Source organism: Rhinoraja longicauda, chromosome 3 (genome assembly GCF_053455715.1).
Source record: "Rhinoraja longicauda isolate Sanriku21f chromosome 3, sRhiLon1.1, whole genome shotgun sequence".
NCBI lineage: Eukaryota > Metazoa > Chordata > Chondrichthyes > Rajiformes > Arhynchobatidae > Rhinoraja > Rhinoraja longicauda.
Window position 1 is genome coordinate 17240579 of NC_135955.1, and position 72089 is coordinate 17312667.

Below are 72089 nucleotides of genomic sequence, written 5' to 3' on the forward strand. Positions count from 1 at the left end.
CGTATAGAAAATGTTTGCAAACAATTATTTTTGTTCAGCTTCTTGGATAAGTTGATCGTTGACATTTATAACTATTTCTTGAAGAGTTGTTGCTTCGTGATCTTTAAACTTTGGATGATACATTGAATATTTGCACTAGAAATTTACTTTGTCTGTATCAGGCCAATTGATCATATTTAATGAACTGTTCTTTGCTTTCTCTGTTAATTTTAATTTCACCTCCACAAGCTGTATCTCTTTTTGTTTTATTTAAAAAAATCATGGAAGCAGAGATTAGGCATTTGCAAACAATAGAACTCTACTATATCCACAATATAATTGAAAAGACATTTAACTTTATACTTCAACCCAAGAAAATTTGAATTGGTGAATTGATTAGTTAAAAACCCTTGTCAGCCACTAAAATGACCAATGCTGCCTGACATGGTACAGAAGCATGAATCCAATTCAAATAGACACAGTGGTCCAGGTCCAGGTCCAAAGGCAGCAGCAGCGTGTCCCTCAAGGCACCGCAGCTCCCGGAAGGCGGATCGCACATGGAGCCGCATGGAGCTGCTCAACATCGGACACGGCTGCGAGAGACTGGCTGGTGAGTACCACAAAACCCTCACCAAAGTCCCGACGGAGCTTGGTAGAACAGGCCCCTGGACCACCACGCCGGGGGGATGGAGACGGAGCCAGCGCAGGGAGAGGAAGCAAAAATGTGGTCGGAGAGCGGGGGTGCAAGCCAGGCTAAGGAGGGCCCCACAAAGACCATCCTTACCAAGCATCTTTCTCGCCAATGTCCGGTCACTCTCCAACAAGCTGGATGAGGTAAGGCTGTGGATCAACACCCAGCGATCCCTGAAAGACTGCTGCGCGCTGATCTTCACGGAGACGTGGCTCAACGCGCTGGTCCCCGACGGGGCTGTGGAGCTAACAAACCGCTCACTACATCGTGCTGATAGAACAAAGGACTCCGGTAAGAACAAGGGCGGTGGGCTCTGCATCTACATTAACAATGACTGGTGCACCAACCACTCCGCAATAGAGAGCTACTGCTCCCCAGACCTGGAGTACTTACTGCTCAAATGTAGGCCAGTCTATCTGCCGCGGGAGTTTACGGTGGTCATCATCATGGCCGTATACATTCCCCCACAGGCTAATGCTAACCTAGCACTAGCACAGCTACACTCGGCCATCAGCAAGCAGCAGGATGCCCACCCCAACGGTGCCTTCATTGTTGCAGGGGACTTCAATCAGGTCGACCTACGAGCCTCGCTCCACAAATTCCATCAGCATGTGCAGTGCCCTACCAGGGGCTCAAACACACTGGACAAGGTGTACACCAATGTAAAGGACGCCTACAGAGCTCTCCCCTGCCCACCCCTGGGACAATCCGATCACCTCTCACTGTTTCTACTGCCCGCATACAAACCCCTCATCCGCAAGACCAAACCCACAATAAAGACGGTCAAAATATGGCCCGAGGATGCCACCCTACAACTCCAGGACTGCTTTGATCGCACCGACTGGGACCTGTTTGCACAACAGGCCACCTACGGTTCAGAGGTAGACTTGGAGGAATACGCATCCACTGTGCTCTCCTACATCAATTGCTGTGTGGAGAATGTCACGGAGGACAAGGAGATAAAGATGTTCCCAAACCGGAAACCCTGGATGAACAAGGAGGTACAGAACCTGCTGAGGGCACGCAACAATGCCTTTAAATCTGGTGACACTTCAGCATACAGTGTTGCCAGGTCAAACCTGAACAAAGGTATTAAAAGGGCCAAAGATACCCACAGGCAACGGGTGGAAGACCACTTCAACACCACGGACACCAGAAGCATGTGGCAGGGTGTCAGGGACATCACTGGCTACAAGAGCAGCCCTGCCTGCCCCCACAGCGATATGGCACTGACCAACGAGCTTAACACCTTCTTTGCCCGCTTTGAAACTGGCAAAACCACCTTGAGTGAAAGAACCCCAGCCGAGGCGGTGGGACAGGTCTTGCAACTGAACACACAGGAGGTACAACGCGCTCTGCAAAGGGTCAACCCACGCAAGGCTGCAGGACCGGATGGAGTTCAAGGAAGGGTACTGAAGGACTGTGCTGAACAGCTGGCTGAGGTATTCACCAGGATCTTTAACCTGTCATTATCTCTAGCTACGGTCCCCAAGTGCCTGAAGTCGGCTATCATAGTTCCGATGCCAAAAAAAGCAAAGATCTCCAACCTGAACGACTACCGCCCGGTTGCCCTAACGCCGATAGTCATGAAGTGCTTTGAGAGGCTGGTCCTCTCACACATCAAATCCAGCATCCCTGACTCACTGGACCCACATCAATTTGCATACAGGGCAAATAGATCCACAGAGGACGCCATCTCTCTGGCTCTTCACACTGTCCTGACTCACCTAGAGACAGGGCACGTACGTGAGGATGCTATTCATAGACTATAGCTCCGCCTTCAACACGGTCATCCCCACCAAGCTCATCACCAAACTCCACCAGCTAGGCCTTAGCTCGTTATTATGTGACTGGATCCTGGACTTCCTGCTGGAACGACCGCAGGCAGTGAGAATGGGCCCACACCTGTCCTCCACTATCACCCTGAGTACCGGCACACCACAGGGCTGTGTTCTGAGCCCCATGCTCTACTCCCTCTTCACACACGACTGTGTTCCTGCATTCGACACCAACACCATTGTCAAGTTTGCAGACGACACAACGGTGATCGGGCTTATCACCAACGGGGATGAAACAAACAATAGAGCGGAGGTGCAGAACCTGGCGGACTGGTGCTCGGATAACAACCTGTCCCTAAATACCACCAAGACCAAGGAGCTGATCATCAACTTCCGTAGGTCACATAACGGGGAATATGCCCCGATCTCTATCAACGGGGACAGTGTGGAGAGAGTGTCCAGCTTCAAGTTTCTGGGCACTCACATTTCGGAGGACCTAACATGGTCCAATAACACTGCTGCGCTGGTCAAGAAGGCACAACAAAGACTGTTCTACTTAAGAACACTGAAAAAGTCTGGTCTACCCCAACAGCTGCTGACGACCTTCTACCGCTGCACCATAGAGAGCATCCTAACACATGGCATCCCTGTGTGGTACCTCAGCTGCACGGAGGCAGAAAGGAAAGCTCTACAGCGGGTAGTCCATAGAGCTCAGAGGGCCATCGGAACACAGCTACCAGACTTGGAGGGCATCTACAACACACGATGCCTCAGAAAAGCCACCAGCATCCACAAAGACTCTTTACACCCCTGCAACAGTCTGTTCGAACTCCTTCCATCGGGCAGACAATACAAGGCCTTCTACGCCCGCACCTCCAGACTCAGGAACAGCTTCATCCCCAGGGCCATAGCTGCTGAGCCGGATGGCCACAACGCATAGATCAACTTGCACTTTACCCTGTCTAAGAAAACTGTTACAATTGTTTCGTTTCGTTGGGTTGCTGTTAATTACTTAAATTATTGCATCATATGGGAGGCGCATTCCCAATCTCGTTGTACCCCTGGGTACAATGACAATAAAGATATATTGTATTGTATTGTATTGGTGCAGTCAGGCAGCATCTCTGGAGAAAAAGGACGGGTGATGTTTCAGGTTGGGACCCTTCTTCAGACAAGGTGGGGAAGATGAAAAGCTGGTATAAATCAGGATCTGATCTTTTCATTGGTTAGCTGATATACAAAACAGTGCAACCCTGTATATCTCGCACACAAAATGATGTCAATCTTACCATGAATGAAATAAATAAAAAGTGTTATCCTTGTTTATGAAAGATATTATAAGAAAATAACTGCAGATGCTGGTACAAATCGAAGGTGTTTATTCACAAAATGCTGGAGTAACTCAGCAGGTCAGGCAGCATCTCAGGAGAGAAGGAATGGGTGACGTACAGTTTGAAGAAGGGTCTCGACCCAAAACGTCACCCATTCCTTCTCTCCTGAGATGCTGCCTGACCTGCTGAGTTACTCCAGCATTTTGTGAATAAACACCTTCCTTGTTTATGAAGTTCATTTTTGAATGATTTAAAATTGAGGGGGTTGGTGCAATATACTGCTAACCCACAAATGTGATGTTATAAGATATTCACATTTGAAAAATCCATAAATCACAACAACAAAAACAAGGTACCTATGTTATTTAACCAACTTATCGGTTCAATTTAAATATGAAATGCTTACAGGTTGTAGGGTAGTGTGTAAGGATCGTGTTAATGCATGTAACTTATTTTTCACAAAAGTGAGGGTTAGCATTATATTGCACAGATCCCCTCAATTATGTTAGATTCTAAACTAAACTATGTTGCCTCTCACACACACAAACACACATTTTCATATATATATATATATATATATACATACACATATACATGTATAATAAGTTAAACTTGTGCAGTGTGTTGTGCGCAATACAAGGGAAACTGCACAAAAGAGGGGGCTGGGGAGGAAGGATGGGAGGGAAATGGGCACAAACTGTAAGAAATAATATCAGAGACATTAAGCAGGGGGGAAACATTTGAAAATAAAAATAACAAAAAAAATGTGAGTTGATAGATGGGATATATTCTGCGTTTTAATGGTACCATCACACATACTGTCCCCCCACACTGATTACACTGCGAGAGGCAGAGCGATCGGTGTGTTTTGCTTACTAAAATGGCGGCCTCCTTCGCGAAGTACACTCCAGTGTAGATCTGCAGGTGCTGGTACAAACCGAAGGTATTTAGTCACAAAATGCTGGAGTGACTCAGCGGGTCAGGAGAGAAGGAACTTCAGTGTGGACGATTTCGACGGAGTGGTCCATCTTGCTCCTCTAGTAGCTTTGCCCTGGAGCGCAGTCGTTCTGCGGTGGCGGGGGTGCGTGAGTGAGTGAGCAGAGGCCCTGTATCGTGTGCATGAGTGGGTTAGTGGATTGGAGAGGGGGGGCGGAGCCGGTGCAGGGGAGAGTGGCCAAAGAGAAGCGCTGCATGCAGAGCAGTGTGAGCGTTTGCTCACAACATGGACCTCGACCTAGCCCCTAAACCCCTAACCCCCTAGCCCCTAGACCCTAGCTCCCTCCTCCCCTTACCCCCTAGCCCCTGGACCCTAGCCCCCTGGCCCCCCTGACCCTAGCCCCTAGACCCCTGCCCCCTAGCCCCCTAGCCCCCTAGCCCCCTAGCCCCCTAGCCCCCTAGCCCCCTAGCCCCCTAGCCCCCTAGCCCCCTAGCCCCCTAGCCCCCTAGCCCCCTAGCCCCCTAGCTGCAGCCATGCATGTCCCTTGAAGCCATGCTGATGTGCATTTCATGTCCCTAAATAGCCCTGGGCGCAGTCGTCAGCCTTTCCTGACTGGTTTAGGGATTTCCCACAGCTGTCCAATCCACTTGCTTAACGTGGGTGGGATTGTCATGTTTGTTTTGAAACATTTATTTCAGGGATTTCTGTTCATCTCGCTGTGCAAGAAACCGCAGTTATTACCGTGGGCTGTACTTCATCCACTGTCTGAGAGCCTGTTGCGTTTTTTTGGCGTATCCAGCTGCCTGCTCTGGTAAAAACAAATCATTTGTTTGCGTTTTACAAAATAGAATACAAAGTGCTGAAGTAACCCGGCAGCATCTGTGGAGGACGTGGATCGGTGATGTTTCGGGGTCGGGACCCTTCAGTATTTGATTGTACTTTTAGTTTGTAAAGAGCAGCGTTTTAAAAAAAAATAATGCATTTGGTTGGAGATATTTGCGGTAGTGGGATAGGTGGTTCTCAGGGAAATTAGTGGCATAGATGTGGTACCCTGATAGAGAGGGGCAACTGAACCATCCTCTCACCAACTAGATCACTGTCCTGCCCTACCATCAAGGTGGCACCGGTAGAGACCTGGGTTCGACCCTGGCGATAGGTGCTGTCTGTATGAAGTTTGTACGCTTTCCTTGTGACTTCGTGGATTTTCTCCAGATGCTCTGGTTTCCTCCCACACTCCAAAGATGTACAGATTTGTTGGCTAATTAGCTTTGGTGAAATTGTGAATTGTTGCTCATGTATGCGTGCGCGGGATAGTGCTAGTGTGCGGGATAGTGCTAGTGTGCGGAGATCGCTGGTCGGCACGGGTTTGGTGAGCCGAATGCCCTGTTTCCGTGCTGTACTAAAACAAAATCTACCCCATTGGAGACCTTCGGACTATCTTTAATCGTACTTTACTGGACTTTATCTTGCACTAAACATCCCCTTTATCCTGTAAATGTACTGTGAATGGCTTGATTGCAACCATGTATATTCTTGTCACTGACTGGATGCAATACAACAAAAAAGCATTTAACTATACCTCATTACATGTGACAATAATACACTAAACTAAACAGAATTTCTGTTTCTGCTGCTGTGCAAGGAACTGCAGTTATACTGTGAGCTGCATTTCACCCTCAGGGAGCTTGTTTTTTTTACTTGTACAATGCTTTGGTTAAAAAATCAATTGTTTGTGTTGGACAACCTTGGCCAACCTTGGCCATGCAGCGTTAGAATTCTGGGTGAGTTGCATTTGTTGTATAGCCCTCTGAACCTTCTTTAGTCAGAGGGTGGTGAATCTGTGGAATTAATTGCAATAGATGGCTGTGGAGGCCAATATGGTATTTTAAAAGTAGACATCGACAGGTTCTCATTTTGTAAGGGTATCAACAGTGCCGGATTAACCTAGTAGCAAAAGTAGCATGTGCTATGGGCCCCGCATTTTCGAGGGCCCCGCACTAAATGCTTCTTCAGACTGAAGATTTTTTTTAACTAAAATTATTTCTGAGTGTTGTTTTGCACAAGCCAACCTTGCCCTTCCCTCCCCACCCTCTCCACAGCCCCACGATATCCCGACTGGGTTTAAATGGCCCCTGCAACGCACGGCTCAGTTTGGGCACGGCGATCTGCGGGCGTGTCTCGGTCCCCGGCGCTGTGCGAACCGCTCCGTCCCGCCGGTCGCTCCGCACTCCGTCCCGGCTCAGTGACGTTTTCGGTTCGGGCTCCAGCTTCTCCTGTGGCCACTCTGCCCCTGCTCCTAAGGGCCCCCTGACGAAGCCCCAGTCCACGCTGATGGGCTGCCCGGCCAGCTCCGACCCGTTCAAACCTTCCATGGCCACCTGCACCTCCTTGAAGCCGAGGTCTCGTACTCCACCAGAGCGTAGCCCTTGAGGTAGCCGGTGCCCTGGTCCAGGTTGAGGTGCAGGTTCTTGATCTCACTGTACTCGGCAAACTTGTCATGGATATCCTCCTCGGTGGCTTCCTCGTGGACCCCGGTCACATACAGGATCCACCCCTCCACCGAGTGTTGAGGGCCTGGCTCGTCGCTGTCTTGCTCCACGGAGTCGTAGTCTTCTCGCAGCCTGGATCAAGCGTCTTCCTCGGAGACAAATCCTACCTACACTGTCTGGGCCTACAGCGTCCGGGCCTAATACGGGACAAGCCAATTGAGCCCAAAATACAGGATGTCCCAGCTAATACTGGACAGTTAGCAACCCTAACCTCCGGACACTAGGACCAGGCTACGCCTAATGGAGGTTGCGTAGCACCCCACCTCCCGGCCCGTGCGGCCTCCATTGGTGGAGCGGGAGCACGTGACCGCTGGCTGGGTGGGGTCACGTGGAGCGCAGGGCGGTGACGTCACCTTGTTCCGTATTTCGGAGTTATGAAGTTGGCAACCCTAGCTGCAGGCCCCACACTAGCTTAATCCGGCCCTGGGTATCAAACGTTATGGGGAGAAGGCAGGAGAGTGGGGTTGAGAGGGAAAGGTAGATCAGCCATAATTGAATGGTGGAGTTGACACGATGGGCCAAATGGCCTAATTCTGCTCCTATGACATTTAGCCCTTTGTATCTATTTATCAGTCCAAAATCTTTTGAGAGTAATTGTATCTGCTTCTACGGCTTCCTCTGCCAAATCATTCCTGGCTACCCTCTTGGTGAAAAAGTTGCCAATAAGGTCCATCTTAAATCTGTCCCCTCTCACCTTCTTCAGGTAACAGCTCCACTGTTAATTTAGTTTAGCAGTACAGTATGGAAACAGGCCTTTCGGCCACCGAGTTCTATGTTAACCCACTTTCACATCCACTCCCTGCTCACTAGCGGCAATTTACAGAGTCCAGTTAACCTACAAATCCGCATGTCTTTGGGATGTGGGAGGAAACCGGACCACCCAGAGAAAGCCCATGCAGTCATGTGGAAAACATATCAACTCCACACAGACAGCATCCGAGGTCAGAATGGAACCTGGTTCTCTGGTGCTGTGGGGTAGCAGCTCTACCCGCTGCGTTACTGTGCCGCCCTGTTTGACTTCACTGCTTTCCCCTGGGAAATCAACACTGCGACCTCTCACTAGGAAAGGCACTGGTTAAAAATCATGTCCGCTGAAATGACGACCTGATTCAATAACCAGGTTTCTCTCTCCACAGGTTTCGTTCAACTATCTTAGTCCGTTAGATCACACCGTAAACCTTCATCATAATCATGAACTACTCACGATATATCAATGCAGTGAGTGCAGCTCGAAGGATATCGCCCATCAGAGCATTGAGTAAGTTTTGTTGCTAGTCTTGCATTAAAAGTAGCTGCATTTAAAACAGGGTAAAGAGAATGTTCATAGTTGTAGGAGCTGAATTAGGCCATTCAGCCCATCAAGTCTACATTGCCATGCAATTATTGCTGATGTCTTTCCCTCTCAACCTCATTCTCCTGCTTTCTCCCTGTAACCTTTGATACCCTTAATAATCAAGAACCCAGTGCAGACAAGAACCAACCTCCCTTCGATTGACTCCATAATCAAGAAAGAGTCTCACTCCCTCTTCTCCCCTCTATAACCAGGCAAGAGGCAATGATATCCACAGATTCACCACCCTCGGACTAAAGAAATTCCTCCTCATCTCCTTTCTAAAAGTACATCCTTTTATTCTGAAACTGTGCCCTCTGGTCCTAGACTCTCCCACAAGTGGAAACATCCTCTACGCATCCACTCTATCCAGGCCTTTCACTATTCGGTAGGTTCCAATGAGGATACCCCCCCCATTTTCAGGAGGGGCAGAGTTAGCAATAAGAATCATTAAACCCATGCCTTGGTTCAATTTAATTCCTGAACCTACATCTCAACCACATTCCACCCAGATCCATGTGCTTGCAAGGTTTTGCCGTGTATTGCTGGCTTTGTGGGCCAAGGGTACAACCATCACCAGGATCAGGAGAGTTGGCTGAAGTCTAGAATGTTGACCAGAGTCCTGAAAGAGCTATTGGGAGTGGTTGGGCAGGCTAGGACTTTATACCTTGTAGCGCAGGAGGCTGAGTTGTGATCTTATGGAGGCTTATAACATCATGAGGGGAATAGATAGGGGGAATGCACAGAGTCTTTGACCCACGGTAGGAGAATCAAAAACATATGTTTAAGTAAAGAGGGATAAAATTGAATACAGACCTGAGAGGCAGCATTTTCACTCAGAGGTGGTGGGTAGATGGAACAAACTGCCAGAGGAGATAGTTGGACCAGATACTATAACAGTGTTTAAAAGACACTTGGGCAGTTACATGCGTAGGAAAGGTTCAGGGGGGGTATGGGTCAAACATCGGAAAATGGGACTAACTTAGATGGGGCATCTTGGTCGGCATGGACTAGTTGGGCCAAAGAGCCTGTTTCCATACTCTATGGCTCCTAAATGCCACTATCATATCTGCCTCTATCACCATGCCAGGCAGCATGTTGCAGGCACCACGACCCTCTTTGTAAAATAATATTTGTCCTGCACATCTTCTTTGCCCCTCTTTCCTTATAGCCACGCCCTCTAGTCTTTGACATTTCCAACTGAGTCATACAACACCTGCATTCCAAGGCTCCTCTGTTCTACAACAACTACCATTCACTGTGAAGCTCCTGCCTTGGTTTGACTTCCCAAAATTCAATACCTCCCACTTATCTGCATTACACTACATCAACCATTCCTCAGCCCACATGCCCAACTGATCCAACCTGGGTCTGTGGCACTGCAAGGCAGCAGTTCTACCGCTGCACCACTGACCCGCTGAGTTATTCCAGCATTCTGTGCTCGACTCGCATGAATTCTCAGGGCTCAGAATGGCACAGTAAAATGTGGATTCCTATCATCCTGAAGAAGCTTTGATGTTGATCCCTGTCTCCCCAACACGCAACCATTTTATAAGTGCCTTCATCCAGCAGTTTTATCCTATGTCATATACCTTTAATATAATCAAGTCTGAAGAAGGGTCCCATCCTGAAACATCACCTGTCCATTCCTCCACAGATGCTGCCTGAGCCGTTGAGTTTCTTCAGCACTTTGTGTTTTGCTCAAAATGCCAGTATTTGCATTTTCAAGTGTCAAGTTTAGTTTCGAGATAACGTAAGGAAACAGGCCCTTCGGCCCACCGAGTCCGCACCAACCAGTGATCCCCGCACATTAACACTATCCTACTCACACTAGGAACAATTTACATTTTATACCAAGCCAATTAACCTAAAAATCTGTACGTCTTTGGAGTGTGGGATAAAACCGAAGATCTCGGAGAAAACCCACGCAGGTCACGGGGAATATGTACAAACTCCGTACAGACAAGCGCCCGTAGTCAGGATCGAACCGAGATCCTGGGTGCTTTAAGGCAGCAACTCTACCACTGTGCCAAGTCTCTCGGGGTTAAATTTCAGTTTTTAGTTTAGTTCAGTTCATTATTGTCACGTGTGCCATGTTCTGATTCAGTAGGCCAGATTTCTAGGTTGCTAGTCCAATAATTAACAACTGTTAAGTTATGACTGCTTCTAATTTACGATCCATAGCACATTGTTTAAACCAGAATTCACTCTGGTCATGTATTAAAATGATGACACTTGGTTTTCTATTCCGAACTGGAAGGAATGTAGTCTTATGATAAAGTTGCTGCATACATGCTGTCAAGAATAGCAATGATCAACAGGTGCTGGGGTAAATATTAATACACAAAAATATATGGATCAGTTGCACTTTAGAGACTTGGGTTCCTTGTGTAATAGGCTAGTCACTGACACCAAGGACAAGCACACCTCTAATGTCACCTTGATTATATGTCCTGTCTCTTGTAAAACCCATAGAGTCATACAGCACAGAAACTGGCCCTCATCCAAATCCTCCATGCCGAATAAGATGCCCCATCTAAGCTAATCCCATATGCCTACATTTGGTCCATATCACTCTAAACCTTTCCTATCTATGTACCTGCCCAAGTGTCTTTTAAATGCTGCTACCTCAACTACCTCCTCTGGCAGCTCATTCCATACACCCACCGCTCTCTGAGTGAAAACATTGTCCTCAGGTTCCTATTAAGTCTTTCCCCTCTCACCTTAAACCTACGTCCTATTAAATCTTTCCCCTTTCCTCACTGGTTCCTGATTTCCCCATCCTGGGTAAAAGTGTGTGTACATTCACCCTTTCTATTTCTCTCATGATTTCATACATCCTTACAAGATCACCCCTCAGCTTCTTATGCTCCAAGGAATAAAGTCCTAGCCTGCCCAACCTCTCCCTATAGCTCAGGCCCTCAAAATCCTTCAAAAGTCTGAAGAATGGTCCTAATCCAAAAAGGGCAGCACAGTAGGTGGAGCTGCTGCATCACAGCGCCGGAGACCTGGGTTCGATCCTGACCTCAGATGTTGTCTATGTTGGAGTTTGTACGTTCTCACTGTGGAAACCGCGTAGGTTTCCTCTGGGAGCTCCGGTTTCCTCCCACATCCCTGATGTGGTTAATTGGCCTCTGTAAATTACCCCCAGTGAGCAGATGAGAACGTGGGGATATCATAAATCTGTTGTGAACGGTGTGCTGCAAGGCCTATTTCCATGCTGTATCTCTAAACCAAACTAGTACCCAGTCTGAGGAAGGGTCAGGACCCAAAAGATCATCTGTCCATTACCTTCCACAGATGCTGCCTGAATTGCTGAGTTTGCTTTTATGCTCGGGATTCCAGCATCTGCAGTCTCTTGTGCCTCTAATTAGTAATTATAGCATAAACATTCCTTCAAGTGTCCTGCATTTCTTTCACTTTCTCAGTTAAATTATGTTCATAACTTATAGGAGCAGAATTAGGCCATTCGGCCCATTGAGGCTACTCTGCCATTCAATTGTGGCTGATCAATCTTCCCTCACAACACCACTCTCCTGCCTTCTCCCTACAACCTCACTCTGGTCATGTATTAAAATGATGACACTTGGCTTTCTATCCGATCTGGAAGGAATGTAGTCTTATGATTAAAGCGGCTGTATACATTCTGTTAAAAATAGTAATGATCAACAAGTGCTGAGGTAAATATTAATACACAAAAAAAATGGAAAAGCTGGACTTTAGACATTTTGGGTTACTTGCGTTATAGGCTACTCACTAACATCCAATACAAGCACACCTCTAATGTATACATGTTACCTTGATTATGTACCCTGGTGTCCTGTAAAGACTCAGAGAGTCATACAGTACAGAAACAGGCCCTTCGTCCAACTTATCCATGCCCTTTAAGTCTACTCCGAGATTCAATCATGGCTGATCAATCTTTCCCTTCCAACCCTTTCTCTTGCCCTCTCCCCATAAACTTTAACACCCTTGCTAATCAAGAATCTGTCAATCTCCGCTTTAAAAAATATCTAATGACCTCCACAAACTTCTGTGGCAATGAATTCCATAGATTTGCTACCATCTGACTAAAGAAATTCCTCCTCATCTACGTTCTAAAGGTACGTACTTTTATTCTAAGGCTGTGCCCCCTGGTCCCAGACTCTCTCACTAGTGGAAACATTCCATATCCATTCTGTCCAGGCCTTTCACTATACATCTCTTCAAATATTCCACAAGTTAATTTACACCTCCCTTCACAAATTCTTCTAAATTCCAGCGAGTATAGGCCCAGTGCCGTTAAACGCTCATCATATTTTAACCCAATCATCCCTGGGATCATTCCCGTAAACCTCCTCTGGACCTCTTTCCTATCCATGTACTGTTCCAAGTGTCTTTTAAGTGCTGTGTAGTACCTGCCTCAACTACCTCCTCGGGGAGCTCATTCCATATACCTACCAAACTCTGAGTGAAAAAGTTGCCTCTCAGGCTACTATTAAATCTTTCCCTCTCACTGTAAACCCATGTCCTCTGGTTCCAACGCCAGCACATTCCTCCTCAGATACGGGGCCCAAAACTGATCACAATACTCCAAATGTGGTCTGGCCAGTGCCTTAAAAACCCTCCGCTCAATTCTGTTGTGTTTTTAAAAAAAAGCCTAATCTTTACAACCCTGTTTTTATATTCTAGTCCTCTAAAAATAAATGCTAACATTGCATTTGCCTTCCTGCAAACATTAAGGAGCTGTGTATACATCTCTTCAAATATTCCACAAGTTAATTTACACCTCCCTTCACAAAGCACCTCACACTTGCTAGCATGAAACATCCACAATCTTGAGTCCATCTTCTCCACTGGACAATTCACCTGCTCCAGACTTTGATGTTGTGTCCCATGTACCCAAGTCCAATTAATCAAGTTAGTCCAACCTGATTTAATGATTCAATCCCAGCTTTCATTTCAAAGGTATTTCAAAGTGCAATTAAACTTTGTCACAGATTAATACCTGTAGGTTAAACCACCACTGACAAGCTATCAGGCCGATAAATTAAAGATAGACACAAAATACTGGAGTAACTCAGCAGGACAGGCAGCATCTCTGGAGAACATGGATAGGTGACCTTTCGGGTTGAGATGCTGCATAATCCGCTGAGTTACTCCAACATTTAGTGTCTACATTTGGTATAAACCAGCATCTGCTGCTCCTTTTTTATTACATTTAGGCCAGTAAATTAGGTCTAATTCTCACTTTTTTAGTGTAAAGATCACTATTTTTTTTCCTCTCCCCTCATTTCGCCCTCCTCCTTTTTCCTTCCTCCGCAAAAAAATGCAGAAAATTGTGGGCACAGCCCAGACCTTGCTTCCATTGACACTTCATGCTGCCTCGGCAAGGCCACCAACATAATCAAGGACCAGTCTCACCCTGGACATTTCCTCTTTTCCCCTCTCCCATCAGACAAGAGGTACAGAAGCTTGAAAACACACACTTCCAGATTCAGGGACAGTTTCTTCCCAGCTGTTATCAGGCGACTGAACCATCCAATCACCAATGAGAGCGCAGTCCTGACCTCCCATCTCCCTCATTAGAGATTCTTGGACTGTCTTTAATCAGACTTTATCTTGCACTAATCATTAGTCCCTTTATCCTGTATCTGTACACTCAGGATGACTTAATTGTAATCATATATACAGTAGTTGTTTTGCTGACTGGATAGCACACAATAAAAAGCATTTCACTGTACCTAGTTACACGTGACAATAATAAACTAAACCAAACACACCCTCCCTCTCTAAAAGAATGGCCTGATAATCTAGAGTCATGCAGCATGGAATTGGGCCCTTCGGTCCAACTTGCCCTTGCAGAACAACATGCCCCATCTGCATTCTTCCCTCCCACCTGTATTTCACCCATATCCCTCTAAACCTACCCTATGCAAGTACCTGTCTAAATGTTTCTTTAAATGATGCAATAGTCCCTGCCTTAACAACCTCCTCTGGCAGCTTGTTCCATACACCCACCGCCTTTTGTGTAAGAAATCTTAAATCTTTCCCCCCCTCACATTAAACCTATGTCCTCTGGTTCTCGATTCCACTATTCTGGGCAAAAGACTGTGCATTTACTCAATCTTTTCCTCTCATTTTGTACACATCTATAAAATCACCTTAGCCTCCTGCACTCCAAGGAATAGAGTCCAAGCCTGCTCAACCTCTCCCTACAGCTTAGGCTCTCGAGTCCTGGAAACATAGAAACATAGAAAATAGGTGCCGGAGTAGGCCATTCGGCCCTTCGAGCCTGCACCGCCATTCAATATGATCATGGCTGATCATCCAACTCAATATCCTGTACCTGCCTTCTCTCCATACCTCCTGATCCCTTTATCCACAAGGGCCACATCTAACTCCCTCTTAAATATAGCCAATGAACTGGCCTCAACTACCTTCTGTGGCAGAGAATTCCACAGATTCACCACTCTGTGTGAAAAAAAACTTTCTCATCTCGGTCCTAAAAGACTTCCCCCTTATCCTTAAACTGTGACCCCTTGTTCTGGACTTCCCCACCAACGGGAACAATCTTCCTGCATCTAGCCTGTCCAACCCCTTAAGAATTTTGTAAGTTTCTATAAGATCCCCCTCAATCTTCTAAATTCCAGCGAGTACAAGCCGAGTCTATCCAGTCTTTCTTCATATGAAAGTCCTGCCATCCCAGTAATCAATCTGGTGAACCTTCTCTGTACTCCCTCTATGGCAAGAATGTCTTTCCTCAGATTAGGAGACCAAAACTGTTCGCAATACTCCAGGTGTGGTCTCACTAATGCCCTGTACAACTGCAGCAGAACCTCCCTGCTCCTATACTCAAATCCCCTCGCTATGAATGCCAACATACCATTCGCTTTCTTCACTGCCTGCTGCACCTGCTTGCTTACTTTCAATGACTGGTGTACCACGACACCCAGGTCTCGTTGCATCTCCTAATCGGCCACCATTCAGGTAATAGTCTGCTTTCCTGTTCTTGCCACCAAAGTGGATAACCTCACATTTATAGAAACATAGAAACATAGAAAATAGGTGCAGGAGTAGGCCATTCGGCCCTTCGAGCCTGCACCGCCATTCAATATGATCATGGCTGATCATCCAGCTCGGTAGCCTGTACCTGCCTTCTCTCCATACCCCCTGATCCCTTTAGCAAAAAGGGCCACATCTAACTCCCTCTTAAATATAGCCAATGAACTGGCCTCAACTACCTTCTGTGGCAGAGAATTCCACAGACTTACCACTCTCTGTGTGAAGAAATGTTTTCTCATCTCGGTCCTAAAATACCCCCCTTATCCTTAAGCTGTGACCCCTGGTTCTGGACTCCCCCAACATCAGGAACAATCTTCCCGCATCTAGCCTGTCCAACCCCTTAAGAATTTTGTAAGTTTCTATAAGATCCCCCTCAATCTTCTAAATTCCAGCGAGTACAAGCCGAGTCTATCCAGTCTTTCTTCATATGAAAGTCCTGCCATCCCAGTAATCAATCTGGTGAACCTTCTCTGTACTCCCTCTATGGCAAGAATGTCTTTCCTCAGATTAGGAGACCAAAACTGTACGCAATACTCCAGGTGTGGTCTCACTAATGCCCTGTACAACTGCAGCAGAACCTCCCTGCTCCTATACTCAAATCCCCTCGCTATGAATGCCAACATACCATTCGCTTTCTTCACTGCCTGCTGCACCTGCTTGCTTACTTTCAATGACTGGTGTACCACGACACCCAGGTCTTGTTGCATCTCCTAATCGGCCACCATTCAGGTAATAGTCTGCTTTCCTGTTCTTGCCACCAAAGTGGATAACCTCACATTTATAGAAACATAGAAACATAGAAAATAGGTGCAGGAGTAGGCCATTCGGCCCTTCGAGCCTGCACCGCCATTCAATATGATCATGGCTGATCATCCAGCTCGGTAGCCTGTACCTGCCTTCTCTCCATACCCCCTGATCCCTTTAGCAAAAAGGGCCACATCTAACTCCCTCTTAAATATAGCCAATGAACTGGCCTCAACTACCTTCTGTGGCAGAGAATTCCACAGACTTACCACTCTCTGTGTGAAGAAATGTTTTCTCATCTCGGTCCTAAAAGACCCCCCTTATCCTTAAGCTGTGACTCCTGGTTCTGGACTCCCCCAACATCAGGAACAATCTTCCCGCATCTAGCCTCTCCAACCCCTTAAGAATTTTATATGTTTCTATAAGATCCCCCCTCAGTATTCTAAATTCCAGCGAGTACAAGCCCAGTCTATCCAGTCTTTCCTCATATGTAAGTCCCGCCATCCCAGGGATCAATCTGTTGAACCTTCTCTGTACTCCCTCTAAGGCAAGAACGTCTTTCCTCAGGTTAGGAGACCAAAACTGCACACAATACTCCAGGTGCGGTCTCACCAAGGCCCTGTACAACTGCAGCAGAACCTCCCTGCTCCTAAACTCAAATCCTCTTGCTATGAATGCCAGCATACCATTCGCTTTCTTCACTGCCTGCTGCACCTGCATGCTTCCTTTCAATGACTGGTGCACCATGACACCCAGGTCACGTTGCATCTCCCCTTCTCCCAATCGGTCACCATTCAGGTAATACTCTGCTTTCCTGTTCTTGCCGCCAAAGTGGATAACCTCACATTTATCCACATTATATTGCATCTGCCATGCATTTGCCCACTCGCCTAATCTATCCAAGTCACTCTGCAGCCTCCTAGCATCCTCCTCGCAGCTAACACTGCCACCCAGCTTCGTGTCATCCGGAAACTTAGAGATGTTGCATTCAATTCCCTCGTCCAAATCATTAATATACACTGTAAATAACAGGTCCCAGCACTGAGCCTTGCGGTACCCCACTAGTCACTGCCTGCCATTCCGAAAAGGACCCGTTTATTCCTACTCTTTGCTTCCTGTCCGCCAACCAATTTTCTATCCACCTCAACACTGAACCCTCAATACCGTGTGCTTTAAGTTTGTACACCAATCTCCTATGTGGGACCTTGTCGAAGGCCTTCTGAAAGTCCAGATATAACACATCGACTGGTTCTCCCTTATCCACTCTACTAGTTACATCCTCGAAAAATTCTATAAGATTCATCAGACATGATTTGCCTTTGGTAAATCCATGCTGACTTTGTACGATGATTTCACCACTTTCCAAATGTGATGCTATCACATCTTTAATAACTGACTCTAGCATTTTCCCCACTACCGATGTTAGGCTAACTGGTCTATAATTCCCCGTTTTCTCTCTCCCTCCCTTTTTAAAAAGTGGGGTTACATTAGCTACCCTCCAGTCCTCAGGAACTACTCCAGAATCTAAAGAGTTTTGAAAAATTATCACTAATGCATCCACTATTTCTGAGGCTACTTCCTTAAGCACTCTGGGATGCAGCCTATCTGGCCCTGGGGATTTATCTGCCTTTAATCCATTTAATTTACCTAACACCCTTCCCGACTAACCTGGATTTCCCTCAGTTCCTCCATCTCATTAGACCCCCGGTCCCCCGCTATTTCCGGCAGACGGTTTATGTCTTCCTTAGTGAAGACAGAACCAAAGTATTTGTTCAATTGGTCTGCCATCTCCTTGTTCCCTATGATCAATTCACCTGTTTCTGACTGCAAGGGACCTACATTTGCCTTAACTAATCTTTTTCTCTTGACATATCTTTAAAAGCTTTTGCAGTCTGTTTTTATGTTCCTTGCCAGTTTTCCCTCATAATCTATTTTCCCTTTCCTAATTAAGCCCTTTGTCCTCCTCTGCTGGACTCTGAATTTCTCCCAGTCCTCTGGTATGCTACTTTTTCTGGCTAATCTGTATGCTTCATCTTTTGTTTTAATACTATCCTTGATTTCCCTTGTTAGCCACGGATGCACTACCTTTCCTGGTTTGTTCTTTTGCCAAAGTGGGATGAACACTTGTTGTAGTTCATCCATGCGACCTTTAAATGCCTTCCATTGCATGTCCACCGTCAACCCTTTCAGCATCAATCGCCAGTCTATCTTGGACAATTCACGCCTCATACCCTCAAAGTTACCTTTCTTTAAGTTCAGAACACTTGTTTCTGTATCGACTTTGTCACTCTCCATCCTAATGAAGAACTCTACCATATTATGATCACTCTTGCCCAAGGGGCCTCGCACAACAAGACTGCTAACTAACCCTTCCTCATTACTCAATACCCAGTCTAGAATGGCCTGTTCTCTCGCTGGTTCCTCGACATGTTGGTTTAGAAAACCATCTCTCAAACATTCCAAGAAATCCTCTTCCTCAGCACCCCTGCCAGTTTGGTTCACCCAATCTATATGTAGATTGAAGTCACCCATTATAACTGCTGCACCTTTAGTGCATGCATTTCTAATTTCCTGCTTGATGCCATCCCCAACCTCCCTACTGCTGTTAGGTGGCCGGTACACAACTCCCACTAGCGTTTTCTGCCCCTTAGTGTTTCGTAGCTCTACCCATATCGATTCCACTTCCTCCAAGCTAATGTCCTTCCTTTCCACTGCTTTAATCTCCTCTCTAACCAGTAACGCTACCCCACCTCCTTTTCCTTTCTGTCTATCCCGCCTGAATATAGAATATCCCTGGATGTTGAGCTCCCAGCCTTGGTCACCCTGGAGCCATGTCTCTGTAATCCCAACTATATCATAATCATTAATAACTATCTCCACATTTAATTCATCCACCTTATTACGTATACTCCTTGCATTGAGACACAAAGCCTTCAGGCTTGTTTTTACAACTCTCTTACCCCTTATACGATTATGTTGAAAAGTGGCCCTTTTTGATTTTTGCCCTGGATTTGTCTGCCTGCCACTTTTACTTTTCACCTTGCTACCTGTTGCTTCTACCCTCATTTTACACCCACTGTCTCTCTGCTCCAGCTCCCATCCCCCTGCCACATTAGTTTAAATCCTCCACATTATACTGCATCTGCCATGCATTTGCCCACTCACCTAACCTATCCAAGTCACGTTGCAGCCTCCTAGCATCCTCCTCACAGCTAACACTGCCCCCCAGCTTCGTGTCATCCGCAAACTTGGAGATGTTGCATTCAATTCCCTCGTCCAAATCATTAATATATATTGTAAATAGCTGGGGTCCCAGCACTGAGCCTTGCGGTACCCCACTAGTCACTGCCTGCCATTCTGAAAAGGTAACTTTGAGGGTATGAGGCGTGAATTGTCCAAGATAGACTGCCGATTGATGCTGAAAGGGTTGACGGTGGACATGCAATGGAAGGCATTTAAAGGTCGCATGGATGAACTACAACAAGTGTTCATCCCAGTTTGGCAAAAGAACAAACCAGGAAAGGTAGTGCATCCGTGGCTAACAAGGGAAATCAAGGATAGTATTAAAACAAAAGATGAAGCATACAGATTAGCCAGAAAAAGTAGCATACCAGAGGACTGGGAGAAATTCAGAGTCCAGCAGAGGAGGACAAAGGGCTTAATTAGGAAAGGGAAAATAGATTATGAGGGAAAACTGGCAAGGAACATAAAAACAGACTGCAAAAGCTTTATAGATATGTCAAGAGAAAAAGATTAGTTAAGGCAAATGTAGGTCCCTTGCAGTTGGAAACAGGTGAATTGATCATAGGGAACAAGGAGATGGCAGACCAATTGAACAAATACTTTGGTTCTGTCTTCACTAAGGAAGACATAAACCGTCTGCCGGAAATAGCGGGGGACCGGGGGTCTAAAGAGATGGAGGAACTGAAGGAAATCCAGGTTAGTCGGGAAGTGGTGTTAGGTAAATTAAATGGATTAAAGGCAGATAAATCCCCAGGGCCAGATAGGCTGCATCCAGAGTGCTTAAGGAAGTAGCCTCAGAAATAGTGGATGCATTAGTGATAATTTTTCAAAACTCTTTAGATTCTGGAGTAGTTCCTGAGGACTGGAGGGTAGCTAATGTAACCCCACTTTTTAAAAAGGGAGGGAGAGAGAAAACGGGGAATTATAGACCAGTTAGCCTAACATCAGTAGTGGGGGAAATGTCAGTTATTAAAGATGTGATAGCATTACATTTGGAAAGTGGTGAAATCATCGGACAAAGTCAGCATGGATTTACCAAAGGAAAATCATGTCTGACGAATCTTATAGAATTTTTCGAGGATGCAACTAGTAGAGTGGATAAGGGAGAACCAGTCGATGTGTTATATCTGGACTTGCAGAAGGCTTTCGACAAGGTCCCACATAGGAGATTGGTGTACAAACTTAAAGCACATGGTATTGAGGGTTCAGTGTTGAGGTGGATAGAAAATTGGTTGGCGGACAGGAAGCAAAGAGTAGGAATAAACGGGTCCTTTTCAGAATGGCAGGCAGTGACTAGTGGGGTACCGCAAGGCTCAGTGCTGGGACCCCAGTTATTTACAGTGTATATTAATGATTTGGACGAGGGAATTGAATACAACATCTCTAAGTTTGCGGATGACACGAAGCTGGGTGGCAGTGTTAGCTGCGAGGAGGATGCTAGGAGGCTGCAGAGTGACTTGGATAGATTAGGCGAGTGGGCAAATGCATGGCAGATGCAATATAATGTGGATATATGTGAGGTTATCCACTTTGGCGGCAAGAACAGGAAAGCAGAGTATTACCTGAATGGTGACCGATTGGGAGAAGGGGAGATGCAACGTGACCTGGGTGTCATGGTGCACCAGTCATTGAAAGCAAGCATGCAGGTGCAGCAGGCAGTGAAGAAAGCGAATGGTATGTTGGCATTCATAGCAAGAGGATTTGAGTTTAGGAGCAGGGAGGTTCTGCTGCAGTTGTACAGGGCCTTGGTGAGACCGCACCTGGAGTATTGTGTGCAGTTTTGGTTTCCTAACCTGAGGAAAGACGTTCTTGCCTTAGAAGGAGTACAGAGAAGGTTCACCAGATTGATCCCTGGGATGGCGGGACTTACATATGAGGAAAGACTAGATAGACTGGGCTTGTACTCGCTGGAATTTAGAAGACTGAGGGGGGATCTTATAGAAACATATAAAATTCTTAAGGGGTTGGAGAGGCTAGATGCGGGAAGATTGTTCCCGATGTTGGGGGAGTCCAGAACCAGGGGTCACAGCTTAAGGATAAGGGGGAAGTCTTTTAGGACCGAGATGAGAAAACATTTCTTCACACAGAGAGTGGTGAGTCTGTGGAATTCTCTGCCACAGAAGGTAGTTGAGGCCAGTTCATTGGCTATATTTAAGAGGGAGTTAGATGTGGCCCTTTTTGCTAAAGGGATCAGGGGGTATGGAGAGAAGGCAGGTACAGGCTACTGAGCTGAATGATCAGCCATGATCATATTGAATGGCGGTGCAGGCTCGAAGGGCCGAATGGCCTACTCCTGCACCTATTTTCTATGTTTCTATGTTTCTATGACCCGTTTATTCCTACTCTTTGCTTCCTGTCTGCCAGCCAGTTCTCTATCCACATCAATACTGAACCCACAATACCGTGTGCTTTAAGTTTGCATACTAATCTCTTATGTGGGACCTTGTCAAAAGCCTTCTGGAAGTCCAGATATAACACATCCACTGGTTCTCCCTTATCCACTCTACTAGTTACATCCTCGAAAAATTCTATAAGATTCGTCAGACATGATTTACCTTTCATAAATCCATGCTGACTTTGTCCAATGATTTCACCACTTTCCAAATGTGCTGCTATCCCATCTTTAATAACTGACTCTAGCATTTTCCCACTACCGATGTTAGACTAACTGGTCTGTAATTCCCCGTTTTCTCTCTCCCCTTTTTGAAAAGTGGTAAATCTACTCTGCGCCTTTCTAGCTTGAAAACATATTTCTTATAAAACGGTGACCAAAACTGAACACAATACTCTAACTGTGGCCTCACCAATGTCTTATATAACTTTTAACATGACCTCCCAACCTCAATACTCAACACTCTGACTTATAAAGGCCTATGTGCCGAAAACATTCTTGTCCTCCCTATCCACCTGTGATGCCACTTTCAACGAACTATGGGCCTGCACTCCTAGATCCTTCTGCTCTACAAGACTCCCCAGAACCCTGCCATTCACTGTGTAGGTCGTGCCCATGTTAGACGTCCCAAAATGGAACAACTCACAATTCTCGGTATTAAATTCCATAAACCATTCCTCAGCCCACATGTCCAACTGATCAAGATCCTGCTGCAACCTTTCACAGCCATCTTCGCTAGCGACAATGTACAGCACTTTGGTCAAGGTGGGTTGTTTTTAAATGTGCTATACAAATAAAATTGACTTGACTTGACTTGACAATATCACCCACTGTAGTGTCGTTCCTTCCTATCCCAATTCCCATCGGGCAAAAGGTACAGAAGCTTGAAAGTGCACACCACCACACTCGGGAACAGCTTCTTCCCCTCTGTTATCAGGCTTTTAAATGGCCCTTCCATGAAATAGGGTATTGCCCAATTCACCTCTACCCCATTGCGGACATTGGACTTTGTCTATGGAACTGATACGCTACAATGCTGAGAACTATATTCTGCACTCTGTATCTTCCGCCTTGCTCTATCAATTGTACTTGAGTTTGGCTTGATTGTATTTGTCTGCAGTATTATCTGACTCCCCAGAGCCCTACCATTCACTGTGTGACCGGGCGTCTTCCTGTGATTGTTTTCAGCCGAGTTGCAGCAGAAGAGTCCGCCGACCATGATCTCCCTGGCTGGAGGAATGCCGAACCCCAACATGTTCCCCTTCGAGAGCGCCAGCTTCACCATCAAGGGTGGAATGAGTATCATGTTTGGCCAGGAGACCATGAAGCGAGCTCTACAATACTCCCCCTCAGCAGGGTAATGGGACATCTTAAGATATAGGGGTAGAATGAGGCCATTTGGCCCATCGGGTCTGCTCCGCCATTCGATCATGGCTGATCTATTTTTCCCTCTCAACCCCATTCTTCTGCCTCCTCCCCGTAACTTTTGATGCTCTTATTAATCAAGAATCCAGCCCAGGCCATCACACAAATCAACCTCCTTTCCATTAACTCCATTTACACTTCGTGCTGTCTTGGCAAAGCCATCAGCATAATCAATGACCAGTCTCATCCCGGTTACTCCCTCTAGAATAACTCAGCGGGACAGGCTAGAAAGAATGGGTGACGTTTCGGGTCGAGACCCTTCTTCTGGTCTGCTCTGTACTGTTCTATTGATTTTAGTACATGTGACATTAGTATTAAACTAACCCCAAGTCTAACTAGCTAAATGCTTGGAAGATCGGGCAATTGAGGGCTGTGGGGTATTGACAGAAGGGGAGTTGAGCCCTGGGGTAGGTCAGGTGTGATCAGGTTGAATGGCAAGGCAGGTTGAGAGACCCATTCCTATTTGCCTGTGCCCTTTTCTCCACAGCGGTCCATTGTTCTTATTTCAGAAAGACAGCACAGAAACAGGCCCTTCACCTGTTCACACTAGTTCTATGTTACCCCACTTTCTCGTGCACTTGCTGGACACAAGGGGCAATTGGCAGAGACCAATTAACCTGTCCGATCTTGTGTTTTACAGAATTCCAGAGTTAATTTCCTGGATGAAGGATCTACAGAAAAGGCTTCACAATCCACCAACCATGAGCTACAGCTCGGAGCAAGGCCAGATGGACTTGTGTGTCACCAACGGCAGTCAGGAGGGGCTCAGTAAGGTGAGAGAAACTGAGATGAATGAGTGTGCAACGTAACCTTGAATTCCTATCAGCAACAGAAGACTTTGGGTTGGTTTGTTTTGGGTTGAGTTGGCTTTATTATTGTCACGTGTACCGAGGTACAATTAAAAGTGGTACTGAAGCTTTTATAAATAGATAAGGAGCAGAACACAAAGTGCTAGAGTCATAGAGTCATACAGCATGGAACCAGGCCCTTCAGCCCAACTGGCCCACACCGACCAACATGTCCCATCTGCACGAGCCCATATGTCTGCGTTTAGCCCATATTCCTCCAAACCTAAGCCATGTACCATTGGTGTTTTAAATGTTGTGATAGTACCTGCCATAACTACCTCCTCTGGCAGCTCGTTCCATATACCTACCACCGTTTTGTGCAAAATAAAAGTTGCCCCTTGGATTCCTATTAAATCTTTCCTTCTCCCACCTTAAACCTTAAAACAAGAGTAACTCAGTGGGTCAGGCAGCAACTGTGGAGGGAATGGATAGGAGATGCAGGAGCAAATTTGGGATTTTCATTTTGAGATATTCTAATACATATTTTCAACCTGTGTATAAAAATTACTCGGGTTATCTGATAATATGTAAATTGGTGAGGTCTTTTCATAAAGGACCAGAAATGAATCATTCATAAAATCCATTTAGAAACATCTTCAACGTTGGAATGGTTTGAATGTGGAAATAAAGATGCAAATTGCTGAAGTAACTCGGCATCTTTGCAGAACATGGATAGGCAATGTTTTGGGTCAGGACCCTTTTACAGACTTATTGTGGGGGGTTGGGAGATAGCTGGAAGAGAGGAGGGACAGGACAGAGCTTGATGGGTAAATGATGGGCGGATACAGGTGAGGAGGGATTGATAGGCAGATGGTTGGACATAGGGCAGAGATGAAAAGACAAAATATATGAGATAAAGATAGAAGAATTGTGAAGCCATAGGAAGGAATAGACAATAGGTGCAGGAGTAGGCCATTCAGCCCTTCGAGCCAGCACCGCCATTCAATGCAATCATGGCTGATCACTCTCAATCAGTACCCCGTTCCTGCCTTCTCCCCATACCCCCTCACTCCGCTATCCTTAAGAGCTCTATCCAGCTCTCTCTTGAAAGCATCCAACGAACTGGCCTCCACTGCCTTCTGAGGCAGAGAATTCCACACCTTCACCACTCTCTGACTGAAAAAGTTCTTCCTCATCTCCGTTCTAAATGGCCTACCCCTTATTCTTAAACTGTGGCCCCTTGTTCTGGACTCCCCCAACATTGGGAACATGTTTCCTGCCTCTAATGTGTCCAATCCCCTAATTATCTTATATGTTTCAATAAGATCCCCCCCTCATCCTTCTAAATTCCAGTGTATACAAGCCTAATTGCTCCAGCCTTTCAACATACGACAGTCCCGCCATTCCGGGAATTAACCTAGTGAACCTACGCTGCACGCCCTCAATAGCAAGAATATCCTTCCTCAAATTTGGAGACCAAAACTGCACACAGTACTCCAGGTGCGGTCTCACCAGGGCCCGGTACAACTGTAGAAGATGTGATATGGGTGAAGAGGGTGGGGAGAAATGGGTGTAAATTCTGGTGTAGCACAGGAAGAGGGAGGGGAGAAGGGGGGTGGATTAACTACCTAAAATTGGATAATTGAATGTTCTTACCGTTGACCTTCCTCTTCCCTCCACCTTCTTCTCTGGTTCCCGGATACTCTCCTGGGGGATGTGAATATGATTACAATTTATGAGCGGCACGGTGGCGCAGCGGTAGAGTTGCTGCCTTGCAGCATTTTCAGCACCGAAGATCCGGGTTCGATCCCGACTATGGGTGCTGTCTGTACGGAGTTTGTACGTTCTCCCCGAGGCCGCGTGGGTTTTTTCTGAGATCTTTGGTTTCCTCCTACACTCCAAAGACGTACAATTTTGTAGGTTAATTGGCTTGATATAAACGTAAATTGTTCCTAGTGTGTGTAGGATAATGTTAATGTGCAGGGATCATTGGTCGACACGGACTGAGTGGGCCGAAGGGCCTGTTTCCACGCTGTATCTCTAAACTAAACTAAATAACCAAGAAGATGCCTCTTCACCAATCCTCCAGCCTGTCACCAAAGATACTAGAGGAAGAAGATAAATCACTCAACCCTAAAAACCGTAGTACGTCATGACGCCATTTTAGAGGCAGAAACGTGCAGAAACATTTTTTTTTTAAATTAAAAATCTGTGAATTGATGGATGAGATATATTCTGCATTTTAATGGTATCATCACACATACCCAAATCACTGATTACACTGCGAGAGGCATAGCGAATGGCGGGTTTTGCCTACTAAAATGGCTCCTTTGCGTTCTACACCAGTATAGGTGATTTCAATGGAGCAGTCCATCTTGTTCCTCTAGTATCTTTGCCTGTGACTAATCAGTAACTTTGCATCAATTTTTTCTCCCCCCTTTTCCCAGGTGTTTGAGATGCTTATCAGTCCTGGGGACAACGTTCTTCTGGAATGCCCCACGTACTCTGGGACCATTGCCGCGGTAAGAAGTGTTTAAGTTCTTCTTTGCCAGAGACCAACTGTAAAGCCTTTCAAATTTCACCAGCCACTCTCAGATCACGAGCAATTTACCTTGGCAAAATAACACACCAACTCTCCTGTCAGTGGGATGTGGGAGGAAACTGGAGCACCCGGAGGAATCCCACGCGGTCACAGAGAAAATGTGCAAACTCTGCCCAGACAGCACCCAATGTCAGAATTGAACCAGAGTCTCTGGCGCTGCGAGGCAGCAGCTCTACCGCTGTGCCACCATGCCACAGTAGGAGAGAGATGAAGTAAGGTAAACAATAATAACTGGAGGAACAGAGGAGTCATGGATCTGGGATTGGGATGGGGGAATGCCATTCACTCAGAGGTTGCAAATCTTTGAACGTCTAGTTTATAGCCTAGTTTAGCCTTTGAAGCCTAGTTTAGTTTAAAAATAGCTATTTTAGTTTATTTTAGAGCCACAGAGTAGAAATGGGCCCTTCAGCCCACCGAATCCCGGCTGACCAACAATCAACCATACACTAGTTCTATACACACGAGGGACAATTTACAGAGGCCAATTAACCTATAACCCTGTCGTGTTTAGAATGTGGGAGAAAACTGGAGCATCTGGAGAAAATCCACGTGGTCACAGGAAGAACGTTCAAACTCCGTACCGACAGCACCCGTAGTCAGGATCAAACCCGGGTTTCTGGCGCTGTTAGGCAGCAACTCTACTGCTGCATCACTGTGGTACCCCTGTCCAGCTTCAGATAGTGTTAGTGTACGGTGATCGCTGGACAGCGCAGATTCGGTAGGTTGAACGGCCTGTTTCCGCGCTGTATCTCTAGACTGAAACTAAACTAGTTGCTGGCTTTATTGTAATAAATGTCCCATGTGATCTCTTGTGTTTTGAGCAGCTCAAACCACTGGGGTGCAAGCTCCTGGCCGTCTCATGTGACCAACATGGGATCATTCCCCAGTCCCTGTCCGACATCCTTTCGAGATGGAAGCCGGCGGATGTGAGGAATCCCGACTCCAATATCCCGAAATTCCTGTACACAATTCCAAACGGTGGAAACCCAACTGGAGCCTCCATTACCACTGAGAGAAAGAAGGAGGTGTATCAGGTATGACCGCAGTAACGTCACTTGTAGGTCCACCACCGATTTTCCGGTACCCTTGGATCCAGGGCCTTTCTGGATTATCCGTTTTGCCGGGGGGGGGGGGTGAGACAGACAGTACCAGCCCTCAGAGTCGGCCGCAGATTTCCGTTATGGGAAAAGATCTACCGGTTCCGGCCGGGCTGGAATTCCAGAGCCCCGGCCGCAGGGGACAAATCCGACCCGCTGATCGGCAACAGAAGTTCCGATGAGGATGAGATCTGCCGATTCACCCAGCCTAGGCACAACAATTTCAGGGGGACTTCCAGGGGAGGAGGAGATTTTGCCCGGTGTTATACAAGAATTTTGCTCGAACAATCTGTGACCCATAACACTGTTGCCATAGTGCTATGTTTAAAGCCCATAGCACTGTATTTAAAGCCCATAGCACTGTATTTAAAGCCCATAGCACTGTATTTAAAGCCCATAGCACTGTATTTAAAGCCCATAACACTGTATTTAAAGCAAATAGCACTGTATTTAAAGCCCTTAGCACTGTATTTAAAGCCCATAGCGCTATGTTTAAAGCCCATAGCACTGTATTTAAAGCCCATAGCACTGTATTTAAAGCCCATACCGCTATGTTTAAAGCCCATAGCACTGTATTTACAGCCCATAGCACTATATTTAAAGCCCATAACACTGTATTTAAAGCCCATGGTACTTTATTTAGAACCCATAGCACTGTAGCTGACAGCGCTTTGTTTAAATCCCCACGCGCTAAGCCGACAGCGCTCTGTTTAAACCTTTGCGCGCCAAGTCTGTAGCGCTGCGTGTATTACATTTGCGCGCCAAGTTTGTAGCGCTGTGTGTATTGCTTTACACACCAGTCTGCGGCCGGTAACTCTTTGTTTCCAGGGGTGGGGGTGGGGGGGGGCCTTGCTCGGATGAAGTCCCCTGCCATTGGGTGCAGTTTGAATTTGGGAGAAGCGCTAATGGATTTACCGACAGTTATTTCAACGGCTGATTTCTGCCTGTATAAAGGCAGGCGCCGGTAAGCCAGAAGGTAAGTTCTGAAGGTAGGTACGAGAGAGGTTCACCGACGGGCTGCGATCAGCACCACGGACGGAGGCAGGGAGAGAGAGAGCGAGGGAGGTGTGCTGCTGTAAAACTGAAACCCCATGCATACCATACAAGTATTGTTTCTGTTCTCTCTCTTGCCAATAAATCTGATTTGTAACTAAGCAGACGAGTGAGCCTTTTTCTGTTCTACCAGTCAGATCCTTGAACCGGTTCCCTTGTAGCACCCGGTTTAAAGGTTGGGCCGGCCCACCAGTAACCAGAAAATCGGTGGTGGATCTGTATTAGAGTAATGGAGTCATACAGCAAGGAAAAGGGCACTTTAGCCCAACATGCCTACGCCTACCAAAATGCCCCAACTACACTAGTCCCACATGCCCGCATTTGGCCCATTTCCTCCTAAACCTTTCCTACCCAAACTTTCCTCTCCTATTCCCAGAGGTTTCAAGACTTCCTTTCCAACTTCGCCAAAAACAGAACACACCTTCCGCCTTCTAATACACTTAGATGAAATTTTTTAAAAATATTCAGAAGCAACAGTCTTTTTGTTTAGTTTAAAGTTGCAGCATGAAAACAAGGCCTTCAGCCCAATGACACCACGCCAACCTGCGATCACCCTGCACACTAGCACTATCCAAAATACTAGAAACAATTTATAATTTTCAGCTAATTAATCTACAAACCTGCACGTCTTTGGAGTGTGGGAGGAAACCAGAGCACCCGGAGAAAACCCACGCGGTCATTAGTTCTAAATTATCTCATTTTTCTATTGACTCCCGAGGCAATCGGGACAAATTTGCTGAGGCCAATTATCCTATAAACCCACATGTCTTTGGGATGTGAGAGGAAACCGGATTTCTTCCCACGTTCCAAAGATATGCTGGTAAATTAATTGCTGGTTTAAATTATCCCTTAATCTAGGTTATGGCAAAATGAATCAAAATGGATGGGGCATGTGAGTAAATTGCATTGGTAAAAAGAAAACTGGAGAGGAGATCGGGACTAATGTGATTGGTAACATGGACCTGATGGGCCAAATGATCTCCCTCTGTATTATTCAGTGGCACAGGAGTAGAGTTGCCGCCTTACAGCACCAGAGACCTGGGTTTGATCCTGACTATGGGTGATGTCTGTACGGATTTTGTATGTTCTCCCTGTGACTGCGTGAGTTTTCTCCGGGAACTCCAGTTTCCTCCCACATACCAAAGAGGCTCAGGTCTGTAGGTTAATCGGCCTCTGTAAATTGTCCCTAGTGTGCAGGATAGATCTAGTGTAAGGGTGATCGCTAGTCGACGTGGACTCTTTGGGCCGAATGGCCCGTTTTTTCTGCTATTTCACCATAGAGTCATAGAGTCAAACAACATGTAAATGGGCTCTTCGATCCAACTCACCCAAACCGGCCAACATGTCCCATCTACACTAGTCTCACCTGCCTGCATTTGAACCATATCCCTCTAAATCTATCCTACCTGTCTAAATGTTTCTTAAACATTGCAATTGTACCTGCCTCAACTACCACCTTTGCCCGCTCATTCCATACACCCACCACTCTTTGTGTAAAAATAAGTTACACCTCAGATTCCTATTAATGCTCCCCCCCCCCCCCCCCCCCACCTTAAACCTAAGTCTGGTTCTCGATTCCCCCTACTCTAGGCAAGAGACTCTGATCTATTCCTCTCATGATTTTGTACACCTCTGTAAGATCACCCCTCATCCTCCTGCAATCCAAAGGAATAAAGTCCTAGCCTGCTCAACCTCTCCCAACCTCAGACCCTCGAGTCCTGGCAACATCCTCATAAAACTTCTCTGTGCCCTTTCTAGCTTGACAACATCTTTCCTATACCATGGTGCCCAAAACTGAATTCCATACTCTAAAAAAAATCTGCATTAAAAGAAAGTAAGTATAAAATGAAGCTAGTTTAGTTTAGTAGCAGAAGCGTCCATGTCGTGGGGCTGGAAACTGGAAGTGTCCTGAGCTAATTCTGCTAGCGCCATCATTTATTGTAGAAATGAGGCTCCCACTGATTGTCGCCAGAAGCTTGCGCCCTTTTCAGGACAAACGATGACAGTGATGTATCATTTGAATGATTGACACGAAAGAAGAAGAAGTTTAGTTTAGAGATACAGCACAAAAACAGGCCCTTTGGCCTACGGAGTCCGCATCGACCAGCTTCACAATCCCCACTTCGTCTATCCCTTATCTCACACCTTTTGTCTTTTCATTTCTGTCCTGTGTCCAAACATTGCCAATCAATAATTTCTAACCTATGCTCTTGTTTCATTGCAGATTGCCAGAAAATATGATTTACTGATAATTGAGGATGATCCTTATTTCTTCCTGCAGTTTGAAAAGGTAAAATATCAAGAAGTTTGCATTCATTAAGCAGCTATATGGACGGGGTTACAGGAGTTTGGTGTTAGTTTTGTAAATTTTGTTGTTCGGTTTCAGTGTGCATCTGACAATAGAACACTCTTGACTCCAAATGTCGGACATAGCTAACTTTGTTCATTGTCACACTAGTTTATTTAATTTAGTTCAGAGATACAACGTGGAAACAGCCCCTTCGGCCCACCGAGTCTGTGCTGAAGAGCAATCATCCATACACTAGTTCTGTCCTACTCACTACAGACAATTTACAGAAGCCCACCACTTTCTGTGTAAAAACCTGCCCCGGATATCTCCTTTAAACTTTCCCCCTCTGACCTTAAAGCTTATGCCCTCTAGTCTATTAGCATTTCCACCCTGGGATAAAAGGTCCTCACTATCTACCCTATTTACGCCACTCATCATTTTACATACTTCTATTAGGTCTCTCCTCAATCTCCGTCGCTCCAGAGAAATCAATTCGACTTTATCCAACCTGCACTTATGATCAATACCCTCCATCTAGGCATCCACCATCCTCTGTTTAAAAACAAGCGTTCATAAGTTTTAGGGGCAGAATTAAGCCACTCGGCCCATCAAGTCTACTCTCCCATCCAATCACTGGCTTAAAGTTCATATGTTATAGGAACAGAATTAAACCATTCGGCCCATCATCTACTCTGCCATCCAATCACTCTGGCTTAAAGTTCTTAAGTGATAGGAGCAGAATTAGGCCATTTGGCCCATCAAGTCTAGTCCGCCATTCAATCACAGCTAATCTATCTTTCCCTCACAACCCCATTCTCCGGCCTTCTCCCCATAACCCCTGACACCGGTACTAATGAAGAATCTGTTAATTTCTGCCTTTCCCTGCACATCTTCTTTTAACTTTGCCCCTCTCACCTTAAAGATATGCCATCTTGTCTTTAACATTTCCAACCTGGGGAAAAGGTTCTGAATGTCTACCCTCTCTATGCCTCCCATACCTTTATAAACTTCTTGTGCATTCTATTTCATTTGCAGCCCTGGGCTCCATCATTCCTTTCTATGGATGTAGATGGGCGAGTAATCAGGATGGATTCCTTCTCCAAGATCTTGTCTTCAGGGTAAGGTGTTTAGTCAACATTGCATTTTAAAATATGTTATTGTTGTGGGATCTTGGCATTAAGGTCAGTATTCAGTGTCCATCACAGTCGTGAGTAGTCATAGAGTCACACAGCACAGAAAGGCCATTCGGCCCAATGTGTCTGTGCTGACTGGACTGACGACGGACCGAGGACTCGTTCAGAGGGCTGCAGATCGCTCGCTGAGGATAGAGGACCTGGCGGCAGGCCCGGCTTGCCCACCGCAGACCTCGAACACAGCCCCGAGCCACCGGCCTCACCAAGAGTGAGGAGGGGCCTGAGAGTGAGATGAAGTATTGAGACCGAGGTGGGCCGTCGGGAACGATGGGGGGAGCCGGCGGGCGGGCAGCTGCCATGTGCAGCGGCAGGTAGCAGATAGGACTGTTCAGTGAACTTTTGTAACTTAGTCGGCACCAGAAACGTGGCGTTCGTGTGTACTGCCCAGGTGAGGTCTGTTGTGTGATTTTTACCGGGTTGTATACAAAACAAAGCATTTCACTGTGTCAAGGTACATGTGACAATAAAGTATCATCGAATCATTGAAAGTGCCCCATCTCGGCTCGTCCCACCTGCCTGCGTTTGGCCCATTTCCTTTCCATGTACCTGTTAAAATGTCTTTTAAATGTCGTTGTAGTGCCTTTACACAAGGAACTGCAGTTGCTGGAATCTTGCATAGAACACAAAGTGCTGGAGTGTTGAGAGTCTCGATGCTGTAGATTGGGAACACACAGAAGTGACAGTATGAGCTCCCCTCCCACGATCACCATCAGTTGCTAAATGCCCCAACTGTGGCAGCGTCAGCAGTTTTAGCTTTGGCCTCGACAATCGCCCCCAGGAACCCCCAAACAGCTTGTCTGCAATCATGGATGTACAGCCCCAGAGAAGAACGAGGTCGGGCGGCATCAATGAGGGCCGAGTGTAGAAATTGTGTCTGAAATGGTGCAGCATGTGTGCTGCAGATGTGCGGCTTGTGGATCCTGTGCCCTTCTTGATCATGAAATAACACTATGTTCATCTAGCTACTTAATGTGAAAAGCAAAATCTATCATTCCTCTTTTTTTAAATAATGAAATGAGCCTCAAATATTTGAGACGTCTGAGTCCAAACAACCCACCCTTGGATAAAGTTTCATTTTCATCTCCATATGTCTCCATTGGCAGCTTTATAGAACTTTTTTAGGCCGCATTCGGAGTACCGGTCACACCAAGAAGGAAGGAAGTGGAGGGTTTGGAAAGGGAGCAGAGGAGGTTTACCAGAATGATGCCTGGATTGGGGGGTATTATCTACAGGGAGAAGTTGGACAGACTTGGATTGTTTTCTCCGGAATGCCGGAGGTTGCAGGGAGACCTGATGAAAGGATATAAATGATGAGAGACATGGATAGGGTAGATGGGCAGAAGCTTTTTCCCAGGATGCAGAAATGCAATAGCAGAGGGTCTAACTTTCAGGTGAGAATGGCAAAGTTTGAAGGAGATGCCTCATAAGTAATGCTGTTCAAATCCAATCTGCATCATTTCAACCTTGACTCATCCTTCGTCAGTAGTTCAAGGCATCGAATTGTACAGAGCATTTAATCATTTATGTTTCCATACCTCCTTCCGTCTTCCTCTTAAGTATATATATATTTAATTTATTTTTAAAACCTTGTTGGCAATGACGGTCTGAAGAAGGGCATCACGTCCTTTTTCTCCAGAGATGCTGCCTGACCCGCTGAGTTACTCCAATTCTCTGTGTCCGAACTTGTTTTGCCTCTTTTCCACTTCCAACGAAAGACCTCCAACCTGAAACATTAAGTGTTTCTCATTCCACAGATCTGCCCGACCTGCCGACTGTCTGCTTATGTATCTGGTCTTACATTGTATTTTAACAGGCTGCGGATAGGATTCGTAACTGGTCCGAAGCAACTCATCAATCGAGTCGTTCTCCACATCCAAGTCTCTACAATGCACACTAGCACATTCACACAGGTGAGTAATATCAAACTTTACTTTATACTTTACAAATACAACGTGGAAACAGGTCCTTCCTCCCACAGGATCCACGCCGACCAGCAATCACCCGTATACTAACACTATCCTACACACTAGGGACAATTTTCAATTTTACCAAAGTCATTTAGCCGACAAACCTGTCTTTGGAGTGTGGGAGGAAACCAGAGCACCTGGAGGAAAACCCCAGGGTCACTGGGAGAACGTACAAACTCCGGTCAGACTGCATCCGTAGTCGGGATTGAACCCAGGTCTCTGGCACTTTGAGGCAGCAACTCTACTGCTGCGGTGCTGTGCCGCCTTTTAAAATTCTGTGTGTGCAGACCTATGGTATTATCCCCAACATCTTTAAAGATAGTGATTCTTTCTAGACATGGAAAATTCCAAATAAGATTATTATAATTTTGAGATTCCAAAATTGGTATTAGTTTAGAAGAATGATGGGGGGGATCTCACTGAAACCTATTGGACTCTCCCACTAGTGGAAACATCCTGTCCACATCCACTCTATCCAGGCCTTTCACTATTCGCTACATTTCAATGAGGTCCCCCCCTCATTCTTCTAAACTCCAGCGACTGCAGGCCCAGACCTGTCAAACGCCAATCCAATCGTACCATACATGAATAAAGCCACACTCTGGTACAACAGGCAGTGCAAAGAGGAAAATACAAGAATGTAAAATATAGTGATAGTGGTACAGTTACAGAGAGAGTACAGATTAACAAACATGTCCAAGGACCACAATGAAGCTGGTTAGAATGGTCGGAACTGCACCCTCGCGTTTATCAGGACCATTCATTAGTCTGTTAACGGCGGGGAAGAAGGATGAAAATGCTCCTTGATTAGGATAGATAAACAAGAATCTGGCCAGGAGGGAAAGTTTCAAGGAAGGGAAATAGGAATAGAATTGATGGAGCCTTGGCAGATGAAGGCACATCTGTCAATGATGAAGAGACTGTTTGAGAATTTTCAAGAATGGGAACTGGAGAAGATTCTGAGATCTTTGAAATGGGAGGAAGAATTGTCTGGAGGACTTTGAAGACAAGTAGGAGAGTCTTTAAGCTGATGTTTTTTCAGCACCTTTAGATTAGTTTAGAGATACAGCTTGGAAACAGGCCCTTTGGCCCACCGAGTCCAGCAATCACCCAGTACACGAGTTCTATCCTAGACACTAGGGACAATTTACAAATGCCAATTAACCTACAAACCTGCGCATCTTTGGGATAGAAACTCTACAGATAGCACCCAAAGTCAGGATTGAACCCAGTTCTCTTGTGCTGAAAGGCAGCAACTCTTACCACTGCACCACTTATTGTATCTGAGTCTAAGACCAGAGGGTATGTACAAAGCATGTACCTCTAGAAAGATGAGGAGGAATTTCATTAGCCAGAGGGTGGTGAATCTGTGGAATTCATTGCCACAAACAGCTGTGGAAGCCGTCATTGTGTATTTTTAAAGCAGAGAATTAACAGGTCTTTAATTAGTGAGTGTGTCAAAGGTTATGGGGAGAAAGTAGGAGAATGGGGTTGATTGGAAAGATAGATCAGCCACGATTGAATGGCGGACTGGACTCGATGGGCCAAATGGCCTAATCTGTTCCTATGACTTATGGTTGGTTGCAAGATTTTTCCATTGTATGGTGGTACATTGTGACAATAATAAACCAAGTCGATGTGGTTTTTTTGCTAAGAACATTCCTGTCAAACCTTGAGACACTTTGCTGCGTTAAATGTTTTGCATGAATGGAATAACCATGCTGATACCTCGATGAACAAGGCTTGATAAACTTAGCAATGCTGGAAGTGTAACAGGACAAATAATCAATTGGCCCAAGAGATTGCTCGGTTTCTCAGATGGCATTTTTACAATGTACATTAGAGTTGTCAGAATCAAATTGGCCAAATAAATAATCAATTAATTTAAATGCTCAATTGTTTCATTGACTGATTACGAGAATCAATCATCGTGAATACATAATCAATCTTGACTAACCGCTTATCCATCTCGACAAACAGTAGACCTTAGAAACAGGCCCTTCAACCCACCGAGTCCGTGCTGAACAGCGAACACCCTGTAGACTAACGCTATCCTGCACACTAGGGACAATTTACAATTTTACCAAAGTCAATTAATCTATAAACATCTTTGGGATAAGGGTGCAAACCGGAGGACCCGGAGAAAACCCACACGGTCACAGGGAGAATGTTCAAACTCTGTACAGACAGCACCCGTAGTCAGGATCGAATCAGGGTGTCTGGCGCTGCAAGGCAGCAACTCTACCACTGCGCTACTGTGCCACCCAGTACATCTCTTAGCAGCAAATAAAGTAACTTCTCATTGTTGCTAACTTCAATGTTTAAGCCTAATGTGCATCTTGGGTTTGAAGGACACTTCGCTTTTCTCTGAAAGCTGCAGGTTAAAAACTAATAACATTTCAGTTTTACAATTTTGAAAATCGTATTTCATTAACAACATACTGTATTATGTTTTTACAAATACTGTGCGTCAAGAAAAGTTGTGTAAAATGTGAAACAACATGAAAAATGTTCCAGGCATTAAACCATGCTTATTTTTATCAATGACCAGTGTTTTACAAAACATTAAGTGCTGGAGGAACACAGCAGATCGGGCAGCAACTAGATGGACACAGACAGGCAATGTTTCAGATCGGGACTCTTCTTCAAACTGGAGAAGACTGTCAGTAAAAAAGGTTCCTGGCCAAAAACGACATCTGTCCATTCCATCCAGATGCTGCCTGACCAGCTGAGTTCCTCCTGCATTTTGTGTTTCACTCAAGATTCCAGCATCTGCAATTCCTCGTGTCTACAAATTGCACTTCTGTAATCATCTCATTTTATGTTCAAACCCCTTCCAAAAGCCCAGAATTTCAACCTGCACGCCAGATTTATATGATAATGTTCAAATCCTTGAAGAATTTTCTCCATCATGTCATTTTCCAATAAAACTTTTGTGACAAATCCTGATTAATTGGAATGAACATGTTTTCAGGATGCAGAGTTTGGTGTTCAGAAAATGGGACTTCCTTGTCACAATCTTTGTAAAAAGGAATTGATCGGAGTGGCACGGTGGCGCAGCGGTAGAGTTGCAGCCTTACAGCGCCAGAAACCTGGGTTCGAACCTGACTATGGTCTGCATGGAGTTTGGATGTTCTCCATGTGACCTGCGGGTCTCCGGTTTCCTACCACACTACAAAGACATGCAAGTTTGTAGGTTAATTGACTTTCATAACAAAAAATGTAAATCGTCCCGAGTGTGTAGAATAGTGTTAGTGTACGCGGTGATTGTTTGTCAGCAGGGACACAGTGGAAGTGGGGAGGGGGGGGGGTGGAGGGAAGGATGATTTAATAGGAACCAGAGGGGTAACTTTTTCACACAAAGGGTGGGGAGGGGGGGAGGGGGGGGGGAGGGGGGGGTGGAGGGAAGGATAATTTAATAGGAACCAGAGGGGTAACTTTTTCACACAAAGGGTGGTGAGTGCATGGCACAAGCTGCTGAAAGAGGTAGTTGAAGCTGGTACTATTGCAATGTTCAAGAAACATTTAGACAGGTACATGGATAGGACAGGTTTAGAGTGATATGGGCCACCCGGGCAGATTGGACTAGTGTAGATGGGACATGTTGGCTGATGTGGGCAAGTTGGGCCGAAGGGCCTGTTTCCCACGCTGTATGACTATGACTTGAGGCTTTTGACTAATTAATTCGACGCTGTCGATGGGTGTGTACTGCTTCACTTCCTGAAGTCAGTCACAATATCCTTTGTCTTGCTAACTTTGAGGAAAGCTTGTGGCGTTGTTGCTCACCCAATGTTAATTTTAACATATGTTCCATCCTAGCTCATGGTTGCCGAGCTCCTGCAACAGTGGGGACAGAGTGGATTCTTGCAGCATATTGACAGGTAAAGGTTGCACGGTAACATTCAACTCCTCTTATGCGTAGGAAAAAACTGCAGATGCTGGTTTAAATCGAAGATAAACACAAAATGCTGAAGTAACTCAGCGGGACAGGCAGCATCACTGGAGAAAAAGGAATGGGCGACGATTCGGGTCGAGACCCTTCTTCTCTAAATTGTATCTCTAAATTAATGTGTTAGTTGTGTTTTTATTTTATTTTATTTATTCATTCACAAGAGATGAAAATCACAGGCAATGCCACCATTAAATGTCCACATATGATATGAGTGGCCAGATGATAGCTAACTAGGCTAGTAGCACATACAAACAAACTCAGAGGGTCAGGCAACATCAATGGAGGGAAATGGACAGTCGATGTTTCGTGTCTGGACACTTCGTCTGGACTGGAGGGGTGAGGGGGAGGAGTGGGGCAGGAGCTGGCAAATGCTAGGTGGTTCCATATAATGTAGGGTTGATTGGCAAGTGGAGTTAGATGGGAGAGAAAAGGGTAGCGATAGCAACACAGGTTGGAAGGTGATGATTGGATCTAAATTTGTACAAATGCCAGACCACGTAGAAACATTGGATTTCCTCCCCTTAGTAAGTAGTTTAGTTTAGAGATACAGCACAGAAACAGGCCCTTCAGCCCAGCAAGTCTTGGCCGACCAGCGATCCCCACGCACTAGCACTATCCAACACATCAGGGACAATTTACATTTTTACAGAAGCCAATTAACCTGCAAAGCTGTACGAGTTTGGAATGTGGGAGGAAACCAGAGATCCCAGAGAAAACCCACGCAGGTCACAGGGAGAATGTGCAAACTCAGTACAGACAGCACCCATAGTCAAGATCAAACCCGGGTCTCTGGCGCTGTAATGCAGCAACTCCACCGCTGCGTCACCATGCCACCGATAAACTAGAGTTAGCTAGACGCCTAGATTAATGAGTTTGAGAGAGAAATTTAAATCCCGTAACGGCAGGTGGGGAATTTAATCCGCTGTTTAATCCCTGACATATTACAACACTGGTGACTGATTTTGAACTGTCCTTTTCTCCATTCTTTCCACGATAGAGTGGTTGAATTCTACAGAAAGCAGAGGGATGCCATGCAGTTGTCTGCAGAAAGATGGTTGAAAGGTAGGGTTTGCAACCGAGTGGTATTAACATTGCATTCTCTAAATTTATGTAACAGCGGTCTTCGCATATCCATACCCCCACTTTTCTGTCTCCCCATCACCCCAGTAAAGACCCATTTCTCCCAATATCCTGCCCGTCTTTCCCACCTCCCCTATCTCCTTCTACCAATATCCCTCCCTCTGGCTTTACATTTCACTCCTTATCTGACTCCCTTTTATCTCCATTTCAAAGTTATCAACCTGCAAGCCAGCATGAACATAGAGCATGGGAAAAAATGGTTGTTAGTTTTAGTTTATTTAGTTTAGAGATACAGCGCAGAAATAGGCTCTTTGGCCCACCGGGACCGTGCCGACCAGCGATCCCCGCACATTAACGCAATCCTACACCCACTGGGGACAATTTTTACATTTACCAAGTCAATGTATGTCTTTGGAATGTGGGAGGAAACCGAAGATCTCGGAGAAAACCCACACAGCACCCGTAGTCAGGATCGAACCCGGGTCTCCGGCGCTGCATTCGCTGTAAGGCAGCAACTCTACCGCTGCGCCTCCGTGACCGCCCTGTAAATGTTCCAAATGTGTCCAGACCAGAGTTGTTGTATAAAACTCTGGTCAGGACACATTTGGAACATGACATGCAGTTCTGGTCACCACATTATTAGAAGGACATGGAGGCTTCGGATAGGGTGCAGAAGATATTCATTGGGAGATTGCTTGGGTGAGGGAGTATTAGCTTATCGGAGGTCGGACAGATTGATTGCTTTCTTTGCAGCATCAGAGGCTGAGGGGAGACCTGATGGAAGTTTATAAAAGTATGTGAGGTATACATAGGCCAGAAGCGGCTTCCCAGAATAGAATTGTCACATAATCAGAGGGCATACATTTGAAGTGAGAGGGCAACATCTTAAAGGAGATGTACGAGTAATTTCTTTTTTTATACAAGATACACTGAAATGCTTTGTTTGCTTGCTATCGAATTAAATCATACTTTACATGAGTACAATCAAGCCATTCGCAAGTACAACAGGTCGTGCAAAAAGAAAAATACCAGAGTGCATAATGTGGCGTTGTAGCTTTGTAGCATTACAGTTACAGTGAAATGGTTGAGGATACCGATCAATCCTAAGCAAATGCGATGAGCTTAGATGGTCATCTTGGATAGGCACATGGATGTGGAGAGGATGTTTCCACTAGTGGGAGAGTCTAGAACCTGAGGACATAGCCTCAGAATGAAAGGACATACCTTCAGAAAGGATATGAGGAGGAATTTCTTTAGTCGGACAACAGTGAATCCATGGAATTCATTGTCACGGACGGTTGCAGAGGCCAAGTCATTAAAAATACCCAATTTAAAAATAAAGGCGGAGATTGACAAATTCTTTATTAGTAAGAGTGTCGGGGTTTATGGGGAGAAGGCAGGAGAATGGGGTTGAGAGAGATAGATCAGCCAAGATCAAATGACAGAGTAGCCTATTTCTGCTCCTCTGACATATGAACTTATGGATATGCAGGGAATGGCGGAACATGGATCACGTGCAGGCAGAGGAGATGAGTTTACTTGGTATCATGCTCGGCACCAACAAGGACCAGTTTGGACTGTTTCCACATCTGTGATTCTAATTACAGTTTGTAGAACCCGCTGCCTATAGATCGGCTGTCTAAGTTGCTAAATTGATGCAGCCATTACAGCTAAAAATATTTTATTAGGACTGATGAGCTTTGTACTTCCTGGAAACAATGTCATATGAGATGCTACAATTTTCTTTACGTAGATTAAATGCTAATCAGTCTCAGTTCACGTGCTTTAACTGACTAATATTCCCTTTGGTACAACAAAATTGATTGTAGCAACCAGTTGCTAAAACGGCATCTAGACAGGAAACTCCAATTCAAAAACATTTCTGCCGATGCACTAACATCAATCCCCTGACACCATAATTTACAAGTGATCCTGCCACTGTATTTTAGCTCCCTGATGGTTTGTTCTGGTGAATCCACTGACCTGGAAGTGCATGTGTTGGCTTTACATCAGTAAATTCATCGAACAGTACACAGCACAGTAGAACAGTAGGGGCTGCACGGTGGAACAGGGCAGAGCATGGTAGCGCAGCGCTAGAGTTGCTGCCTTACAGCGCCATAGACCCGGGTTCAATCCTGACCACGTGTGCTGTCTGTGCGGAGTTTCAACTTTCTCCCTGTGACCATGTGGGTTTCCTCCGGGTGCTCCAGTTTACTCCCACATTCCAAAGACATACAGGTTTGTCGGTTAATTGGCTTTGGTAAAGATTGTATATTGTCCCTAGTGTATGGGATAGTGCACAGTGTAAGGGGATCGCTGGTCGGCGCAGACTCGATGGGCCGAATGGCTTGTTTCCGTGCTCTGTCTCTAAAACTAAAACTGAAACACAATAAGCCATTCGGTTAAGAATGTCTGTGCCGAACATGATGCCAAGGCCAACTCTTTACCAACCTGCACGTGATCCACAACCCTCCATTCCTTGCATATCCATGTGCTTATCCAAAAGTCTTTTAAATGCCATTATCATATCTGCCTCAAGCACCACCCCTTGGCAGTGTGTTCCAGGCACTCTCCACCGACTGTGTGGTAAAACGTACCCTGCATCTCCTTTAAGCTTTTAAGTTTATTATTATCACGTGTACCGAGGAAGAGTGAAAAGCTATCCAGTCAACAGGAAAGGATATACACGATTACAATCAAGCCGTCCACAGTGCACAATACAAGATAAGGGAATAACGTTTAATGTACGATAAAGTCTAGTAAAGTCCAATACAAGATAGTCCGAGGGTCTCCAATGAGGTAGGTGATAGGTCAGGACCGTTCTCTAGTTGGTGCCCCCTCAACTTAAGGCTGTGCTCTCTTCTATTGAATTTTGAGTCCTGGGAAAAAGGTTCTGACTGTCTCCTCTGTGCCTCTCATCATTTATTTGCGACACTATCAGGTCTCCCCACAACCTCCATGTTGCAGAGAAAACAATGCAAGTCTTTCCAACCTCCCACTGTGGTTAATACCCCCTAATACAGGCATCATTCCAGTAAACCTCCTCTGCACCCTTTCCAAAGCCTCCATATCCTTCCTGTAATGGAGCGACCAGAACTGCCCACAATACTCCAAATGTGACCTAACCAAAGTCCTATAAAGTTGCATCACGACTTCCTGACTCTTACACTCAATAAACTTACCTTAACTTCAGGATTGTCTTCCAACTCTCAATATTCCCCATTTGCAAAGATTAGAATGCACACTTTTTTTAAAGAGGAGAACTTCTAGTTCCTTAAATACTGTAGACACAAAGTGCTGGAGTAACTTCAGACTGAATAAAGGACCTGACCCGAAACGTCCCCTATCCGTTTCCTCCAGAGATGCTGACTGACCTGCTGGGTTACTCCAGCCATTCGTGTCTATCTTTAGTATAAACCAGGAACAGTGAAAAGCTTACTGTATGTTTGCATGCTATCCAGTCAAAGAAAAGACTATATATGATTACATTCAAGCCGCCCACAGAGAACAGATAAGGGGAACAACACTTAGTGCAAGATAAAGTCCAATAAAGTCAGATTTAAAGATAGTTCAAAGATCTCCAATGAAGTAGATAGCAGTTCAGTTCCACACTCTAGCTGGCGAAATGACTGTTCGGTTGCCTGATAACAGCTGGGAAGAAACTGTCTCTGAATCTAGAGGTGTGTGTTTTCAAGCTTCTGTGCCTCTTGCCTGATGGGAGAGGGAAGAAGGGGGAGTGACCAGGATGAGACTGGTCCTTGCTGAGGCAGTGTGAAGTGTAGATGGAGTTTATGTGATGGTCTGGACTACGTCCACAACTCTCTGCAATTTCTTGTGGTCTTAGATGGAGCTGTTCCACAACCAGACTTTGATGCTATCTACTGCACATATGTAGAAGTTGGTGAGCGTTGTTGGAGACATGCCAAATTTCCTAAGCCTTCTAAGGAAGTAGAGGCATTTGTAAACTTTTATGGCCATAACTTCGATAAGACTAGGGCAAGATGGACACAGGAGGATATCTTGGACATCTCCCCTGGACATAGTCTGGAGCCAGGGGTTACATGGAAATCATAGATGAGGAGTCCAGAACCAGGTTACATGGAAATTCGAGATTATTTCAGAACCGGGGCTGAGTAGAACGCCTGGGTTGTCAAACCAGGAATTTTTAGGAAGGCTTCGATTGTTCGAGAACCGGGGATTTTGTGGAAACCCTGGATTATTCTAGAACTGGGGTTGACATGAAGCCCCGGATTGTTCTAGAAACAGGGGTTATGTGGAAATCCTGGATTATTCGAAAACTAGGTGTTGCAAGGAAATGGGACAGTTCTAGAACACGCGGTTATAAGAAGCCCGCGTGTGGTTCTAGAATCACAGGCTATACCAACATCTAGGATAATTCTAGAACAAAAGTTACACTGAAACCCCTGGATGAGTCTAGAACCAGGGGTTAGTCTCAGAATAAGAATATGTCATTTACGACTGTGAGGAGGCAAAATATCTTCACACAGAAAGATGAATCTTTGAAATTCAAGGTGTCAAGGTCAATTTATTGTCACATGTACTAATTAAGGTACAGTGAAATTTGAGTTACCATACAGCCATACTTAGTGAAAAACAACAAGAGACACAACCACATAAAAGTTAATATAAACATCCATCACAGTGGATTCCACATTCCTCCCTGTGATGGAAGGCAATAAAGTTCAATCTTTTTCTGGGCAGTCAAACCATCTGCGGCCATCAAAGCCCCCGTAGCTGATGATCGAAGCCCCCATTGGGGTGATCGAAATTCCCACGTCAGGGCGGTTGAAACTCTCCGTGCCATGGAGCTCCCGAGTTGGCCTCTTCTTACCAGAGACCGCGGGCTTCACAATGTTAAAGTCCACAGGGCCCGCGGTTGGAGCTTCGATCCCCGGCAAAGGGATCTAAAGCTCCGCGATGTTAAAATCCTGCGGTCTCCCACGGCATGGAGTGTCGGGTCGGTCTCCAGGACAGGCCGCCAATTCCACAATGTTAGGCCGCAGTGGGGACGGAGATAAGATACGGAAAAAAATCGTATCTCCGTCGAGGTAAGAGATTGGAGAAAAAAAAATCCCCCAACCCCCACCCCTTCACCCCCCACATAAAATAAACCAAGGAACACTAAAACATACTTCTTCACACATACTATAACTAACAAAAAGAAGAAAGGACAGACAGACTGTTGGCGAGGCAGCCACTGCTGGTGGTGCCACCCGGTCTTCCCAGAAGACTAGAGATTCAGTCACTGTGTTCATTCAAAACAGATCAATACCTTGCTGGACATTAAGGGATTCAAGGGATTCTGAGGATAATGCAGGAACACGGCACCAAGGTGGACAGTCAGACAGGATCTCAATTCTTCAATGGTCCATTGGTGTTTTTATTGTCACATGTGCAAAGTACTAACACAGTGAAATTCTTTATCATACAAACAGTCCAGTAGAGTATTGCCCACGATCCTCGATTAGCAGGTGTACGGAAATAGTCTACTGAGCCCGCATGCAAAAGGCGTCATGTTTTAGTGCCATTTTCAAAGTCCACGCTCCAGTTCTTATGAGCGGTGCCTGTACCAGGCAGGTCCCAGGCTGTTGCGGGCCTCTAGCCACCTCCTTCCTTGGACACCACGTCCCTCTCCTCGCCCGTACACCTTTGGACACTTACTGTCTTGCTGTCCTTGCAGGTTTAGTTGACTGGAATATTCCAAGTGCTGGCATGTTCTACTGGATGAAGCTAAAGGGGATCCCGGACACTCACCAACTCATCTCAGAGAAAGCCGTGCAAAAGGAGGTAATGTTGTGGCTCACGTTGTTCCCACTCGCTCTACGCTTTACCCTCTTCTTCATTTAACCTTCTTTCCCTTTTAGCCTTTACAGTTACAGCACGGAAACAAGCTCTTTGGTCCACTGAATCCGCACCGACCATCGATCACCCTGTAGATGAGCACGATCCGACACACAATTTATTTATAGAAGCCAATTAACCAACAGATTAGAGTTTAACATCTATAGTTGGAAAGTTATGAAAGAGTATTCTGAGGGATAGAATATACAGGCATTTAGACGGACAAGGGCTGATTAGGGATAGTCAGCATGGGTTTGTAGGTGGGAGGTTGTAACTCATGAATCTGAGTTTTTTGAAGACGTGACCAAAAAGGTTGATGAGGGCAGAGCTGTTGTCCAGATGGACTTCAGCAAAACATTCGACAAGGTTCCGCATGGTAGGTTGCTCTGGGTGGTTAGATCGCATGGGTTCCAAGGAGAGATAGCTGAATGGATTAAAAAAATTGGCTGCATGGAAGAAAGCAGAGGGTGATGGTGGAAGGTTGCTACTCAGACTGGAGGCCTGTGACTAGTGGTGTGCCTCAGGGTTCAGTGCTGGGCCCGTTACTGTTTGTCATCTACATCAATGATTTGGTTGATACAAAAGTGGGTGGTTTTGCAGATAGTGAAGATGGCTGTGAAAAATTGCAGCAGTATGTTGATCAATTGGCCAGATGGACTGAGGAATGGTTGATGGAATTTAATACAGCAAAATGTGAGATGTTGCATTTTGGGGAGTCTTAACATGGGCAGGACCTACACATGAATGGAAGGGACCTGGAGAGTGTTGTAGAGTAGAGGGATCTAGAAGTGCATCACAAAGTTCTGTAGTAACTCAGCGGGCCAGGCAGCATCTCAGGAGAGAATGAATGGGTGACGTTTTGGGTCGAGACCCTTCTTCAGACTGATGTCAGGGGGGGCGGGTCAAAGATAGGATGTAGTTGGAGACAGGAAGACAGTGGGAGAACTGGGAGGGGAAAGAGAGGGACAGAGGAGCTATCTGAAGTTAGAGAAATCAATGTTCATACCGCTGGGGTGTAAGATGCCTAAGCGAAATATGAGATGCTGATCCTCCAATTTGCGGTAGGCCTCACTATGACAATGGAGGAGGCCCATGACAGAAAGGTCAGACTGGGAGTGGGAGGGGGAGTTGAAGTGCTGAGCCACGGGGAGATTAGGTTGGTTAAGGCGGACTGAGCGAAGGTGTTGAGCGAAACGATCACCGAGCCTGCGTTTGGTCTCGCCGATGTAGAGAAGTTGACATCTGGAACAGCCACAGAAGGTAGTTGAGGCCAGTTCATTGGCTATATTTAAGAGGGAGTTAGATGTGGCCCTTGTGGCTAAAGGGATCAGGGGGTATGGAGAGAAGGCAGGTACGGGATACTGAGTTGGATGATCAGCCATGATCATATTGAATGGGCCGAATGGCCTACTCCTGCACCTATTTTCTATGTCTTCCTGTCTCTAACTACACCCTTTCTTTGTCCCGCCCCCTCCCCTGACATCAGTCTGAAGAAGGGTCTCGACCAGAAACGTCACCCATTCCTTCTCTCCTGAGATGCTGCCTGACCCGTTGAGTTACTCCAGCATTTTGTGATACTTCAATTTGTACCAGCATCTGCAGTTATTTTCCTACACGATCTAGGAGTGCAGGTGCATGGTTACTTGAAGGTGGAGTCGCAGGTAGATAAGGTGGTCATAAAGGCGTTTGGCACGTTGGCCATCATCAGTCAGAGTGTTGAGTATAGAAAGGGTACATCCTTGTAATTGAGGCAGTGCAGCTTAGGTTCACGAGATTGATCCATGGGATGGCGGGACTGTCATATGACGAAAGATTGAAAAGACTAGGCTTGTATTCATTGGAGTTTAGAAGGATTGAGTGGATCTTATAGAGACATATAAAATTATAAAAAAGACTGGGCAGGCTAGATGCAGGAAAAATGTTACCAATGTTGAGGGAGTCCAGAACCAGGGGCCACAGTCATAGAATAAAGGGGAGGCCATTTAAAACTGAGGTGAGAAGGAACTTTTTCACCCAAAGAGTTGTGAATTTGTGGAATTCTCTGTCACAGAGGGCAGTAGAGGCCAAATCACTGGATGGATTTAAGAGAGAGTTAGATAGAGCTCTGGGGGCTAATGGAATCAAGGGATTGGGGAGAAGTTGGGCACAGGTTACTGATTGTGGATGATCAGCCATGATCACAATGAATGGCGGTGCTGGCTTGAAGGGATGAATGGCCTCATCCTGCACCTATTTTCTATGTTTCTATCTATGTACAAGCTGGAAAGGGTACACTGAAGATTTACAAGAATGTTGCCAGGGATAGAGGGTCTGAGCTATAAGGAGAGGTTGAGTAGACTGGGATTCTACTTCTTGGAGCGCAGGAGGATGAGGAGTGATCTTATTGAGCTGTATAAAATCATGAGAGGAATAGATCTGGTAGATGCACAGAGTTGCTTGCCCAGAGTACGGGAATCGAGGACCAGAGGACCAAAGATTTAATAGGAATCTGAGGGGTACCTTTTTCACATGAAGGGTGGTGGGTGTATGGAACAAGCTGCCAGAAGAGGTAGTTGAGGCAGGGATTATCCTAACATTTAAGAAACAACTAGACAGGTACATGGATAGGACAGGTTTGGAGGGATATGGACCAAGCACAGGCAGATGGGACTCGTGTAACTGGGACATGTCGGCCAGTGTAAGCAAGTTGGGCCGAAGGGCCTGTTTCCACGCTATATCACTCTGTGACCTGCACGTCTTTGGGGGAAACCGGAACACCCAGAGAAAACCCATATGGTCACCTGGCAAAAGCACAAACTCTGTTTCGACAGCACCAGTAGCCAGGATCGAACCCAGATCTCTGGCGCTGTAAGGCAACCACTGCTGCTGCGCCACTGTTTCACTCCTCTTCCATCCTACTCTTCTTCAAAATCTTAATCTTTCATCTTTTGTCCTTCATCTGGAGCGACTAGGCTTGTATATACTGGAATTTAGGAGGATGAGAGGGGATCTTATCGAAACGTATAAGATTATTAAGGCATTGAACACGTTCGAGGCAGGAAACATGTTCCCAATGTTGGGGGAGTCCAGAACCAGGGGCCACAGTTTAAGAATAAGGGGTAGGCCATTTAGAACGGAGATGAGGAAAAACTTTTTCAGTCAGAGAGTTGTAAATCTGTGGAATTCTCTGCCTCAGAAGGCAGTGGAGGCCAACTCTCTGGATGCTTTCAAGAGAGAGCTAGATAGAGCTCTTAAAGATAGCGGAGTCTGGGGGTATGGGGAGAAGGCAGGAACGGGGTACTGATTGAGAATGATCAGCCATGATCACGTTGAATGGTGGTGCTGGCTCGAAGACCCACCACTTCACCCCCCTACCCTGCCATATTCACCCCCGTCTATTACAATCACACGTCTCCACTCCACCTTCTCTCCTTCGCATCCACTACCTACGCACTAGGGGCAATTTACAGAGATCAATTTTAACCAACACACCTGCACGTCTCTGAGCACTCGGAGGAAACCCACGTTTTCAGAGGGAGAACGTGCAAACACCAACGATCCCGAGGTCAGCATCGAACCCGGGTGTCTGGCGTGATGAGGCGGTAGCTCTACCAGCTATAACAACATATCCACAGTTTCTCTGCAAAGGACAGCACAGTGGCACAGCTGGTAGAGTTGTTGCCTCACAGCACCAGAGACCCGTGTTTGATCCTGACCTCGGGTGCTATCAGTGTGGAGTTTGCACCTTCTCGCTGTGACCGCGTGGGTTTCCTCTGGGTTCTCCGGTTTCCTCCCGTATCCCAAAGGCGAGCAGATTTGTAGATTAATCAGTCGCATTAAATTACCCCTTGTGTTTAGGGTAAGAGAGTGAGATAACGTAGAGATATTGCGAACTGGTGACCGGTGGTCAGCATGGTCTCCGTGGGCCAAAGGGCCTGTTTCCATAATGCATCTTTAAAAAACCTTCAATTCCTACGTAATTAGTCCAGCTTTGATTCAGGGCATAATTCACCCTGGTATTCGACCCCTCGTGTACCGAGGATTTGACGTCCATAGTTTCTCTGCAAAACCATCTTAGGTTAGAAGTAGAGAAGTCTAGTTTTCTCCTGAATGTTGGAGATGAGGAGAGACTTGATAGAAGTATATAAAATTATGAGAGGCATGGATAGGGTAGATAGTCAGAACCTTGTCACCAGGGTGGAAATATCCAACATGGGAGAGTGCAGCTATAAGGTGAGAAGGGGAACGTTTAATGGAGATATGCGGGGCAGGGTTTTGTTACACAGGAAGTGGTGGGAGCCTGAACTGCACTGGCAGGGGTAGTGGTGGAGGCAGATGCGATCGTGACGTTTAAGAGGCTTTTAGATAGGCGTGTGGAACTGCAGGGAATGGAGGGATAACGATCATGTGCAGGTAGATGAGATTAGATTTACTACAACTCTCACCAACTTCTACAGATGCGCTGTAGAAATCATTTTATCGGGGTGCATCATTGCACGGTTTGGGAACAGCTCCATCCATGACCACAAGAAATTGCAGAGAATTGTGGATACAGCCCAGACCATCACACAAACCAACCTCCCTTCCATTGACTCCTTTTACACTTCACGCTGCCTCGGCAAGGCCACCAGCACAATCAAGGACGAGTCTCACCCCTGGTCACTCCCCCTTCTTCCCTCTCCAATCAGGCAAAAGGTACAGAAGTGTGAAAACCCACACCTCCAGATTCATAGACACTTTTTTCTCAGCTGTCACCAGGCAACTGAACCATACTATCAACAACTAGAGAGCAGCCATGAACTACTGTCTACCTCATTGGAGACCCTCGGACTATCTTTGATCAGATTTCACTGGACTAACGTGCACTAAACGTTATTCACATTATTCTCACATGTATCTGTACACTGTGTATGGCTCGATTGAAATAATGTCTCTCCTCTGACTGGTTAGCACGTAACAAAAGCTTTTCACTGAAGATAAACTAAACTAAATAAAGTAGAAATTGTGGGCCGAACGAACAATTCGTGTGCTGTATTGTTCCATGTTCTATGTATATTTTCTTCACACATGATTAAAGCTATCATTGGTGAGTGTAATCGGTCATTGGGAGGTGGCTGCTGTGTAATCGTTGCCTCGGTTTGTCTCCCCTCAGGTGCTGTTTGTTCCCGGTCAAGTATTCATGGTTGATAGCTCAGCGCCCTGTGCCTACGTGCGTGCTGCTTTCTCCATTTCCACACCTGAACAAATAGACCAGGTAAACACTGCCCACATTCTCCAATGCATGCTTGCAAGGTGGTTGAAAGTTCATGTATCGAGAGGCTAGAGGCCCCCCAGGATGGGTGTATGGAACAAGTTGCCAGAGGTGCTGGTTGAGGCAGGTTGCATTTGCAGATGCCCCATCTACACTCGTCCCACCTGCCCGCATTTGGCCCTTGTCCCTCCAGACCTTTCCTATTCCTTGTGTCCACATTTCAGGTCATAACCTTCCGCCAGAACATAGGAAGATAGTCACATATGGATTCTTCAGGGCAAGGACTACATTCGAGCTGCCCTCTGGTCCTGGACTCTCCCTCTATTGGAAACATCATCTCCGTACCCACTCTTTCCAGGCCTTTCACTGTCATCTTACATTGGTTCCCGATGAAGGAACAACACAATTTGTCTTCAAAATCCCTCCAGGGTCCTGCTCCTCCCAACCTCTACAATCATTCTCATCTAAGCCACTGGTCCCGATCTTGTGTGCTGTCTGTGTGGAGTTTGCACGTTCTCCCTATGGCCGCGTGGGTTTTCTCAGGGTGCTCTCCGGTTTCCTCCCACATCCCAAAGACTTGCTTGTTTTTAGGTTAATTGGCTTTTGGCCCCCAGTGGTTAAGAAATTAGGATAACAGACCTAGTGGAGCAGATGATCGATGGTCGCTATGGACAGCCCGGGCCGAAGGGCTTGTTTCCATGCTGTACTTCTCAACGAAACTAAAGCTTGAAAACTAAAACTTACATTTTCTACTTCAACAGATAATCTCATTGCTTCAATTAATATCTCATTGCATATAGAGATGCAAAGTTAGATGATATATAAGCACTAGCTCTTTTTGTACAATAGGTTGCCTTCGCGTTCAAATAATTTGATTAGTGTTCCTAACTTGCATCTTTCTTCTTCTTTCAGGGTTTACAAAGATTATCTGCACTCATCAAGGAGACAGTGTAGTGCTGCTCACCGCATACGGGACACAATCAAGCCCAGAGTAATTTAAATCAGAAATTACCTCACCTTTTTTTGTTGTGGTGGAGAATCATGTAGGGGCTAGTGGAATCAAGGGATATGGGGAGAAGGCAGGCACAGGTTACTGATTGTGGATGATCAGCCACGATCACAATGAATGGCGGTGCTGGCTCAAAGGGCCAAATGGCCCCCTCCTGCACCTATTTTCTTTGATTCTATGTTTCCATCTTGTCAAACCAGAAATGAGAATGGCTTCACCAAAGATTTGATGTTTGGGAGGGGAAAAGCCCAGTCAGTACCAAATAACATCAGCACATCCTCCAAGAAACAGATAGATGAAGATTTTAATTTTCTTCTGATAATCTGGGCCACACAAACTTGTTTGTCTGATCATTCTGAGCATTGCGTCTGTAAAAAAAAAAACATTTCCCTTTATTCTGCCTGTGCCAAGAGGAGAATTTGCTATAATCCATTACAATCCTTCCTTTTCTGCAGAGATGATGCCTGAACCGCTGTGTTAATCCACCACTTTGTGTCTATCTTGGTATTAACCAGCATCTATAGCTTCCTATACAATCCTTCCACTTTTTCACTGTATCTCAGTACACATGCCAATAATAAACTAATACTAACACCAATATAACACCACTTACAGAATCATTTTGTGGGTGTGAAGAAGGGATCCAGCTGGAAACATCATCTATCCACGTTCTCCAGAGATGCTGCCTAGCCCTCTGAGTTACTCCAGCACTTTGTGTCTATTGTTTTGTGGGTGCTGTGTTACAACCCCTTCCTTCCCTGAACTGACTGGGAGTGTGTGATCTGTGTTCACATCTTCATTGTGAACAGACAGAGTGATCGGGCACAGCGGTTAGTTGTGCTGCTACTGCACAGGTCTGGCGACGTGGATTTGATTCTGACCTCGTGTGCTGCCTGTAGGGTTTGCACGTTCTCCCTGTAACTGTGCGAGGTTTCTCTGGATGCTCTGCTATGCTGTCCCCTCCCTCATTGCAAAGTCGTGCAGGTTGGTAGGTCAGCCAGCCAAGGAGATGATCTTGACGAATCACTGGTGCAGAGGATAGAGCCACTGTCTCACATCGCCAGAAAACCGGGTTCAATCCTGACCTCGGGTACAGTCTGTATGAAGTTTTCACGTTCTCCCTGTGACCGCTTGGGTTTCCAGTTTCCTCCCACATCCTACAGCCATACTAAAAAACTTCAGTCTGAAGAAGGGTCTCTACCCGATACGTCACCCATTCCTTCTCCTGAGATGCTGCCTGACCCATTGAGTTACTCCAGCATTTTGTGTTTACCTTCGATTTAAACCAGCATCTGCAGGGTTTTTTTTCCTGCCAGAGCAGGTTGAGGCAGATACTATCACAACATTCAAAAGACCTTTGGACAGGTACATGGTTAGGATATGTTTAGAAAGCAATGGGCCAAACGCAGGCAGGTTGGACTAGTGTAGAAGGGACATGTTGGTCGGCATGGGCAAGTTGGGCTGAAGGGCCTGTTACCACACTCTATGACCACCCATATCGCCCGCATCTCCTCATCCCAACAAGCATCACTCATATTGGCCTCAACCTCTTCCGAAGCCACAGACATGGAGCAGACTCTGAGCATTCCCAATCCTCAGGGGCTTCGATTAGAGCTACAGCGTGGAAACAGACCCTTAGACCCACTGAGTCCGCGCCGACCAGAAATCCCCGTGCACTAGCACTATCCTACACACTAGGGACAATTTACAAATTTTACCGAAGCCAATTAACCTACAAACCTGTATGTCGTGGAGTGTGGGAGAAAACCGGAGCACTCGGACAAAAACCCACTCAATCACAGAGAGAACGTACAAACTCCGTACAGACAGCACCCGTAGTCAGGATCGAACCCAGATCTCTGACGCTGTAAAGCAGCAACTTTACCACTGTGCCACCGTGCCACTCTTTGGAATGTGAGACAAACGAGCACCCTGAGAAAACCCACGGGGTTAAAGAGAGAACGTACAAACTCCACACAGACAGCAACCGTGGTCACGATTGAACTCAGTTCTCTGGTGCTGTGGGGCAGCAACTCTACCGCTGCGTCACTGTGCCTCCCACCGCCCAGCCAAATGAAAGTTTTTATTGGCATTATGTTTGGCATAGACATTGTGGGCTGAAGGGCCTTTTCCTGTGCTGTACTGTTCTATATTCATTAATGTACAGGGACCAATAGCATCACGTGAACAATTATATACGTATCGGCACCTTTTTGTCTACAAGGAAAAGCACTGGCTGCATTGATCCCTCATGTGACAAGCCACTTGTTGTTCTGATTCATGCTACGATTAATGATTGATTCATACCAAGCAAAGCAAATCACTATTGGAAACCATTAATCTTACGGCCACAAAAATAGAAGAGATTTACCTTTCTCCGTAACAAGCCAGAATGAAGTTTGTCCCCATTTCACTAGAGGGTCTGAGCTATAGGGAGAGGTTGAGTAGGCTGGGTCTCTATTCCTTAGAGAGCAGGAGATGAGGGGTGATCTTTTAATCATGAGTGAATAAATCGGGTAGATGCACAGAATCTTTTGCCCAAAGTGGGGGAATCGAGGACCAAAGTTCAAGGTGAAGCGGAATAGATTTAATAGGAATCTAAGGGGTAACAAGCTGCCAGAGATGGTAGTTGAGGCTGGGACTATCCCAACATTTAAGAAACAGTTAAGACAGGTACATGGATAGGACACGTTTGGAGGGATATGAACCAAACACAGGCAGGTGGGACTAGTGTAGCTGGGCCATGTCGGCCGGTGTGGACAAGTTGGGCCAAAAGGCCTGTTTCCGCACTCTGATTCCTATGTCTCTAGACAATGGGCCGAATGGCCTCTCTATGACTCTAGACTTGATGGGCCGAATGGCCTAACTCTGCTCCTAGAACTTATGAACTTCAGAGGGCTGTTAAGAGGAGTCAAAAACATCCTGCATGTCTGGAGTCATGGGTATGCCTGACTCGGTAAGAGCAGCAGTTGTCATTTCCGTAAAGCATCAGATAGATTTGTATAGCAGTAATTTCATTATTACGATTACTGTTCCAAGCTTCATATTTCAGATTTATTAATTAACGACTTAAATTCCCCAAACACCATGACAAGGTTTCAGCTTTGGACAATTTGTCCTTGACTAGGCATCAAAAGTTATTTGATAATGTTGCTGTGAAGCACCTTTCGTTGTACTGTGTACTTAATATAAATGTAAATCGCTGTTGCTTCCCCATCTCTGTTACCTCATTATTCTGGAAGGTTCTGAAGTGCACCTTCTCTATTTCTGTCTGCCACTTCCTTTCAACCCAATTGAAAGGGAGCTCATGTCATAAATATTAGCATACAAACACTGATCTAGCTGTAGTTTCATGCACATCTTTAGCTGCAAAGAACAATATTTCAAATGCATAATTTAATGACTCGGTGGGCCAAAGGGCCTGTTTTCACGCTGTATCTTTCAATTAAATACACGCACACACTCTTCTATTGATGTCAAAAGAATCAGCCTGACATCAGCGGTAGAATTGCTGCCTCACAGAGACCCGAGTTCAATCCTGACTACGGGTGCTGCCTGTACAATGTTTGTACGTTCTCCCTGTGACCACGTGGGTTTTCTCCATTTGCTTTGCTTTTCTCCCACATTCCAAAGACGTACAGGTTTGCAGGTTAATTGACTTCTGTAAATTGTCGCTAGTTTGTATGATAGAACTAGTGTATAGGTGATCGCTGGCCAGCGCGGACTCAGTGGGCCAAAGAGCCTGTTTACATGCTGTATCTCTGAAACTAAACTAACACGAGCCTTTGTTACACAGCATGGATCTGCTGGGAATAGAGGGATATGGATCACATAGGCAGAGGATAGACACAAAGTACTGGAGTAACTCAGCGGGTCAGGCAGCATCTCTGGAGAAATGGAACAGGTGGCTTTTTGGGTCGACTTCTTCAGACTCAAAATGTCACCTATTCATATTTCTCCAGAGAAGCTGCCTGACCCGCTGAGTTATTCCAACATTGTGTCTATCTTCGGTGATAGCATCTGCAGTACCCTCCTATACGTAGGCAGAGGGGATTAGTTTATCTTGGGAACATGTTCAGCACAGACATTGTGGGCCGATGGGCCTGTTCCAATTCCATACTGTTCTAAGTTCAATGTTCTGCATAAGAGGAATAGAATTTGCAGGAAAATTGTGAACAGCGATAGAATTTTTCATAATTACAACTCTGCATTCACCAGGATAAGACATCATTATTGTAACGAGTGCCTAAATAATCAGTTGTAGTAATTAGGTAGTCACGGATAAAGAAAATTGACTCAAAAATGAGAAAATAAGTTTTCATTTGGAAAGAAATTGAATTTATAAAGTGATAAATTAGGTCCAAGAATAGTTTTTTAAAGCAATCTAAAATGAATGTTCTCCTTCCTCACTGCACTGCCACCTCACTATTCATTTATTGACAGTACAGTACTCCCGCAGAACTGAGCCATCTGTAGTGTAGTGTTCCCTCAGTGCTGATACTATTAGAGTGCACACCTCGTTCATTACTGAGTCTACAAGAGGGTAAAATTGCACAGGCACCAACTCTCTGATGGCACCGACTCTCCTTTAGACTTAACTCGAGACACATCACGGTAGCAGTCCCTTCGGCCCACCGAGTCTACGCCAACCAGCCTGTACACTAACACTATCCTACACACTAGGGACGATCTACAATTCTAGCAAAGCCAATGAATCTACAAGCATGTACGTCTTTGGAGTGTGGGAAGAAACGGGAGCATCCGGAGAAAACCCACGCGGTCACAGGAAGAATGCACAAACTCGGTACCCTTAGTCATGATCGAACCCGGGTCTTTGGCACTGTAAGACAGCAACTCTATCCAGGCCCTTCATTATCTCTGAATGTGCAGTGCTCCCTTGTTGCTGCCCCTCCAACAATGCAGCTTTGATAGATATTTAATGTCGTCAAACACTCTTCTCAAGTGCACATTCCCCACTGTTCAAGTTCAAAATTCTTGGTTTCACGTGGCAACAGTGACACCTAATGGAAAAACAACTTTTATATAAGTATATAAAGGGATGAGAGGCATTGATAGGGGTGACACAGCGGCGCAGCAGTAAAGTTGCTGCCTTGCAGTGCCAGAGACCCGGGTTCGATCCTGACTGCGGGTGCTGTCTGTTCGGAGTTTGTACGTTCTCCCTGTGATCGTGTGGGTTTTCTCCGGGAGCTCCGGTTTCCTCCCCCACCACAAACATTTACAGGTTTGTAGGTTAATTGGTTTGGGAAAAATTGTAAATTGTCCCTAGTGTGTAAACCAGATTAGATTTACAAACTGATTGATTGCTGCTCACGATTTGTGATGCTAACTTTATTTATTTTATATTTATCGGAGATATAAGTAGCCTATTGGTCTGGTCATTAAAAAAAAACATCAAATGTGTTACATATAATTATTAGTTTAGTTTAGATTTGTTTAGTTTAGATTAGTTTAGTTTGGTTTACTGCAAGGAAACAGGCTCTTCAGCCGACCGAATCCACACTCACCAGCGATCACACTAGCACTAAGGACAATTTACAGAAGCCAATTAACTGGCAAGCCTGCACGTCTTAAAATGTGGGAGTTCACCAGAGTACTCGGAGAAAGTCTACGTGGTCACAGAGAGAATGTATAAACTCCGTACAGACGGCACCCGTGGTTAGAATCGAATCCGGATCACTGGCATGGAAGGCTACAACTCTTACGTAGACAGTGAGAAAATTTCTCCCTGGGTGAAAATGTCAATGAGTAGAGGACATAGCTTTAAGGTGAGAGGGCCAAAGTTTAAAGTAGATGTGTGCGGCAAGATTTTTTACACAGAGAGTGGTGGGTGCCTGTAACACGCTGCCAGGGGTAGTGGTGGAGAAAGATACTGTACTGGCATTTAAGAGGCTTTGGAAAGGCACACGGATATGCAGGGAATAGAGGGATATGGATTATGTGCAGCGAGAGTAGTTTAACTTGGCATCATGTTCAGCACAGACATTGTGGGCCGAAGGGCCTGTTCCTGTGCTGTACTGTACTATGTTCTATAAATTGGCCCAAACCCAGTTTACAGCTCTGAGATCTCAAGCACCAAAACAATATTATGCACAGCTTTCTGTATTAACAATGATTTACACAATGATCCCAAATCAATTTGGTAAATCCCCTTTATCTTTAACTGCCTTTTCAATGTGTTTCACTTGCAAATATAAATAAGCCATCACAGTGCAGTGAGGGATAAGAATGAATTTGATTGCTCAGCAAATCAAAGTTACTTTCAGCTGGTGGAATATTCCCTGAGTTAGTTTCAAATTATATTGAATTAAAGGATGTTATAGACAATAGACAATAGGTGCAGGAGGAGGCCATTCGGCCCTTCGAGCCAGCACCGCCATTCAATGTGATCATGGCTGATCATTCTCAATCAGTTCCCCGTTCCTGCCTTCTCCCCATGTTTCCTCCCACATCCCAAAGATAGAAACAGAAAATAGGTGCAGGAGTAGACCATTCAGCCCTTCCAGCCAGCGTCAATATGATCATGGCTGATCATCCAAAATCAGTACACCGTTCCGTCTTTTTCCCCATATCCCTTGATTCCCTTAGCCCTAAGAGCTAAATCTGACTCTCTCTTGAAAACATCCAGTGAATTGGCCTTCAGATATGCAGGTTTGTAGGTAAGTTGGCTTCGGTAAAAGATTGTAAATTGCCCCTTGTGTATAGGCTAGTGCTAGTGTACGGGTGATTGCTGGTCGGCACTGACTCAGTGGGCCGAAGGGCCTGTTTCCATGCTGTATCTCTAAATTAAACTAAACTAAACTCAAAGGCCCTGTTATGTTGCAGCAAGTAAGAATTTCATTGTTCTGTTGCCTGTACATATGACAATTAAACAGTCTTGATTCTTGACAATTACTGTTGATTAATGTCTGATGATTTCATTTCCACTAGCCTTCTGCATCGTAATCCAGACCATCACAACATACCAATTAAACAAAACATCTCCTTAGGTCAATCTGCTTCTTGTGTCCATCACCAAAATCTGCACTCTTCATATTTTTAGCCTTGGCCACCTTTTAGACTTTACTTTAGGCTTTAGAAATACAGTGCAGATACAGGCCCTTTGGCCTACCGAGTCCGCACCAACCAGCAATCACCCTGTACACTAGCACTATCCTACACACACGGGACAATTTACAATTCTACAAAAGCCAATTAACCGACCAAGCTGTACGTCTTTCGAGTGTGGGAGGAAAAAACACGGTAAAAACCCATGCAGTCACAAGGAGAACGTACAAACTCTGTGCAGACAGCACCCGTAGTCAAGATCGAACCCAGGTCTCTGGTGATGTGAGGCAGCAACTCTACCGCTGCGCCACTGAGGCCCCTTATTTACCTTATTTATTTTTCTACTATATTTCTTCCCCTTTATTTCTCCTTATTTACTCTCAAAACAAGCTTTTAATTCATGTTTTACTTCTTTTCTGCTCTAAGAAAAATCTTGCTCTCCACTGAAACAAAGTGTTTCATCCCAAAATCCATTCTATTAATTTCTCAGGGCTTTTTCTCTGAGCATAATATCCTAAAATCTATTCTCCCATTTATAAAGCCAAGGATCTCATATCTCTGATTAATAACCTTATCAACTTTCCCAGCCATCCTTAAAGGCTTCTAATCATATATCACTTTGGCCATTTATTCTTGCATTTGCTTAAAATTTGTGCCATTTGATTTAAAATACTTTACATTCTCTCTACAAGGTGTCACTTTACACCATTTTGCATTAAATTTCATCTGCTGAATGTCAGCCAAGCTCTTTATATCCTTTTGATGTTTGCCATCCTCGTTCTTGCAGTTTATTAACACGTCTGAGTTTCATATCACCTTCAAGCTTTCAAATGAGCCCAGATGCACTGCTTTCTGTGGCAGAGAATTCCAGAAATTCACAACTCTCTGGGTGAAAAAGTTTCTTCTCACCTGTTTTAAATAGCCTCCCCTTTATTCTTAGATTGTGTACCCTGGTTCTGGACTCCCCCAACATTGGGAACATTTTTCCCGCATCTAGCTTGTCTAACTTGTCCTTTTATGATTTTATACATCTCTATAAGATCCCTTCTCATCCTTCTAAACTCCAGTGAATACAAGCCTAGTCTTTCCAATCTTTCCTCATATGACAGTCCCTCCATCCCCGGGATTAACCTCGTGAACCTACGCTGCACTGCCTCAATAGCAAGGACATCCTTCCTCAAATTAGGAGAACAAAACTGCACATAATACTCCAGATGTGGTCTCACCAAGGCCCTATACAACTGCAGAAGGACTTCTTTGCTCCTGTACTCAAATCCTCTCGTTATGAAGGCTTTCTTCACTGCCTGCTGTACATGCATGCTTACTTTCAGTGACTGGTGTACAAGAACGCCAAGGTCTCGTTGCACTTCCCCTTTACCTAATTTGACACCATTGAGATAATAATCTGCCTCCTTATTTTTGCCGCCAAAGTGGATAACCACACATTTATCTACAATATACTGCATCTGCCATGCATCTGCCCACTCACTCAACCTGTCCAAGTTACCCTACAACCTCTTAACATCCTCTTTGCAGTTCACACTGCCACCCAGCTTTGTGTCATCCGCAAAATTGATGGTGGCGCAGCGGTAGAATTGCTGCCATACAGCGCCGGAGACCCAGGTTCGATCCCGACTACGGGTGCTGTCTTCACGGAGTTTGTATGTTCTCCCCGTGACCTGCACGGGTTTTCTCCGAGATCTTCGGTTTCCTCCCACACTCCAAAGACGTACAGGTATGCAGGTTAATTGGCTTGGTACATGTAAAAATTGTCCCTAGTGGGTATAGGATAGTATTAATGTATGGGGATTGCTGGTCGGCGCAGACCTGGTGGGCTGAAAGGGCCTGTTTCCGCGCTGTATCTCTAAACTAAACTAAAATTGCTAGTGTTACTTTTAATTGCATCATCCAAATCATTAATATATATTGTAAATAGTTGCGGCCTCGGCACCGAGCCTTGTGGCATTCCACTCTCCACTGCCTGCCATTCTGAAAATGACCCGTTTATTCCTACTCTTTGCTTCCTGTCTGCCAACCAATTCTCTATCCATGTCAATACCCTATCCTCAATACCATGTGCTCTAATTTTGATCACCAACCTCCTGTGTGGTACTTTATCAAAGGCTTTCTGAAAGTCGAGATACACTCCATCCACTGGCTCTCCTTCATCCATTTTACTTGTCACATCCTAAAAAAATTCCAGAAGATTAGTCAAGCAGGATTTCCCCTTCATAAATCCATGCTGACTTGGATCAATCCTTTTACCGCTATCCAAATGCGCCGTTATTACCTCTTTAATAATTGACTCCAGCATTTTCCCACCACCGATGTCAGGCTAACAGGTCTATAATTCCCCATTTTCTCTCTCGCTCCTTTTCCCCCAAGGGAAAAGGTTGATGAAACTCGGTGGCAATTTTGAATACTCAGTACATCGTGCATTTACTGCAGGCAGCAGAGGTTGAAAGCCCTATCCAGCACTGTCTGTTCAGCGACCTGTTGAGTATAGGAGCAAAGAGGTCCTTCTGCATTTGTACAGGCCCCTAGTGAGACCGCACCTGGAGTACTGTGTGCAGTTTTGGTCTCCAAATTTGAGGAAGGATATTCTTGCTATTGAGGGCGTGCAGCGTAGGTTTACTAGGTTAATTCCCGGAATGGCGGGACTGTCGTATGTTGAAAGACTGGAGAGGATGCTGCACCAATGCAGGAGAGGTTTGGGCCCAACGAGTCCACTTGGTCTAGTAACTTTATAAACTTCTTGTGCTTTCTATTTCATTTGCAGCCCTGGGCTCCATCATTCCTTTCAATGGATGTAGATGGGCGAGTAATCAGGATGGTGTAGCGACCATAGAGAGTGGTCCATAATGGATTCCTTCTCCAAGATCTTGTCTTCAGGGTAAGGTGTGTATTTAACATTACATTTTAAAATGTTATTATTGTGGGATCTTGGCATCAAGGTCAATATTCAGTGTCCATCACAGTCGTGAGTAGTCATAGAGTCACACAGCACAGAAACAGGCTATTCGGCCCAATGTGTCCATGCTGACTGGACTGACGATGGACTGAGGACTCGCTCACTCGCTCAGCAGGCCGAGGATTGCCCGCTGAGGACAGAGGACCTGGGAGCAGGCCTGGCTTGCCCACTACAGATCCCGAGCTCAGCCCCGAGCCACCGGCCTCACCAAGAGTGAGGAGGGGCCTGAGAGTGAGATGAAGTATTGAGACCGAGGTGGGCCATCGGGAATGATGGGGGGAGCCGGCGGGTGGGCAGCTGCCATGTGCGGCGGCAGGCAGCAGATAGGACTGTTCAGTGAACTTTTGTAACTTAATCGGCACCAGAAACGTGGCGTTCGTGTGTACTGCCCAGGTGAGGTCTGTTGTGTGATTTTTACCGGGTTGTATGCAAAACAAAGCATTTCACTGTGTCTAGGTACATGTGACAATAAAGTATCATCGAATCATTGAAAGTGCCCCATCTCGGCTCGTCCCACCTGCCTGCGTTTGGTCCATTTCCTATCCATGTACCTGTTGAAATGTCTTTTAAATGTCGTTATAGTGCCTTTACACAAGGAACTGCAGTTGCTGGAATCTTGCATAGAACACAAAGTGCTGGAGTGTTGAGAGTCTCGATGCTGTAGATTGGGAACACACAGAAGTGACAGTATGAGCCCCCCTCCCACGATCACCATCAGTTGCTAAATGCCCCAACTGTGGCAGCGTCAGCAGTTTTAGCTTTGGCCTCGACAATCGCCCCCAGGAACCCCCAAACCGCTTGTCTGCAATTATGGATGTACAGCCCCAGAGAAGAACGAGGTCGGGCGGCATCAATGAGGGCCGAGTGTAGAAATTGTGTCTGCGATGGTGCAGCATGTGTGCTGCAGATGTGCAGCGTGTGGACAGTGCAGTGTATGTGGGTGTTTAGTTTTAGTGTAGAGATACGGTGTGGAAACAGGCCCTTCAGCCCACTGACCAATGATCACCTGTTCACACTAGTTCGCTGTCCCAGTTTCACATCCTACACACAAGGGGCAATTGACAGAAGCCAATTAATCTACAAACCTGCACATCTTTGGGATGTGAGAGAAAACCCACGCAGTCACAGGAGAACGAACAAACTCCGTGCAGACAATTAATTAAACTTTGCATTGTGCATTATGGACATTGTGGGCCAAAGGGCCTGATCCTGTGCTGTACTGTTCAATGTTCTACTTAATGACAGGGCTAGGCTGACACTCATATATCACGGTTAAAGGAAAATTGAAAACCTCCGATCAATATTACCTAAGAATGGGCAGGAAACAAACACTGTACAATTGTTACTATGGCAACCAAAGCTTCATGCGAAAGGGGAGAATGGTTTGAGAGTTGGAATAGAATGGAGATTTTCGTTGTGGGCAGAGGAATCAAAAACAAGAGGACATAGTTTAAGATGAAAACGGGCAAGATTTAATACACAGCTGAGGGGCAATTTTTGCACTTAGATGGTGGTGGGTATTTGCAATGAGCTTCCAGAAGAGATAGTTGAGGCAGGTACTATAACAGCATTTAAAACACATTTGGACCAGTACATGAATAGGAAAAGTTTAGAGGGATAAGGGTCAAATGCAAGCAAATGGAACAAGCTTAGATGGGGCATCTTCGTCGGTATGGACGCACTGGGCTGAAGGGTGTAGGAAGGAACTGCAGAAGCTGGTTAAAACCAAAGATAGACACAAAATACTGGAGTATAGTTTGCTACCCGGACGGGCAGCATCTCTGGAGAGAAGGATTGGGTGACGTTTCGGGTCGAGGCCCCTCTTCAGATGGGTCTGAAGGGCCTATTTCTGTGCTGCATGACTGTGATTATAAGAGATGATATTACTTCTGGCCGAGATAGATTTAGCCTGTGCTTGGATTGCTTGACCTGCCTGGATAGCATGCAAAATTGTTTTTCTCGTGCACATGACAATAATAAACAATAGACAATAGGTGCAGGAGTAGGCCATTCGGCCCTTCGTGCCAGCACCGCCATTCACCGTGATCATGGCTGATCATGCACAATCAGTACCCCGTTCCTGCCTTCTCCCCATATCCCCTGACTCCGCTATCATTAAGAGCTCTATCTAACTCTTGAAAGCATCCAGAGAATTGGCCTCCACTGCCTTCTGAGGCAGAGAATTCCACAGCTTCACAACTCTCTATGAGTGAAAAAGTTATTTCTCATCTCCGTTCTAAATGGCCTACCCCTTATTCTTAAACTGTGGCCCCTGGTTCGGGACTCCAACATTGGGAACATGTTTCCTGCCTCAAGAGTATCCAATCCCTTATTGATCTTATAAGTTTCAATAAGATCCCCTCTCATCCTTCCCAATTCCAGAGTATACAAGCCCAGTCGCTCCAGTTTTTCAACGTACGACAGTCTCACCATTCCGGGAATTAAACTTGTGAACCTACGCTGCACTCCTTCAATAGCAAGAATGTCCTTCCTCAAGTTTGGAGACCAAAACTGCACACAATACTCCAGGTGTGGTCTCACTAGGGTCCTGTACAAATGCAGAAGGACCTCTTTGCTCCTTTACTCAACTCCCCTTGTTATGAAGGCCAACATTCCATTGGCTTTCTTCACTGCCTGCTGTACCTGCATGCTTCCTTTCAGTGAATGATACACTAGGACACCCAGATCTCGTTGTGCTTCCCCTTTTCCTAATTTGACACCATTCAGATGTTCTTTCCACCAAAGTGGATAACCTCACATTTATCCACATTAAACTGCATCTGCCATGCATCAGCCCACTCACACAACCTGTCCAAGTCACCCTGCAACCTCATAGCATCTTCCTCACAGTTCACACTGTCACCCAGCTTTGTGTCATCTGCAAATTTGCTAATGTTACTTTTAATCCCTTCATCCAAGTCATTAATGTATATTGTAAATAGCTGCGGTCCCAGCACCGAGCCTTGCGGTACCCCACTAGTCATTGCCTGCCATTCTGAAAAGGACCCATTTATCCCCACTCTTTGCTTTCTGTCTGCCAACCAATTTTCTATCCATGTCAGTACCCTACCCCCAATACCATGTGCTCTAATTTTGCCTTCACATCTCCTATGTGGGACCTTGTCAAAGTCTTTCTGAAGGTCAAGGTACACTACATCCACCAGCTCTCCCCTTTCCATTTTCCTAGTTACATCCTCAAAAAATTCCAGAAGACTTTAGTCAAGCATGATTTCCCCTTCGTAAATCCATGCTGACTCGGAACGATCCTGTTACTGCTATCCAAATGCTCCGCAATTTCGTTCTTTATAATTGACTCCGGCATCTTCCCCACCACCGATGTCAGACTGACTAGTCTATAATTTCCTGTTTTCTCTCTCCCTCCTTTCTTAAAAAGTGGGATAACATTCGCTACCCTTGAATCCACAGGAACTGATCCTGAATCTATAGAACAATGGAAAATGATCACCAATGTGTCCACGATTTCTCGAGCCACCTCCTTAAGTACCCTGGGATGCAGACCATCAGGCCCTGGGGATTTATCAGCCTCAGTCCCATCAGTCTACCCAACACAATTTCCTGCCTAATGTGAATTTCCTTCAGTTCCTCCGTCACCCTTGGATCTCTGGCCACTAGAACATCTGGGAGATTGTTTGTGTCTTCCTTAGTGAAGACAGATCCAAAGTACCGGTTCAACTCGTCGGCCATTTCCTTGTTCCCTATAATAAATTCACCTGCTTCTGTCTTCAAGGGACCCACATTTGCCTTAACTATTTTTTTCATCTTCACGTATCTAAAGAAGCTTTTACTATCCTCCGTTATATTATTGGCTAGCTTACCTTCGTACCTCATCTTTTCCCCCCGTATTGCCTTTTTAGTTATCTTCTGTTGCTCTTTAAAAGAGTACCAATCCTCTGGCTTCCCGCTCTTCTTTGCTATGTTATACTTCTCTTTTATTTTCATGCTTGACTTCCCTTGTCAGACATGGGCACCTCTTACATCCCCTTAGAATCTTTCCTCCTCTTTGGGATGAAATGATCCTGCACCTTCTGCATAATTCCCAGGAATACCTGCCATTGCTGTTCCACCGTCTTCCCTGCTAGGATCTCCTTCCGGTCAAATCTGGCCAGCTCCTCCCTCATGCCTCTATAATCCCCTTTGCTATACTGTAATACTGTCACTTCCGATTTTCCCTTCTCCCTCTCAATTTGTAGATTAAAACTTATCATATTATGATCACTGCCTCCTAATGGCTCTTTTACCTTGAGTTCCCTTATCAAATCAGGTTCATTACACAACACTAAATCCAGAATTGCCATCCCCCTGGTAGGCTCCATTACAAGCTGTTCCAAGAATCCATCTCGGAGGCACTCCACAAACTCCCTTTCCTGGGGTCCAGTACCAACCTGATTTTCCCAGTCTGAAATTTCCCATAACCACCGTAGCATTACATTTGCAACATGCCAATTTTAACTCTTGATTCAACATGCACCCAATGTCCAGGCTACTGTCTGGGGGCCTGTAGATAACTCCCATTTGGGTATTTTTACCCTTATAATTCCTCAGTTCTATCCATACTGATTCTACATCTCCTGATTCTATGTCACCCCTTGCAAGGGACTGAATATCATTCCTTACCAACAGAGCGACCCCTCCTCCCTCTGCCCACCTGCCTGTCTTTTCGATAGGTCGTATACCCCTGAATATTCAGCTCCCAGCCCTGGTCCTCTTGTAGCCATGTCTCTGTAATTCCCACATCTTCATACTTGCCAATATCTAACTGAGCCTCAAACTCATCCACTTTATTTTTTATACTTCGCGCATTCAAATACAACACTTTAACTTCGGTATTCACCACCATTGGCCCTGACCTTACTCTCTTATCCCATCTTGAACTTTCCTTCCCATTTATTCGGGTGTCTTTTGCAATTTTTCCTGTATTCGCTTCCCCTTTAACTCCATCTTTATACTCCCAATTTGTCAACCCCACCCCCCCCCCCCCACTACTTAGTTTATACCCACACGTGTAGAACTAGCAAACCTGCCTGCCAGAACGTTGGTCCCCCTGCTGTAAAGGTGTAACCCATCCCTTTTGTACAGGTCACCCCGAACCCAGAAGAGATCCCAGTGGTCTAGAAATCGAAATCCCTGCTCCTTGCACCAGCCCCACAGCCCTACATTCATATCCCCTGTCTCCCTGCTCCTGCCCTCACTAGCACGAGGTACAGGAAGCAATCCAGAGATAACCACCCTCGAAGTCCTACTTCTCAGTCTTCTTCCTAACTCTTTAAACTCACGTTGCAGTACCTCCTTCCTCTTCCCCCCGACGTCGTTCGTGCCCAAGTGCACAACTACTTCCAGCTGATCGTCTTCCCTCACGAGGATGTTCTGAAGTCGGTCCGTGACATCTTGAACCCTGGCACCAGGGAGGCAACAGACCATCCTCAAGTCCCGCCTGCCGCCACAGAATCTACTGTCCACACCTCGGACAATGGAGTCACCCACTACTATGGCTCTGCCTGACGTCGGTCTCCCCGGTCGAGTCTCTTTGCATTTAGAATGGAGATGAGGAAGAACTTTATCAGTCAGAGAGTGGTGAAGGTGTGGAATTCTCTGCCTCAGAAGGCAGTGGAGGCCAGTTCGTTGGATGCTTTCAAGAGAGAGCTGGATAGAGCTCTTAAGGATAGCGGAGTGAGGGGGTATGGGGAGAAGGCAGGAACTGGGTACTGATTGAGAGTGATCAGCCATGATCGCATTGAATGGCGGTGCTGGCTCAAAGGGCTGAATGGCCTACTCCTGCACCTATTGTCTATTGTCTATTGTCTATTGGAGCCACCGACCTGACTGGAAGCGTCTTCTGCCCCGACAGCTCCCAAGAGGGTGTACCAGTTCACTATAGGCACCGCCACCGGGGTCTCCTGTGGTCCATGTTTACTCCCCTTTGTCACAGTCTCCCACCTTCGCTCTGCCTGGATCCTTGGCGTGACAACCTCAGTAGGTTTCTCTCCAGGAAACTCTCGTCTTCCCGGATGGCCCTAAGGTCATCCAGCTGCTTCTCCAACTCCACAACATGTCCATTCAGGAGCTGCACCTGGACACAATTCCTGCAGGTGTAGTTCCCAGAAGCTCCAGCGGTGTCCCTACCTTCCCACATCCTGCAGGAAACACACTGCACCAACTTGTCAGTGTCAAAAAACATAAATCAAGTTCATAAACCATTACCAATACTTCCTGAAATGGTAGGGGGTGCAATTTCTGTAATAACCTTCAGTCGGGAATAAGATAAATATTTGTAAAAGGAAATGGTGCAAGATTACAGTGACACAAAACAGGGGACTGGGTCTAATCATTCAGGGACAACATAGTTATTGCGAGCCTATGGATTCATGTACACTAGATTCCTCGTCATTGTAGTGGTTAACTTCTGCAAACTGAGGACTTTTCTGGTTCCTCTTTCAGTTTCCAAGTCATTACAACACCAGAAGAAATTTCATTTAGGTTGCATTAGTTTAACAAAGATTATATTCAGCAGAAACAGAAAAGAGGACAAAATACTGGAGTAATTCAGCGCGACTGGAAGCATCTCTGGAGAGAAGGAATGGGTGACGTTTCAGACTGAAGAAGGGTCTCAACCCAAAATGCCACCCAAAACGCGGTCACAGGGAGAATGTATAAACTCGGCACAGACAGCACCTATAGACAGGTTCAAACCCGGGTCTCTGGCACTGTAAGGCAGCAAATCTACCGCTGCGCCATCGTGCCACCTGTGACCTGCTGAGTTACTCCAGCACTCTGTTTCCTTTTACACAGTTTTTGTATTTAAATTATCAAGACTTCCTTAATGTTTTGTGTTTCCCAGTCAGTGCCGAAGATGTAGTACTGGTCTGCACCAAGATTCAGGACACTTTGCTTTCGATTCAGCGTTGACTATTTTGGAAGAACAATGATTTGTGTGGGAGATATGAACGTTGATTCTACTTTGAATAATCCTCCTAATATCCATGGCACATATCAATTCCTGCCTCAGAAATATCTTGGATCAGCTTCATTCTGCCTCTCATAGCAGCAGGTCAGCAGCTGATGTTCTTCCACCAGCCTTCCATTCTGCTCTGGAGCATCTGGATAGCAGGAACAGATACATCAAGCAGCTGTTCATCGACTATGATAGAAAAGGTTAAAAGGTTTTCCACCAGGTGGCGATGGCAGCCTCGCCAACGGTCTGTCTGTTTTTTTGTCTTTTTTCACAATCATAATCGGAATCATACTTTATTAGCCAAGTATGTTTTGCAACATATGAGGAATTTCAGTTGCCATAGTCATACCAATCAAAAGCAACAGAACACACAAAATAAATGTTTACATGAACATCCACCACAGTGACTCCTTCACATTCCCCAGTAAATCAGTTTAGTTTATTATTTAGTGTGTTTTAAAAGTATGTGTTAATGTTCTCTGGTTTGTTTTATGTGGGGGGTGGGCGGAGGGGTTTGGGGGAAACTTTTCTCAATCTCTTACCTTGCCGGAAATGCGATTGTTTTCCGGATCGTATCTCCGGTCGACTGCGGCCTAACATCATGGAGATGGAGGCCTTGCTCGTGACTGACTTTGAGCCCCACCGCGGAGCCTTGGACTTATCATCGGAGCCTGCTATCCCTTGCCTGGGATCGACGCTCCAACCACGGGCTGCGGATTCCAACATCAATGAGCTTGCAGTCTCGGGTAGTGACCGATGTCGGGAACCGCCAAGCCGCAAGAGGTTCGACCAGCCCGATCACCCGGCGCCGGAAGGTGAGATCACCCTGATGAGGGAGCTTGATTGCCCCGATGCGGAAGGCACGACCCGCCGGCAAGGGGAGCCAAGATCGTCCTGACAACGGAAGGCTCGAGGCCCCCGACCGCAGGAGAACAAAGAAGGGAAGAGATCAAACTTTATTTTCACCTTCCATCACAGTGAGGAATGTGGAGGAGTCACTGTGGTGGATGTTTATGGTAAAATGTATTTTGTGTGTCTTGTTGCTTTTTATTGTTATGACTGAATGGCAAATCAAATTCCTCGTATGTTGCAAAATATTATGATAATGATTATGTGAAGTTTGTAATAAAAATCGTACAATGGAAATACTCAGCAGGTTACACGGCAACTGTGAAGAGAAAAACATTTTCTCTTTCCTCCAGCACTTTTGTGTCCTTTGTTTTAAACCAGCATCTGCAATTCCTTGTTTCTACTTCTAGAGCAGGAGAATTGGATTAGGAGAATATGATCAAAACAGAGAACAAAAGGTTGATGATATGTTAGGCAGGAGAGATTACTTGGGGAGGGTAACTTTGAAGAACTACATGATTTCATTGTGTGCCCTTCTTGATCAAGAGATAACACCATGTTCATCTGTCATTTTATCATTAATCAGTCTGAAGAAAGGTCTCGACCCAAAACGTCACCCATTCCTTCTCTCCAGAGATGCTGCCTGACCCGCTAAGTTACTCCAGCATTTTGTGTCTACCCATGTTCATCTAGCTACTTAATGTGAAAAACAAAATCTACTATTCCTTTTTTAAATTTTTTTTAAATAAGCTTCAAATATTTTAGACATTGAGCCCAAACAATCCACCCTTGGATAGTTTGTTTCATCTCCATATGTCTCCATGGCCGCTTTTAAAAATGTTTGTTTAGGACGCATTCGGAGTACCGATCACCCCATTACAGGAAGGAAGTGGAGGCTTTGGAAAGGGAGCAGAGGAGGTTTACCAGAATGATGCCTGGATTGGGGGGTATTATGTACAGGGAGAAGTTGGACAGACTTGGATTGTTTTGTCCGAAACGCTGGAGGTTGCAGGGAGACCTGATGAGAGACATGGATAGATAGGGTAGATGGGCAGAAGCTTTTTCCCAGGATGCAGAAATGCATTAGCAGTGGGTCTAGCTTTAAGGTGAGAATGGCAAAGTTTAAAAGAGATGCCTCATAAGTGATGCTGTTCAAATCCAATCTGCATCATTTCAACCGTGACTCATCCTTCAAGGTGCTGAATTGTACAGAGCATTTAATCATTTATGTTTCCATACCTCCTTCCGTCTTCCTCTTAAGCATATATATTTAATCTATTTTTAGAACCTTGATGGCAATGACAGTCTGAAAAAGGGCATCACGTCCTTTTTCTCCAGAGATGCGGCCTGACCCGCTGAGTTACTCCAATTCTCTGTGTCCGAACTTGTTTTGCCTCTTTTCCACTTCCAACAAAAGACCTCCAACCTGAAACATTAATTGTTTCTCATTCCACAGATCTGCCCGACCTGCCGACTGTCTGCTTATGTATCTGGTTTTACAGTATATTTTAACAGGATGCGGATAGGATTGGTAACTGGTCCGAAGGCACTCATCAATCGAGTCGTTCTCCACATCCAAGGCTCTACAATGCACACTAGCACATTCACACAGGTGAGTAAAATCAAACTTTACTTTATACTTTACAAATACAATGTGGAAACAGGTCCTTCCTCCCACAGGATCCTCGCCGACCAGCAATCACCCGTATACTAACACAATCCTACACACTAGGAACAATTTCCAATTTTACCAAAGTCAATTAGCCGACAAACCTGTCTTTGGAGCGTGGGAGGAAACCAGAGCACCTGGAGGAAAACCCCAGAGTCACAGGGAGAACGTACAAACTCCGTACAGACTGCATCCGCAGTCGGGATTGAACCCAGGTCTCTGCCACTTTGAAGCAGCAACTCTACTGCTGCGGCGCTGTGCCACCTTTTAAAATTCTGTGTGTGCAGACCTATGGTATTATCCCCAACATCTTTAAAGGTAGTGATTCTTTCTAGACATGAACAATTCCAAATAAGATTATTATAATTTTGAGACTCCAATATTGGTATTACTTTAGAAGAATGAGGGGGGGGGTCTCACTGAAACCTATTGAACTCTCCCACTAGTGGAAACATCCTGTCCACATCCACTCTAAAACAGCCTTTCACGATTCGCTAAATTTCAATGAGGTTCCCCCTCATTCTTCTAAACTCCAGCGACTGCAGGCCCAGACGTGTCAAACGCCAATCCAATCGTACCATACATGAATAGAGCCACACTCTAGTACAACAGGCAGTGCAAAGAGGAAAATACAAGAATGTAAAATATAGTGATAGTGGTACAGTTACAGAGAGAGTACAGATTAACAAACATGTCCAAGGACCACAATGAAGCTGGTTAGAATGGTCGGAACTGCACCCTCGCGTTTATCAGGACGGCGGGGAAGAAGGATGAAAATGCTCCTTGATTAGGATAGATAATCAAGAATCTGGCCAGGAGGGAAAATTTCAAGGAAGGGAAATAGGAATAGAATTGATGGAGCCTTGGCAGATGAAGGCACATCTGTCAATGACGAAGAGACTGTTTGAGAATTTTCAAGAATGAGAACTGGAGAAGATTCTGAGATCTTTGAAATGGGAGGAAGAATTGTCTGGAGGACTTTGAAGACAAGTAGGAGAG

The 72089-nt window shown here is 45.6% G+C and overlaps 1 protein-coding gene across 2 annotated transcripts; it reads left to right on the plus strand.

Annotated features, from left to right (window-relative positions):
* The first annotated feature begins 5262 nt into the window (after positions 1 to 5262).
* On the plus strand, positions 5263 to 54888 carry aadat (aminoadipate aminotransferase). 2 transcript variants are annotated; one of them, XM_078432131.1, is made up of 14 exons: positions 5263 to 5527; positions 8402 to 8523; positions 23207 to 23375; positions 24084 to 24216; positions 26679 to 26753; positions 27658 to 27867; positions 31208 to 31273; positions 32309 to 32391; positions 34280 to 34376; positions 38253 to 38314; positions 39383 to 39447; positions 45167 to 45273; positions 50459 to 50560; positions 51470 to 54888. In XM_078432131.1, exons 2-14 carry the CDS (start codon positions 8457 to 8459, stop codon positions 51509 to 51511), a joined length of 1278 nt encoding a protein of 425 aa, XP_078288257.1. In that variant the 5' UTR covers positions 5263 to 5527; positions 8402 to 8456; the 3' UTR covers positions 51512 to 54888. The 2 variants fall into 2 exon arrangements, with proteins under 2 accessions (XP_078288257.1, XP_078288264.1); XM_078432138.1 differs by lacking the exon at positions 8402 to 8523.
* The last annotated feature ends 17201 nt before the right edge of the window (positions 54889 to 72089 follow it).

Bases quoted from the DNA above. Each gene is read 5' to 3' on its own strand.
- aadat (XM_078432131.1), top strand. From the start codon at position 8,457: ATGAACTACTCACGATATATCAATGCAGTGAGTGCAGCTCGAAGGATA. The intron at 32,392-34,279 runs GTAAGGTGTTTA...GTATTTTAACAG, and splicing joins TCCAAGATCTTGTCTTCAGG to GCTGCGGATAGGATTCGTAA. The intron at 39,448-45,166 runs GTAGGGTTTGCA...CTGTCCTTGCAG, and splicing joins TGCAGAAAGATGGTTGAAAG to GTTTAGTTGACTGGAATATT.